At 40.8% G+C, this 70,739-nt stretch overlaps 5 protein-coding genes, 1 long non-coding RNA gene and 1 pseudogene across 7 annotated transcripts in view; 2 read left to right on the top strand and 5 right to left on the bottom strand.

Moving 5' to 3' along the window:
• Nucleotides 1-14,474: 14,474 nt before the first annotated feature.
• On the bottom strand, nucleotides 14,475-16,037 carry LOC146513539 (uncharacterized; annotated as a pseudogene).
• A 3,260-nt stretch (nucleotides 16,038-19,297) lies between these two features.
• Nucleotides 19,298-25,587, bottom strand: LOC146513540 (olfactomedin-4-like). The gene is made up of 7 exons (XM_085167819.1): nucleotides 25,451-25,587; nucleotides 25,236-25,358; nucleotides 24,865-25,083; nucleotides 24,076-24,229; nucleotides 22,159-22,386; nucleotides 20,194-20,362; nucleotides 19,298-19,936 (listed from the first exon to the last, which is right to left on the bottom strand). Exons 1-7 carry the CDS (start codon nucleotides 25,502-25,504, stop codon nucleotides 19,483-19,485), a joined length of 1,401 nt encoding a protein of 466 aa, XP_085023945.1. The 5' UTR covers nucleotides 25,505-25,587; the 3' UTR covers nucleotides 19,298-19,482.
• Nucleotides 25,588-32,354: 6,767 nt separating this feature from the next.
• Nucleotides 32,355-37,727, top strand: LOC146513541 (olfactomedin-like). The gene is made up of 5 exons (XM_085167820.1): nucleotides 32,355-32,557; nucleotides 32,669-32,827; nucleotides 35,118-35,330; nucleotides 35,499-35,631; nucleotides 36,697-37,727. Exons 1-5 carry the CDS (start codon nucleotides 32,522-32,524, stop codon nucleotides 37,542-37,544), a joined length of 1,389 nt encoding a protein of 462 aa, XP_085023946.1. The 5' UTR covers nucleotides 32,355-32,521; the 3' UTR covers nucleotides 37,545-37,727.
• Nucleotides 37,728-48,137: 10,410 nt separating this feature from the next.
• Nucleotides 48,138-59,095, top strand: LOC146513542 (olfactomedin-like). Of its 2 annotated transcripts, XM_085168701.1 has the most exons (6): nucleotides 48,138-48,440; nucleotides 48,551-48,709; nucleotides 49,433-49,645; nucleotides 49,782-49,914; nucleotides 52,759-52,851; nucleotides 58,053-59,095. In XM_085168701.1, exons 1-6 carry the CDS (start codon nucleotides 48,402-48,404, stop codon nucleotides 58,898-58,900), a joined length of 1,485 nt encoding a protein of 494 aa, XP_085024827.1. In that variant the 5' UTR covers nucleotides 48,138-48,401; the 3' UTR covers nucleotides 58,901-59,095. The 2 variants fall into 2 exon arrangements, with proteins under 2 accessions (XP_085024827.1, XP_085024828.1); XM_085168702.1 differs by lacking the exon at nucleotides 52,759-52,851 and having other exon boundaries at nucleotides 48,142-48,440.
• Nucleotides 59,096-61,792: 2,697 nt separating this feature from the next.
• LOC146513543 (uncharacterized) overlaps nucleotides 61,793-70,739 on the bottom strand; it is a 543,433-nt gene continuing 534,486 nt past the window's right edge. Inside the window, exon 3 of the long non-coding RNA XR_014875145.1 lies at nucleotides 61,793-65,008. This is a non-coding gene — a long non-coding RNA (uncharacterized LOC146513543). The remainder of the gene's footprint in view (nucleotides 65,009-70,739) is intronic.
• LOC146513544 (olfactomedin-4-like) lies at nucleotides 65,031-68,201 on the bottom strand. The gene is made up of 7 exons (XM_085166829.1): nucleotides 68,077-68,201; nucleotides 67,831-67,953; nucleotides 67,544-67,762; nucleotides 67,294-67,447; nucleotides 66,460-66,687; nucleotides 65,735-65,903; nucleotides 65,031-65,655 (listed from the first exon to the last, which is right to left on the bottom strand). The coding sequence occupies exons 1-7, from the start codon at nucleotides 68,128-68,130 to the stop codon at nucleotides 65,220-65,222; spliced, it is 1,383 nt and encodes a 460-aa protein (XP_085022955.1). The 5' UTR covers nucleotides 68,131-68,201; the 3' UTR covers nucleotides 65,031-65,219.
• Nucleotides 68,659-70,739, bottom strand: part of LOC146513545 (olfactomedin-4-like) — a 7,306-nt gene continuing 5,225 nt past the window's right edge. The window contains exon 7 of the mRNA XM_085166819.1: nucleotides 68,659-70,739. This exon is cut by the window's right edge and continues 1,594 nt beyond it. The gene's annotated coding sequence lies outside the window, so the exon portion shown is untranslated.

Genomic DNA, 70,739 nt, shown 5'->3' on the forward strand with positions numbered 1-70,739 from the left:
ATCACAGCTGTCCTGTGCCAGAAGTTCTGTTGACCCACTGAGAGAGGCTTCATTTAAGAAACACCAGGAAGACTGAAGCTCAAGGCATTGATCAAGCAGGACTCATGATCTTCACCAGCAGCTCCCTCACAGGGAAATCTTCAGCACTCCTCCCTAGGCCCAGCTCAGAAGATGGATAAACACAGGATTTCATGAACACTGTGATGGAGACCTTTGGTTTGTGTAATGTTATAAATACTCAGGTACTCGCCAGAAGCTCTGGACTTTTACATAAAGATATTATATTCAGTCCTGTAGAAAGTTATATATTTAAAAATATATTATCCTCTCTGGTTACTCTGGTATTAATAACTCACATTATGGTAAATAACACACTATCTGCAAAAAACTGTTTGTAGTTTAACATACAAGTGGCAACCTTTGACCTTCATCAGGTTTTATTTAATTGTGTCAGAGAAACTCAAACGTGCTCTTCATGCAGCTGAGTACATCAAGTGTTTAAAACGGAAGCTGTGCAGGTCTGAGATCAGCAGCTTTGTGAAACACCAAACTGAGGTCCTGTTAATGCTGATATATAGTGACACAGTTACATGAGTGATTAATCCTTTTTTGTCTTTTTGTCTTTAACTTTATCAATAAAACAGCTGCAGCTTTCACTGACAGCATATGTGGTGCTTTAACCTTTGTACTGTTTTCATCAGATAATTTTGCAGTTAACATGTAAACATGTTGGATGATCTGTCTGCTGTCACTGGGTGGTGCTGAGGTCTGAATCTGAGGGCAGCTACTGTAATCACAAAGACAACAGAATCATCACAAACTGAAATATAAATTTTATCCCTCAAAATTGAAATAAAGCTGATTCTTCTCTGTCCTTGCACACCCAGGATCTGAAGTTCTTCTCTTACATTTTTTTCAGTATTACAGTTTAATCCATAGTTACGGATTAATGAGGAGTTAAATGAAGTACAAATGGGTTTTGTTTTTTTTGTTTTTTTAAATGGTGTTACTGTCTTTACACATGTGGAGACTGAAAACATGCTGTTGTTTGCACATATTTAATAATCAGCTCCGCACAGGAGCTGAAGCAGGGTGCAGCCTGTTGCTTTTACAGTATAACACTTGTAATAAAAGTACAGTAACGGTAATTGGTGACTGAGCAGCCCGGGGCGTTTCTATTGATTTCTTTAGTCCGGGTCAATTCATTCACCTGCACAGATTAGCTAAACGAACTTTACAAAACAATTTTCCCTGACAGCCGAGTGCTCATTTTAGCTAGCTAGGTCTCAGGACCTAGCAAAGGACGGTAGTTACGGATTAGCTTGTAAACACGTTTAACTTACTGAAAAAGTGCAGCAGAGCCTCGGGTCCTTCTGTCGGGTAGTCCAGTTTACGGTCGTGTTTTCGTAACGCAAACGCTGGCCCTCCTCTCAGAGCCTACGCTCTAGCTGCTAACAGAGATAGCAGCTAGAACGTAACAGAGATACGTAAGTTTCTCCGTGACTGCAGCTGTCAGTCAAAGCTGCTATGATGATGTTTCACCCCAATTTAACATCACCGCGGTAGGAATTAGAATCAAACTTATGGGAAAGGAGACCCATTGAACATCAATCAGCGTGATGAGAACTATTGAAACCAAAAGAAAGAATCTTTGGAAAAAAATATCTGAGGAGAATTAATTTATTTTAGTCTGACCCCAGTCCCATCTGCTAACATGGAGGAGGTGGGGTTTATGACCTATACTGCAGCCAGACACCAGGGGGCGATAGAGACATTTTGGCTTATTTTTGGGGAGCTGTCGTGTCGTCCATGTTTTCTACAGTCATTGAGTACGACGTGCCTAAGTTTTGTTTCATCTCTGATGACGTCACAATGGTACAGTGGCACCACGCTGTTGATAGAGCTTCCCGTGTGAAGGATGTTAATGTCTTTGTGGGGGCCATGACCACTGCACACGCCAGACTCATGCTGTATGATTTTTTAGACAACTTGCAGCAGCGCGTGCTGTATTGTGATACAGACAGTGTCATTTTCATGGCATGCCCTGGCAACTGGATGCCTCTGCTAGGGCCGTTTCTGGGGGATCTCACCAGTGAATTAGATTCTGGAGAGGGTGGTGTGGGGGATTACATTGTGGAATTTATTTCCAGTGGACCAAAATGCTACGTGTATCACACATCGCTGGGTAAGACACAGGTTAAATGTAAAGGCGTAACACTGAATGCCCTAAACTCGAAAGTTGTCACCCATGACTCCTTGAAAGGTTTAGTCCACAAGTTTGCAGCCAATCAAACATCAAACGCACACCTAGTTGCCGTGTCTGATAGTATCAGATGTGATAAAAAGAAGCTTCTTTTGAAGAATGAAACCGTTGTGAAGAAAGTTAAAGTGGTCTAAAATAAGCGCCATGTGCTCCAAGACTATACTACCCTACCTTATGGATTTTAAATTAGATCAGGGGTTTGATGCCAGGTTGCAGCACCCGTTCAGTATGGTGGTCAGCGGTCCTAGTAACTGTGGCAAGACTTTTTTTTGTTAAAAGCATAATTGAAAACACTTCCAGGATTATTTCACACAGCACTGATAACATTGTGTATATATACTCATGCTGGCAGCCACTATATGACCAGCTTCTTAACATAAGAGACATAAACTTTGTTAACGATATACCCGAATCTCTGGCTGATGACACCCTTCTGCCTACAGACAAGAATAATTTGTTAATTATAGATGATGTAATGAACGATGCCGCTAACAATTTAGAAGTACAAAATGTGTTCACAAAGTATGTGCATCATAGGAATTTGAGTTGTACAGTGGGGCAAAAAAGTATTTAGTCAGCCACCGATTGTGCAAGTTCCCCCACTTAAAATGATGACAGAGGTCAGTAATTTGCACCAGAGGTACACTTCAACTGTGAGAGACAGAATGTGAAAAAAAAAATCCATGAATTCACATGGTAGGATTTGTAAAGAATTTATTCGTAAATCAGGGTGGAAAATAAGTATTTGGTCAATAACAAAAATACAACTCAATACTTTGTAACATAACCTTTGTTGGCAATAACAGAGGTCAAACATTTACTATAGGTCTTTACCAGGTTTGCACACACAGTAGCTGGTATTTTGGCCCATTCCTCCATGCAGATCTTCTCAAGAGCAGTGATGTTTTGGGGCTGTCGCCGAGCAACACGGACTTTCAACTCCCGCCACAGATTTTCTATGGGGTTGAGGTCTGGAGACTGGCTAGGCCACTCCAGGACTTTCAAATGCTTCTTACGGAGCCACTCCTTTGTTGCCCGGGCGGTGTGTTTTGGATCATTGTCATGTTGGAAGACCCAGCCTCGTTTCATCTTCAAAGTTCTCACTGATGGAAGGAGGTTTTGGCTCAAAATCTCACGATACTTGGCCCCATTCATTCTGTCCTTAACACGGATCAGTCGTCCTGTCCCCTTGGCAGAAAAACAGCCCCATAGCATGATGTTTCCACCCCCATGCTTCACAGTAGGTATGGTGTTCTTGGGATGCAACTCAGTATTCTTCTTCCTCCAAACACGACGAGTTGAGTTTATACCAAAAAGTTCTACTTTGGTTTCATCTGACCACATGACATTCTCCCAATCCTCTGCTGTATCATCCATGTGCTCTCTGGCAAACTTCAGACGGGCCTGGACATGCACTGGCTTCAGCAGCGGAACACGTCTGGCACTGCGGGATTTGATTCCCTGCCGTTGTAGTGTGTTACTGATGGTGACCTTTGTTACTTTGGTCCCAGCTCTCTGCAGGTCATTCACCAGGTCCCCCCGTGTGGTTCTGGGATCTTTGCTCACCGTTCTCATGATCATTTTGACCCCACGGGATGAGATCTTGCGTGGAGCCCCAGATCGAGGGAGATTATCAGTGGTCTTGTATGTCTTCCATTTTCTGATGATTGCTCCCACAGTTGATTTTTTCACACCAAGCTGCTTGCCTATTGTAGATTCACTCTTCCCAGTCTGGTGCAGGTCTACAATTCTTTTCCTGGTGTCCTTCGAAAGCTCTTTGGTCTTGGCCATGGCGGAGTTTGGAGTCTGACTGGTTGAGGCTGTGGACAGGTGTCTTTTATACAGATGATGAGGTCAAACAGGTGCCATTCATACAGGTAACAAGTGGGGGACAGAAAAGCTTCTTACAGAAGACGTTACAGGTCTGTGAGAGCCAGGGATTTTCCTTGTTTGAGGTGACCAAATACTTATTTTCCACCCTGATTTACAAATAAATTCTTTACAAATCCTACCATGTGAATTCATGGATTTTTTTTTTCACATTTTGTCTCTCACAGTTGAAGTGTACCTCTGGTGCAAATTACTGACCTCTGTCATCATTTTAAGTGGGGGAACTTGCACAATCGGTGGCTGACTAAATACTTTTTTGCCCCACTGTATATATCTAGTTCAGAATTTGTTTATTCAAGGAAAATCCAGTAGAACTATTTCCTTGAACACTAAATGCCTTATACTGTCTAAAAATCCAAGAGATAAATATCAGGTCATGCTTTTAGGTAGGCAAATGCTTCCTGGTAATACTAATTATTTTATAGAAGTGTTTAATGATGCCACATCCACAACATACGGGTATCTTTTAATAGACTATAAAGCCATCACCCCGGACCATTTAACCCTTGTGCGCCCGCCTGTTGTCGGGCTGTGGGTCGTGGTGACACCCCCCCCCCCCCCCAGGGGCGTGTGTGTTGTTATTACGATGGTATTGATGATGATGATGATGATGATGATGATGGTGGTGATGGTGGTGATGGGGGGGTCTTGGTGACCCCCTCAGGGCATATGTGTGTTATGATGATGATAGGGTTGGGGTCGCTAGGACCCCCGAGGGGCGCTTGTGTTATTACGACGTCGGTGGCGTCTGGGGAGCGGCGGTGCGGGAAGCGGCGCAGTTGGGACAGTACGTGACGGCGCAGTTGGTGCACACGTGCACTCGGCACTTGTGGCACAGGATCTTGGTCTTGACGTCTTTGCTCCTGGGACACACGCGGCACCTTCGCCTCTTGACCGGAGAGGAGTCACGTGGAGTAGCGTTAGAGGCGGCGGCACGAGTAGTACAAGCATCGGCGTCAGCATCGTCAGCCTCGGTGGTTGTACCTCAGGCCGCGACTCTGCCTCTTCCTCCTCCTCCGCACTGCAGATCTCCTCAGGAAAGCTACTCATTTTAGTATTGCCCTTTAGAGAGTGGTAAGTGGGACTTTTGCGTTTATCATAATGTGGCATATAGTAGGGTGGACCTTGATGACTGTTTCCCTCTTTTGTTACAGGATTGTGCTATACTGCTGATGTCTTGTCTTATGCTGTTTTGTTTGTTATGTGATGCTTTAATAGAGAACAGTAACTTGAGGCGTATTTGTTTTATGTAGATCTCTTTTACTAATTTGTTTAATGTTTTATGCTCTGTTTTATTGCTTTAGTGGAGGTGCGGCCGCTTGTTGAGGGGCAAGGCACGTGAGGTGGAATCCCCTCCCCGATGCATGCGAGTGTACACATCGGGCATAGGTAGATTGCACCATTTAGAGTTCAGTGTGAGTGACAGTGAAGTCTGCAGTGGAATTACACGGGTGAGTAATTGGTGGCACCCTTGGGCACTCCTCCCTGTAGGTTGCCTCCTCAAGTGGCCGGTCTCCGCTGTTTTGTTTAGTGGGTTTTTTTTTTTGTTTTTTTTTTTATCATGGTGTGATTGTTTTAGGGTAGCATCGTGGTAGGGAGTCTGGTCATTTTAATCATCAGTTGTTAAAGTGTTTTAACTATCTTGCTGTCTCAACCCTGCTACCTTAGGTACCTTTTTACAATTCTATGCTTTTAGTAGTAATAAATTTTGATTTGTGAAATTCATCTGTCTCACCTTTGCTGTTAATAACGAGTCTGATGGCTTTGGTAGCCAGTGTAACACTTACATCGGCTAGAGAAAACTTTCCTGGGGTGTAACTCCCTCCCCCAGGTGGCGTTGTCAACATCTTAGTTACCATCCCCGGTTATCCCTCAATCGCGCCACCACATTTGCAAACCAAGTGGCCAAGAGAATATCATGATGCTGATTGATAGCATCTCGTCAGATGTAGCCGAGCTGCTCTGGCAGCGTTATAATTTACCCTATGCCTTCTGTGGTTTTTCTTGGAGGTCTTGTGATGCTGTGCGCATCAGTTTGGCTCTCTAGCCTTTTGTTTTGTTTCTGCCTACCACTTGAATTAAAGAAAAAGGTATTTAGAGGGCTATGCACTTATTCAGATTTTCCCCTAGATATATATACACTACCAGTCAAAAGACTAGACAACGCCTAATTTAATGTTTTTCCATTATTTTAAATTGTATATTCTCACTGAAGGCATCAAAACTATGAATGAACAAATATCAAATTATGTAGTAAACAAAGTATGAAATACCTCAAAACATGTTTTAGATTTTAGATTCTTTAAAGTAGCCACCCTTTGCTTTGATTACTCCATTGCACACTCTCGATGCATTCTCTCGATGAGTTTCATTAGGTAATCACCTGAAATGGTTTCCAACAGTCTTGAAGGAGTACCCCGAGATGCTGAGCACTTGTTGGCCCTTTTGCCTTCACTCTGCAGTCCATCAGGAGGAAGCCGGGACAGGCTTACTATGACTTTTGGCTGAGCAAAGTTATGTGGTTGGAGTCATGTACCTGCGATGCGTTCAATGGCGGGAAATAAGTGCAGGATTTTACTCTGGGTTACAAATGCACCTACAATGTGAATTTCAGATTCATCAGGAACCTAATGGGGATGTGGCGGACAACACTAGAGGCCAACTTCAAGCCTATAGCACAAGTCACCATCAAGTGTGGGATCTACCAAGGAGATGCTCTGTCCCTTTTGTTCTGCATAGGCCTGAATCCCCCTCAGTGAGATTATTAACAAGACTGGCTACGGATACAGACTATGGAATGGCGCATGTGTCAGCCACCTCCTTGACATGGATGACATGGTGTATGCCCAGAGTGAATGAGACATCGATTTACTGATCCATATAGCAATGACATCTGAATGTTGTTCGGACTGGAGAAATGTAGTTGGATGATAATAAAGAGAGGGAAGGTAGTCAGAACTGAGGGGATCAAATTACCAGAAGGTAACATTGCAGACATAAAGGATAGCTCCAGTACCTAGGGATCCCACAGGCAAATGGGAACCATGAAGAGGCCGCTAGGAAAGCTAGCAATTAATGGTAATTTGGAGATTGGTCTGTAACTGCTCCAAAGAGAGTGGTCTAGCTGAGGTTCTCTTTTAAGGTGGGAGAATAGCAGTGTTTTTAAAATAAACCAGAACTATGCCAGTGAAGAGTTGATTAGAGTGAGCACACATGGACCAATAAACTGGAGGACAATTTTGAAAAATGATGCAGGTACAATGTCAAGTGAACAAGAGGATGCTTTCACTGAATTCACTACTTTTACCAGCTCAGGTATTGAAACAGGAGAGGAAAGTATCCACGATGATGGGTTGGAGATAGACAAAGCAGGTGCTGAATGTGTATTTAAAAAAACAAAACAAAAAAAAACAACAACAACAAAAGTCATTCTTACGTTATTAATCTTTGCAAGCAGAAAAGAGAGAAAATTGTCAGAGTCTTCATTAAATGAAATAGTGGCCACAGGTAGAGCAGGAGTAACAATGTCACGAATTGTGTTGAATAGCACCTTAGAATTACCTCTGCTCTTTTTAGCCAAGTGTGAGAAATGGGCAGCCCTCACATCTCTAATCGCAGTATTAAAAGAAGCTAAAAGGTCCTTTAGACAGAGGAGATGAACATTTGGATGAGTTTTCCTCCACCTGCGCTCTGCTTTATGACCATAAATGTTCTTAAAAACATGTACGTTCTCTGCGGCCCTGAGCTCCTCCGGCAGGCTGTTCCACAGATGAGGACCATACCACTGAAAAGCTGCCTCTCCGTGAGTATGTGTCCTCCTGACTTTGGGGACAATCAAAAGGCCAGTGCCAGAGGACCTCAGGGTCCGCGAGGGTTCATATGGTAAAAGCAGATCTGAGAGATAAGAAGGCCCAAGACCATTAAGACATTTAAAAACCAATAAAAGAACTTTAAAATCGATCCTGAAACACACGGGGAGCCAATGCAGCGATTCTAAAACCGGTGTAATGTGGGCCCGCCCTCTGGTCTTCGTCAGCACACGAGCTGCAAAGTTTTGTAAAAGTTGTAAAGTTGAAATATTCTTTTTAGGAAGACCAGAGAGCAGGGCATTACAGTAATCAATGCGACTGGTAATAAAAGCATGCATCAACATCTCCGTGTTGGCCTGAGAGAGAATAGGGCGGACTCTGGCTATATTTTTTTAGATGATAAAATCCAATTTTGGTTACATGTTTAATATGTGGGATAAAACCAAGCTCAGAGTCAAAAATAACACCCTGCTTTTTCACTTATAGCGAAGGACATAGTGAAAATGCCTGTAATTTAGACAAGAGTATCTCTCTCTGAGCCTCAGGACCGACAATTAAAACTTCAGTTTTGTCCTGGTTAAGCTGTAAAAAGTTTTCTGCCATCCAAGATCTTATATCTAAAATACATTTAAAAAGGGCATCCATTGGTCCGGTGTCATCAGGAGACATGGAGATGTACAGCTGAGTGTCATCAGCATAACTGTGGAAGTTCACTCCATGCCTCCTGATGACACCACCGAGAGGGAGCATATACAAATTAAAAAGTACAGGGCCTAAAACCGACCCTTGAGGCACACCACATGTCATTTTATGAATCTTAGAGGAGCATGTATCCATACTCACCATAAAAGTTCTGTCTGAGAGATAGGAAGTGAACCAGTTGTGTACAGCACCAGAGAGGCCCACCATGTGTTTCAGTCTGTTTAAAAGAATAGCGTGGTCTACTGTATCTAAGGCTGCGCTTAGATCCAGTAGCACCAGGACTGAGAGCTTTTGGGAGTCCCAGTTACATCTAAGATTATTTAAAATCTTTAGGAGAGCAGTCTCTGTGCTGTGGTTCACCCTAAATCCAGACTGAAATATCTCCAGGATCTGTCTATCATTCAGAAAATCATTAATCATTAATTTTAAAAAAAAATGTCCTCAGAGCAAATAAAATCGATATTTAAAACCAAAGTAAAAACAAGGTCCAGTGTGTGACCTTTGCTATGTGTCGGACCAGACAAATGCTGAGCAAAATGAAAAGAATCCATAATGTTAATAAAGTCTCTGGTGAAGGGGTCGGAGTCATTATTAATTTGTATATTAACTTCATGAGCCCCAAAGTGTTTTTTGAGCTTTCTGCTCAAAAATGAAATTCCCAGGATGAATGGAGTACTTCTATGTAATTACAAACTCTGTGTATACAATCAAAATAAAGCTAACACTTGCGAAATTTCATCAGAGGCGTAAATATTGCAAAAGATATTACTGTGTCAAAGTTACTGAGACTGGAACACAGAAAAAGTAAGTGTGTGTGTGTGTGTGTGTATATATATATATAATTTTTTAAAAGCATATAACCCTTTTAAAAATATGCTTCAGCTCCGATTTCATTTCAGAAATTCATTAACCAACATATAAACATCATCTGTGCACAGATTTGTTTCTGAAGTGAAACAGTGAATAATTACAGCCCTGTCAATACATAAATACCCAGACGTACAAAAATGTCAAATTCTGGCACACGTTGGACACCATGTCAGTTGAATACTTTAGGTATTAAAGAGCAGAAATTATTTAATTTTATTAACAGGCCTAAAAATGCTTTTTAAAATATATATATATATATTTCTGAAAAGTTAACCATACCTTTACATGGGAACGGCCCTTTTCTGCCGTGTTCATGGAGCTTAATTGGTCTCTGGCCCTTTAAGCTCTGAGGGGCTGTAACTTTGGTTTCTTTTGGCCAATTTGCCTGATTGACACCGCTTTTTAATCGTTTGAGCAAATAGGATCACAGTAATGAAGCCACGTTCACATCACTTCAACCAGTAAGAAGTTGCAAGGCCAAACCCCACGTGGGTCCAAATTTAATGCATGTGGCCTCTGTCCAATCACCTGTCTGTAGATGTGTCTAAAATGCAAGTTGTTGATGGAAATGGCTTTGATGCCGCTAGTTATGCATGGTAACTGCTGATAATGATCAGACTACCGGTAACCAGGGAAAATAATGGAGGAAATCTACACGGTAAGCCAATTACTGTATTTGCACCACTATGTGTTTTTGTGGTCTTCTTTTGTGGCTCTTGAATTTTAGTCAGAGCATGGTGAAACTTGGTGTTTGGTTTCAAAGATAGCTCTGGAAGATAACTAGCCTTTCTTTAGCCAGTTGTTTGTTTAGCTGACTTTTGTGCATTTAATCATGGCTTTTCTTCTTCTTTTTTTCTTTTTTGGGGGGGTTGTAGAAATGGGTTATATGAGCTTTTAGCTGACAGTCTGAGGTTTCTGTGGATACCACACATGTCGGGACTTCTATATTATATTTCTGACCCAGTGTTATAACCGATTAAACGTGATCTAATTCCCTTTTCCCCCCTGGTACCTGGGGTGTGGGACTTAATAAGTTAAGCTACACAGCTTTATAGTAGAGGATAAGAAGTCACAGAGCTCCAATTAAAATAACCTGGCTCAAATCATATGTGTGTATGTATGTATAGGCCGTTTGAGTACAGTGAACTCATTGTTGTGTTTAAGAATGCAATTTCAGATTATTTGAGCTTTGTCACATGGTGTATATAGGCGATCGTGGCTCAAGAGTTGGCAGTTCGTCTTGTAATCGGAAGGTTGCCAGTTCGAGCCCCGGCTCCGACAGTTTCGGTCGTTGTGTCCTTGGGCAAGACACTTCACCAGTTGCCTACTGGTGGTGGTCAGAGGGCCCAGTGTCCGGCAGCCTCGCCTCTGTCAGTGTGTAACGGAGCGAAGGTGATTTTATTTCCACAGTGTTTTTAAAGGAGGGAAACCTTCCTCCAAACGGACAGAGCAGTGGAGCCGCCGAGGGAAAGCACACGAATTAAAAACTGTAAAGTTAAAATATAATTTATTATATTTAAATAGTTAAAAATATAAAATGAATTAAAACAACAATGGCCAGGGAACAACACAATAAAAATGGTGCAGGAGGGAAAACCGGCGGCGTCCTCGCCTTCCTCTCCACATTCTGCGTCCCAGTGCGCTAAAGAAAGGAAGGCAGCGGAAGTCACTAATCTTTTAGGCAGCTATAATTCATTAAAGGGGACAAGTCAAAAGACTTACCCTGGGTGGGCAGAGCTCTCAACTCTGCCCACCGTTTCTTGTAACTGACAATCGGCACCAGCCCGTCCGCCGCCTCTAATTTCCCGCAGACGCGTAATCTGGCCTCCTGTTGCTGCAGCAGTCAAACCGCTCACTCCGCGTCCCTGGTCGCTGGCGCTGTATCTTCCCCTCCCCTCAACGCCAAGCTCCACCAGTCTTATGTGTCACTGAGCACTCTCTGTAAATTACCACTCCCTTTCCTCTCAGGTGTGTCAAATTAGTAAAATGGGAAAAAGGGCGGAGTCCCTCCAGGACAAATTGACAGATGCAACCAAAACATGCAGTATAAATAAAACACTCCACAAGATATAACCAAAACATGCAATATAAAAAATAAATAAGCACACTTCACATTAAAACACAGCAAAGCAAAACAACATCCGTCCTTCCCTTGATGACATCCACCCACACTGAAATATTAGCAGTCCCTGCTAATGCTCCATCTCCCTATAACCCTCTGGTGGAATCCCACGCGTGGTCCTAGTGGACCGTCTAAGGGACATATCTGAGTCACTCGGGTGAGATGACACACAGTCAGCAGGGGGTAAAAACCCATAAAACACTGGCATTGGGAAATCCAAAGTGCCTGTGGTCTGTTTGAGGAGCAATGCACACTTTTAAGGCATTCCTATGTAAAGTTTGTATATTACCCCCCTTTTCTGGTTTGACCTTATACACTAAGCCCGTATCTCCCACCAGTTCCAACACCACATACGGCTCAGGAGACCACCAGGAACACAGTTTTCCTTTGCCCTGTCTGTTTCGGTCACGTACCCAGACTCTCTCCCCGGGCAACAATGGGAGGGTACAACCTCTCTTCTCACACTGGCTTTTGTGTTGGGAGGCCGCACTATACATCCTCTGCCCAGCCAAACGGTAAGCTAGGGAGAGTTTCTGTTGATGAGAATACACCCACTCACTTACATCCTGCCTCACCTGCTGGGGGGCCACGCCTAATGCCACGTCCACGGGAAGTCTCAAGTGTCGACCAAACATCAAATAAGCAGGAGCATAACCTGTGGAACTATGGATAGTATTGTTATAAGCATGGACGAGTTCTGGCAGATTTCCTACCCACTGACTCTATCTAACTGATTTTAGTGAGCGAAGCATGTTCAATAGGGTCTGATTGAAACGTTCTACACTACCATTCCCTGCAGGGTGGTAAGGTGTCGTGCGGCTTTTAGTTATACCATAGGTATCACAGAGTTGGTTCATTAATGCAGATTCAAAATTAGACCCACGGTCAGAGTGGAGTCGGCCTGGGCAACCGAACGGCTGTATCACATACTTCCACAAAGCCTTTACTGTAGTCTCTGCTGTTTGGTTTATTGTAGGGATAGCCCAAGTGAACTGTGTAAACAGATCAGTAACCACAAGTATGTTTTGATAAGTGTCAGTGGGCCGGCCTAAGTACAGAAAATCCATGCCTACAACCTCCAAAGGGTATGAGACTGAAATAGGGTGCAGTGGAGCCCTAGGTTCTACCCTCTCCTTTTGTAGACTACAGGGGACACAACCCAGATGAAACTGACGTACCTGCGCTTCTGTGTTAACCCAGTAGAACCGCTGCCGAGAGAGGGTTCGATCTACCCCCGCATGGGCAGCAGCCTCATGGATCTTCCGCCACACCTCATGGCACCTGGAACTAGGACACACAACTTGATAATGAGTCTCCTGGGTATATTTGTCCAACACTTTACGGCACAGTATTCCGTCTTTAATAAAAAGTCTTTTTTGTTGCTGTAGGAGTCGTCGCACACCATGTGACAATGTCTGACGTTCTAACTTTGTGGGTGCGACCTGGGCTTCCAGAAGTTGCTTTACCACTTGAATATCCGGAATATCCGGAATATCACGAGCTTGTGTTTCGGCCCAGTCACTCCCCTCTACCTCACAGGTCAGTTCAATGGCTGCTGAAGTGACTCCATGCTCTGATCCAGCCCCCTCCAGGTGCTCTGCTGGGACAGTGGGGAATCGAGAAAGGGCATCAGCATTAATATTGCTCTTACCCGAATGATGCTTGACCTCGTAGTCAAAAGAGGCCAGCTGGGCAACCCAACGTTGTTCTACTGCGCCCAAGCGAGCAGTCTGTAAATGGGCCACAGGGTTATTATCAGTATACACAACGAATCGTGTACCAGTCAGATAGTCTTTAAACTTTTCGGTAACTGCCCACTTAAGGGCTAACAGCTCCAACTTGAAGGAACTATAGTTGGCGTCATTCTGTTCCGTGTGGTGTAAGCTTCTGCTGGTGTACGCTATTACCCTTTCTTGGCCCTCTTGAACCTGGGCCAGAACGGCTCCCAGCCCGCGACCACTGGCATCAGTATACACAATAAATGGAAGAGAGTAATCTGCGTATGCTAAAACAGGTGCTTGCGTTAAAGCTGCTTTGAGGGCCTCAAATGCCGTTTGACATTCTGGAGACCACTGCACTTTGCGACGGTCTGTTTTCTTGTTCACAGGGACCCCTGTCAATAATGCATTTAAAGGGCGTGCGATTTTAGCAAAGCCACACTTATCCACTACATACCCCAGAAATTTCACCTCCTGTTGCAGGAACTTGCACTTGTTCGGCTGTAACTTCAACCCATGACGCCACAACCTCTGAAACACTTCATCTAGATGCTGTAATTGAGACGAAAAGTCAGGTGAATAAATGATAATGTCATCTAAGTACACCAATAAAGACTCTGCAATCTGTCCACTCAAGCAGTGCTGCATCAGCCGTTGAAATGTAGCGGGTGCATTGCACAGACCAAACGGCATCCGCTCGAACTCAAACAACCCGACTGGGGTAGTAAAAGCAGTCTTTTCCCTGTCCGTCGGGTCCATTTGGACCTGCCAGTATCCACTGGCTAAGTCCAGGGTGGAAAACCACTGCACTCGAGTAAGGCTTGTCAATGTCTCTTCTATTCGTGGCCGGGGGAAAGCATCTTTATGTGTCACCGCATTCAATTTTCTGTAGTCCACACAGAACCTCCAGGTGCCATCTTTTTTTCTCACCAAAACAATGGGTGCAGCCCACGGGCTACAGCTTTCCCGGATAACTCCCTTTTCCATCATATCTGCCAAGAGGCTCCTCATTTCTTTATACATTGCAGGGGGCAAAGGACGATACCTCTCTCTAATGGGAGCTGCATCACCTGTGGGGATGATACCATGACAAGGCATTGTCAAGGCATTGTCATGGTAAGGGCCACCCCCACATCAGGGGTTTCAGGCAGTGCCTCCACCAGGGCACAATAATCCGTTCCTTGCGGACCCGTCTGAGCCCGGCCCCACACCATTATTTCACTCCTCGGGGGAACTTTAATTTTGCGTCGGCCAGCTAGCCGTACATACCCCACCATTCCGTCCTCCACTGTACTTGCTTCTATCCGTCTGCATGTTGCGAAGGCAGTCCTCCAGGCCTGTTGATTCGTTAATTGCTGTGAGACAGGAGCAGTCTTTTCCGGCCACTTAAATACATTCCAACAGGCAGTCACAACATTCATACCAACTATCAGTGGGTGCGTGCAATGGTCATCTTTTACCACCACAACCCCGCGTCCAGGAACCTTAACACCTTCTATTTCCATGTCAGGACAGCATAGGTGGTATAGGGAATTTCCAGACCATTGGCGGCTCTCAGCTTAAAGGCGGTTGGAGTTTTCTCAAGCTTAGCCTGGGAAAAATGCTCACTAAACAAACTCTCCTGTATCAAAGTCACTTGTGATCCTGTATCTAACAAGCCTTGAAGCTCCACCCCCTCGATCACTATCTTCACTGTTGGACACTGCCCAATAAATGTGTCTGTGGCCCTTAATTCCTTAGGTGAACCAAAAGCCCCCGCCCCTCGGACCTCAGCAGCAGGGTCATCTAGTTTAAACTTGGCTGGGAAGACATGGAGGTCTGGCAAAACCTAGCTATATGTCCTGCTTGTTTACACCTCCGACAGATAAGCCGACCTTGTGCATCCCAGCTAGCATTTGATTGTCGCGGTCTTCTCCTAAACTGAGGTGCAGGCGGAAGAGTAGCTACAGCTGGCTGAGTGGAGCCTCTAATTTCTCTGACTAGCTCTTGTGCCAATCCCTTCATTTGTGCCTTGACATCCTCCAGTATCTCCTGCTTTTACACCTGTCTCCAATCTTCTTTCTGTTCAACCTTAAAAGGAGCATGAGACTTATTTACAGACAGGCAGGTTACCTCAGACTGGGGCTGTACATGTTCTGAGTCAAGCAGCAGTGCCTCCTGGCATATGGCAGCAAAATCTTGATCTGGGTTACGCCGCACATAGACCTTCAGTGCCTGACTTACAGGGCCCTCCCGCAATCCTAGCAACAATTGATCTCGCAGGGTGCATCAGAGGGGACATTATCTGGATCATGCTTTCGCAACCTACAGTATAATTCTCTCAACCGCAAAATAAATGAAGATACGGTTTCACTTGGGTTCTGAGTGCAACTAAAAAACTGTGACCTAAGAACTGGGTTGGGGACACGATCACCATATAAAGAGTCTAAAAAAGAAAAGATTTTTTGTACTTGGTCTCTTTCACTGGTTTCAAGAACACTGACCTGACGTTTAGCCTCACCTGCTAGCGCTCCCAACACAATAGCAACTTTCCTCACTTCAGGCAAATCCTGCGATCCCAGCAGCCCCCGCATCTGCTCCTTCCAATCCTGATATTGCACATCCTGATCAGGCCCTTTAAATTTCGGCAGCCACGGGTCTCCGGGATATACAGGCATCATCATCTTTGCTATTCCCCTGACTAACCCAACTGCTCTTGACTCCGTACAATGTAGCTGCCATCACCAGTGTGTGAATGGGTGGATGACTGAATGTGTAAAGTGCTTTGGGGTCCTTAGGGACTAAGTAAAGCGCTATACAAATTTACCATATTATCCTCCTGGAAGCAGCCATCATGAGATGGGCACTTCTAATGGCTAGGACATATTTACTTTTTACAAAGTATTAAAGAACACACAATTGAATATTATATTACATTACAGATTATATATTAATGACATATTTCCACCAATAGAAGCTTACAGTAGAGGAACCAGCTTTTAATATAAAAGAGAACATGGCAATATATGTGTCCTTTGCACAGAAGCCCATGCTTTCATATAGAGTACTCCAACAAAATTTACCAGTGTGATTAATAATAGTTAAAAAAAAATACTTGAAACAAAACTATAGTTGCTTACAAATTGTCTATACAGTCTTTCACAGACACAATTTGTAGCTCCCTACTAAAGCCCAGTCCAGATGGTTTTTCAGATTCAGTCTCCTATTTGTGAAGATAGTTTTGTAAAATATGCTGGTAACACTACATGGAAAGCAGCCCCTCAAGTCCTTAAATGGTGTTTTGAACTGAAGGGTCTACAAAGTTACCTACATGCCATTTCTATAGTAGAGATATAAGTGTGGTTTAAAAAAAGAGCCTAAAATGAGAAGCAGAAGGCAGAAATGATAAACTATGTTCATAATGTCAAAACCTGTCTCATATTAAGTGATGAAACCCATGTGAACTAGCACACTTTTTAGTTTGAATTGACACTCCAGTCTTAATTTTTCAGGAACTGAAGCAGTTTAGGCCAGTAGATATTTAATATTTCTATTTCCACATTTAATTTTATCTTTTACAACTCAGTTTGTGTGCTTTCCCATTTGGGTAGACTGAGATCAGATATTAAAGTAAGACATATTATACATTTAACTAATCTTGTAGGGTCTTTACTAGGGATGGGTATCGTTTAGGTTTTATCCGATACCGGTGCCAAACCGGTACTTTTGAAACGGTGCCGGTGCTTAAACGGTGCCCAAACCGGTGCTTAAAGAATGGAAAACACAAAATTGGTCCAAAAACCTCTCATGTTCAGCTGTTTTTTTGTAAAAAGATAACAATGTTAGTCTTTTCTGCAGGTATAGGGCATATATGGTATCACTCTGGGCTGGAAGCAGTGCTTAAACAATGGAAAAAACACAAACTTTGTCCAAAAACCTCTCATGTTTAGCTGTTTTCCACTTTTTCTTTGGTCATTTTAGCCTTTTTGGCCAGGGTGAAGGGAGTATCTGCCATCAAACAAGAAGACAGCCGCATGTAGCTATGATGGTGTTTGCTAGTTCACGTTACATGCATTAATTTAATAACGCGGTTAGCTTACTCAACGTAAATTCCTTTGACAGTATCAGCTTAAAGCACTTGTTGCAGGCTGCTGAGTTTGCATCTTTTGCTGTGAAGTACAGCCAGACTTTTGACCGCTTCGCCTTGGGCATTTTTAATCTGTAGCTCTGCTCTAAAAGAACGTACGTACCTGGACCCGCCTACTATCCTCGAAACGTAAAATGATTGGCTAGAATCTAAAGTGTATCATTCCATACCAGTTGGTGGCGGTAATGCACCTTTCAGTTGTTTGCCAACCGCCAATAGAAATGTAAGGAAGAAGAAAGTGTATCACAGCTCAGGAAAAAAAAGCACCGAAATAAAGCACCGAAATGTGCGCTGCTTTTCGGTCTGGTTACTACCGTTTATGTCAGAACCGGTGCCATGATGGCACCGGATACCGGTACCCATCCCTAGTCTTTACCCTGAAATATAAAGCTCTCTGAGGTGACTCTTGTTGTGATTTGGTGCTATATAAGTAAAATTGAGTTGAATTGAATTAAACTTGAAGGAGATGGTGCACTATTTACTTCTCCTTTTTTACATAAAGCAGGCAAACCAGTCTTCGGACAAGTCGCCAGATCGTCAAAAACAAGGCGTTTTCTAATATCCTCGTACGCAGTGTTGAGTCTGTCCCTCTTGATTGCATCATCAACCTCCTCCTTGCACTTGTAGATACTTTTTTATTTACAGAGCGGGTTACCCCAACCGAGCACTCTAACATTACTATATTGTGCGGAAATGTATTTCTTTTCCTCTTCTCTTAGAGATTTTTTTTAAGACAACAATAGGTTGTAACCTCTTGGTATTTTATTGGTTTGTGTCTTAACACTATTTCTCTTCCTACTCTCATTATGACCAATTTGTATTGAGCAATAGGGGGTTTTTTTCTTCATATTTGGATTGTTTCATATTGTGGGAGTCTTCCCTCTGAGGTAGGACAGTAGAAGCCGGTAACAGTAGGACTCTTACCGCTTCGTTGTCATCCAGATGTGTACTGGAAAGTTTAAATTTATTATATAAATACAAGTCAAAAGTATTCAAAAATGGCCAGTTATACCCTGGACCCCAGAGGGTTAAAGGTTAAAAGCAAAGTTGTCACCAAGTACTGTTTATATTTGTGTGTATTGTTGCAGCTTTTTTGAGTATTAACTTGGTGCCTTTGGGTGAAATAATGGTAATATGAGGGACCGATCCATATGGTCACAAAGAATAGCCACTTGTTTCTGTGCTACCAAAGTTCCCCGGCTTTCATTCAAAATGTGTTTATCGTCAGCTCCTACACATTAAACTACTTAAACATGATAAATGTCTTGGGACACATTTATGCGTGTTTGTATATGAATATTTCATACTTTAAGGCTGCCTGTTTATTTAAGGGAGATGAACAAAATACACTGGAATTGTACATAGTAATATCACGGATGACAAATTAAATAGAGTTTAAGTAGATGCTTGTGCATTCTTAAAGTCTTATATGTTGAATTGAACTATGTGATCTGTTCAAAGCCTCCCAGTCAGTGCTGTTCTCCATGCCTGTCTGACTGTACATGATGTTATTAGCACAAACACTTTAAAGGTGATCATTTAGGACTTTAACAATAATACAGACAGCAATGTAGTTAGCAATAAAACAGTTAGTTTTATTGGGAATTAACTTAAAAAACAAACAGGAAAAGGAAACTTGCTAGTGCTTAAAAAGTGCTTGAATTTGACCCTGAAAAAGGCGTATGAACCCTGATACCAATGATGTATATTTGCTCAATATTTCCAAAGCCTTCAGCATCTCTCTTTACATTTGAGTTGGTCTTTACACTTTTTTGTAAAGCTGAATACAACACTGAATAAAAACACACCAGAAGTGTATGATTTTAATTAATTGAAGGAAAACAGTAAAAAGAAAGAGACAACAGTAAATTGGTTTAGTATATAAATTGATAATGCATATTGTGTATAGTATGTGTCATTTTTCAGAAATTCAATGCTTGCTTTTATTCTTTAGTAACTATTACTGGAGTCAGTATTTAGCTTCAGGACTGATTATCCAGTAACTCAAACTGCACCTTGTAAGAGACCATGTAGGAGTCACAGTAGGCATGAAGCATCTGGTCTACAGGGCTGTAGTTCAGGGCTTGAATGTTAGGAGCCAACTTCTTCATGAAGATGCCAACGTTGAACCTCTCCTGTCGCGTCACGGGGTTGAAGGAGTAAAAGATCTCCTCGAGCTCTTGGTTGACGTAACGTGTGGCGTAGAGGACGCCGCAGGCCATGAAGGTGTTGGTCACTGCCTGCTTGTAGACTGAAGTGTGCCAGGTTTGTCCGAGCTTTGGTGGTTCACCCTCTTCCACCTTGGACAGAACCAAATTGCCAAAGTCCTGGGTGGTGGTGTAGACCACCCAGACGCCAGACTCATCTGTTGCCAGGTCCAGGTCAGTGCATTGGTAGCATTCCTCAAGGTTGCAGAAGTTACCCTTTGCATTGTACCTGATTAACAGAGGACAGAAATGAATGTTTTACACCAAAAAATGTCATGTTTGCTTATATCTTAAAGACCTCTACTTTATGGTTTCTCCTTTTTAAAAGAATATATTTCCCATGAGAGTGTTTGCAAAACTAATATTTATACTGAGTAAAATATGAGTAAAAAGAGTATTTGCTATTCTTGTTATAAAAAATAAAAACTGTTTTATTATCTTTATTACAAAATAACCATTTTTAAAAACAGAGTTAAGTGAATCAACCTGGTTCCTTTGGGTAGATCTAAGGTGGTAACAATTTTGGAAGTGAGGTTGAAACAACAAACAGCATCCTTGTTGTAACAGTTGTAGTACAAAGCGCCTCCATACAGAACATTATTTGGACCCTGGATGGTGTTGGTAGTTGGATTTGACGGGTGGATCTGGACGTTACCTGAAAAAGGAAGAAAAAGCTAAAAACTGACAATCTTGATTAAAAAACAAAACCTATTACATTTTATAATACTGTTTTTCTATTATCCACAAAAAATAATTGTGCTTTTTTGGTGCGTACATCTTTTCATTGGTCTTTGATTATTGTTTGATTTATTTTCAGCATCACAAACATTCTCTTGTGTGTCAATCCTCTGCTGAAATTAGCCTCCAACAAATTTGAAGTGTATTCCCAATCTGACCCAATGTTGCTAAAACCAGCAGTGCCTAGCTTTTTAAAAAGTTAAAGGATTGACGGGAATTTTCTTTAAAATTAGTTACACTTTCACGGTGAACCTTTAGATTTGGTGCTGAGATTGTCAGGAAGAGAGCCGGATTTTGAAAGTATCGGAAGATTTCACATGACTAATGCTGTCTTTTAAAGCAAAAGAAAAAAACTACTGAGAGACTGGAGGAGTTTACTGGAGTCACTATCTACAAGTTACTTTTAGACTGGCTGTATAGACAGAGCAACGTGATTAGGGATGGGTATTGATAAGATTTTCATGATTGCGATTCCATTTTCGATTCTGTTTAACGATTCGATTCTTTATCGATTCTCTTATCGATTCTTTTTAACAAAGGAGAACACTAAGGTCGATTAGCTTAGAACTTTGCTTTATATCTTCTCTTTGAACAAGATAGAAATTTAGGAGTAACATGGCCTTACAAACCCAACAGTGTGATCTTAAGAGATCCACAGCCTACGGCTCTTTAATGGGGTGTCACAGGGTCCCCAGGAAAAAATTGTAAATGTAAAATAATAAAATAAATATTTTTCTGTAGCAATAACAAAGTATAACATAAATTATTCAGTAGCAATTACACAAGAATATCCAGTAATGTCCCTGCCTACAATTAAACACATTCACTTAGCGAAAATCGGGGGCATCTGCTGTGGCAAATGGGTGCAAACCTTTGACCACAAACTGAGTCACTGCTCGGTGACATTCGTCTATCCTGGCCTGAAAGGAGACGCTACGGTAGACTGCAGCGAGAACTGCCAGCATCTGAGCCAGACTCTGTCTCTCATCATGGTCACCTAAATGCACAGTAATGGCAGGTTTTGTAATAAGGCAGATCGCGCTAACATAATATGCACTGTTAGTTGATTATTTACCTGCCGTATTAACGGGAGAGGACGTGCAAACGTTACCGCTGCTGCTGAGTTGAGATTCACGAGTCCGGAGCGGAATTAAAAACACGACATTCATTTAAGGTTATCGCGTGTTTTGTGAGCAAATGCTTTTGCATATTCGTAGTGTTTCCTTAAATGAAATATCTACTTTTCAAGTTGCCCTGCTGTCATCAGTTCTCGTAAAGTATAACCAAACTTTTGAGTGTTTGAGCCGCTTACGCGCCGTGTTTCCTGCCAGGTAAATGACGCTCCGCAACGTGGTGACGTCATTCGGGGTGACTGGAATCGATAAGGGAATCGTTTGCAAAAATGGCAAACAATACCAAGGAATTGAAACAGTGGGAACCGGTTCTCAACAAGAACCGGGTTTCGATACCCATCCCTAAATGTGATGCTGTTATAGAGCCAGTTCTGCTTTTGTGCCTTTTGTGAAACAACTTACATTTCCACAATTTTGGGAACTGACTCTGTAGTGTGACTAGCAGAAGTGTTTAGTTCTAACTTACGTTTTTTTATTGTAAGAAAGTCAGTCTGCACCTTGCCTTCCGTACTGTAAATAGTTTACACTTAAATGTTCCCCAGTATGCCACAAAAAATATTACAAAAGGACAGGTTCTTACCAGGGACGCTCACCCCAATGATGAGAGAGCTCAAGGTGGAATAGAAACGGACGTAGTGGGCATATCTGTTGCTGGAAGTCAATATTACCCGCCAATACCAACTCTCCTTCCCGGCTTCTGGTTTGGGATCCCGACCCCAGGCACCATACTTGTATGAACCAGGATACTCTCCTGCTGTGTAGACCCTCGGTTCACTTATATTCAGAAACTGACCATAGGGACAATTACCTGAGGATAAAATGTTAAAGGAAACAAAGCGAGAGTGTTAATTTGCATGGCCGATTTCTTCCCATATATGGCTATAGTAGTTCATTCAGCAGGATTATAGTCAAGGTAAGACTACTATTTATATCTGCAAGAGTTAATATTTGGTTGCATTGCTCTGCTCCGGGCCTTTCATGGAAAGTGGAGAGCAGCAACAAAACTCCAGTACAGAACACAGCAGGCATCATTGTCAACCGATATGGCAATGATTAATCAACATACAGAATGCAAGAAAGCTCTGTGCTGGAAGTTGGTTGCAAAGTTGTTGGTTACAAATGGAGTCTTCTTCTCACACTAAGGTTAATTTTGGAGTTCCACAGGGTTCAGTGCTAGGACCAATTCTGTTTACATTATACATGCTTCCTTTAGGCAGTATCATCAGAAGACATAGCATACATTTTCACTGCTAACACACACCAATTAGATAAACTGCAGGAATGTCTTAAAGACATAAAGACCTGGATGGCCGCTAACTTTCTGCTACTTAATTCAGATAAAACTGAGGTTATTGTACTCGGCGCTGAAAATCTTAGAAATATGGTATCTAACCAGATTCTTACTCTGGATGGCATTACCTTGGCCTCCAGTAACACTGTGAGGAACCTTGGAGTCATTTTTGACCAGGATATGTCCTTCCACGCACATATTAAACAAATATGTACGACTGCGTTCTTCCATTTGCACAACATCTCTAAAATTAGAAATATCCTGTCTCAGAGTGACGCTGAAAAACTAGTTCATGCATTTATTACTTCCAGGCTGGACGACTGTAATTCATTATTATCAGGATGTCCTAAAAACTCCCTGAAAAGCCTTCAGTTAATCTAAAATGCTGCAGCAAGAGTCCTGACAGGGACTAGAAAGAGAGAGCAGATTTCTCCTGTTTTGGCTTCCCTTCATTGGCTTCCTGTTAAATCCAGATTTCAAAATCCTGCTCCTCACATACAAGGTCTTAAATAATCAGGCCCCATCTTATCTTAATGACCTTGTGGTACCATATCACCCTATTAGAGCACTTCGCTCTCGCTCTGCAGGCCTACTTGTTGTTCCTAGAGTATTTAAAAGTAGAATGGGAGGCAGAGCCTTCAGTTTTCAGGCCCCTCTTCTGTGGAACCAGCTTCCAGTTTGGATTCGGGAGACAGACACTATCTCTACTTTTAAGATTAGGCTTAAAACTTTCCTTTTTGCTAAAGCATATAGTTAGGGCTGGACCAGGTCACCCTGAATCCTCCCTTAGTTATGCTGCAATAGGTGTAGACTGTTGGGGGATTCCCATGATGCATTGAGTATTTCTTCTTCAGTCACCTTGCTCAGTCGTTATGTGTTAATAGACCTCTCTGCATTAAATCGTACTTTAATTTCTGTCTCTCTTCCACAGCATGTCTTTCATTTGATTGTTGGGTTTTTCTTTGTATGTATTATTGTAGGGTCTACCTTACAATATAAAGCACCTTGAGACGACTGTTTGGCGCTATATAACTAAAACTGAAAACTGAAAATTGAATTCAATTTAAAGTGGCTTGCAGAAATGTGGACATGCTTTTTGATATCTGCCAAATTAATGTTGGGTATCTGTGCAGGTGTGGAGATATGCAAATGCTATGCTATAGTCAGATCGCTTTGAGCTGCATAAAGGAAGCTTTTGGGGATTACCATGTGGAGGCTCAGTGGGTTGATGGGTGGGATGAAGCCCGTTCTTGCAATGTTCCAGGTCCCTCTTCAGGCGTTGGTTGGCTTGTTGTCTTTTCACCACTTGCATTGTGTCAAATGTCTCTAGCTCCTGCATCTCTTCTCTCAGGTCCTGAAGCTGACATCAGCACAGATCTCTGATCAAAAGCTCATTTTATTTGCACGTAAAATATGGTAAGAGTTTTGAATGAGCATTTACTCAAAATACAAGCTGACACATGAAAATGGTGCATAAAGTAAGGCTGGGTTTATGCCTGACTGAAGACCTTGCCATGGATAAAAATTAGACAAAGCATTTATTCTACAGGTAGAAACAATATTTTGTGTTGAGCCTTTAATTAGGAGCAGTCTTTGAGGAAAACAAGAGCAACCACTGAGCAGTCTGATTTAGAGAAGCAGACTACTTTTTGAGAAGGCTGCCAGGCTCGGCACATACAGTGAGAAGGCCAAGTCGTAGCAGTACTGTGACTAAGCAGACTATAGTGCTGTTATGATGTATTTCTGTCATTGCAGAATTTATAGAATTCAGTAGCTTCAAAAACATCAATTTCAGTAACTCATTTTGAAAAGGTTCTAATGGGAATATAAATTATTTTAGATGTGTGTTAGTCAGAGTGACCATTTTCTTTGTCTGCCAAGTATCAAGACTTCAGAGATCAAGTGAAAAAAGCATTCTTAGTTAAAACGTTAAAACGCGATCGAGACTTGAAAAGCAAGTTCTTAATATAATGCCTCATCTGTTTGTGAATTTACCTGCTGAGTTGTCGTAGCAGTAACACGCTCCTGTTCCAGACTGGTGCTGTTGACCTTATCAATCAGCTGCTTGATCTCAATCATTTCGTTCTCTATGACGTAGAGGCTGAGAACGCCGTAGAGTTCTCCATCATCTTCTTTCTCCAGCATCGATACATCCTTCTCCAGTACAGGCAGACGGCGATCCAAACCAAGGAGCAAACTCTCCAGCTCTATAGTCTGCAGGCAGAGCAGAGGCTATAAAGTACTTAGCATGAATGCACACACACACACACACATATATATATATATATATATATATATATATATATATATATATATATATATATATATATATATATATATATATACACACACACACACACACATACCTTCTGTGGCATAAGGTTGCTGTTGCAGTCTAAGGCAGCACCTTGAACTCTTTCCAGTTTGTCATGAGGGAAAGTTTTCTCAGATTGTGCAAATTCACAGACACAATTCTCAGACAAAGATATCTGAAATTTAAAATGTTAAACAAAGCAAAAACCAATTAATAAAAAGCAGTTAATTGAATTAAAATATCACAATGTCTTCTGTGTTTTCTTACCTGCTGGGTGACGGTAAACAGCACACACAGTGGAACAATCACATACAGCTTCATGTTGGATCGCTCGGCAGAACTGCATGAAAGTGTCTTGGTGTGATTTTGGCATGTGTGTGACTGCAGCAGCTAACTTGTGTACACTCCCATTAAGTTCTACTGTGAGCGTGTGTTGAGTTTCACTTCCCCTCTTGTGGTTGGGATTGCAGCAACACATGAAATTTTCTACCTGATGAGGAAAAATGAACGAGTGACAGATGGGGGTCCTGCCACTCCATTACTGATGAGGAGAACAAACACTTTGTTTGGAGAAGCACAAAAATGACTTTTTGGAAAAGGTCTGTCATCCACCGAACAGTTCTTACTCATATTCCCAAAGCACCATAAGGTTAGCATCAGATCCTTTAACTTCAGCATCCACCAGGAATCAGCCAGTGGCTTAGGAGTACTGCTAGGGTTGGGTTGCATTTGAGCTACATGCTGAACAAGCATATTTTCAGAAACTAGAAGATGTTGATTTCAAAATGAACTCTTATCTTTTGTACTTGGTCTTACGGACCTTGCATATGCATTTCACATAGAGAGGTTGGACCTCCTGCACATCCTCCAGATACTGAGTCGGAGATCCTGGTAGAGCTACTTTGTCAGACCAAACATCCCTAAAATATTATCATGCTCTTCACTTCAATACAGTTTAATTTATACAGCACCAGATCACAACAACAGTTGCATCAATCACTTTTTATTGCAAGCTAAACACACTACAGAAAAAAAACAAAAAAATATTTGTTCTGGTTTATGGTTTATGTGTAAAAATGTGTAAAATTACAATGTTGATTTTTTTTTAAGACCTGAAAAATTCTCCAAAGCCAAAAATATCACGTAGCACGGGATTGGAGTTATGTAGTACTTTGCCTTTTAAACACATTAGCTTTAGGCAGACTAAACCATCTGAGGTCTAAGCCATTGTCGGTGATGACCCCAACCATAACCCTCTGAACTCTGAACCTCTGCAATCAGAATATATCATTTTTGGGCGATCGTGGCTCAAGAGTTGGCAGTTTGTCCTGTAATCGGAAGGTTGCCGGTTCGAGCCCTAGCTTGGACAGTTTCAGTCGTTGTGTCCTTGGGCAAGACACTTCACCTACCGCCTACTGGTGTTGGCCAGAGGGGCCGATGGCGCGATATGGCAGCCTCGCTTCTGTCAGTCTGCCCCAGGGCAGCTGTGGCTACAACTGCAGCTGCCTCCACCAGTGTGTGAATGTGAGAGTGAATGAATAGTGGAATTGTACAGCGCTTTGAGGGTCTCGAAAAGCGCTATATAAATGCAATCCATTATTATTATTATTTTTGTTTTTATTACATTTTTCTCCAAGACTTGGCAATTGGGAAACACAGAAAATAACCATTCTAACTGCAACACATGGAAAACGATTTAACTCCCCCAAAAAAGTCTGCTTTGCTCTTCTCCAAAATACAGGGTTAGGGTAGGTTAACCTCTCAAGCCCCAAGCCTAACTGATCTCCTGCCTTTTGCCCCCGTATCAGGGGGCGTTGGGGCTTAAGAGGTTAAGGTCAGACCTCAGAGGGTTAATAGCAACACAACTTATACACTCAAAAGGACAGAGGTCCAAAATGCAGTTCTGTGGCATGTTGTTGGGAAATCCTGTGAGGGAAGTGTGATTAACGTGTGTTTGAACCTTTCAGATTTCCTGAGATGTGCAAACAGCTTCTGGTTTTAACATGTTACAAAAGTTAGGAACAGAAAGTGGCCACTTGGCACTGAACTCAGGAAATATCACACCCATTAAGAGTGCTGACAACATTTAATTTCGGTAGCTTAAATTTCCAAATAATCCAGATAACCTGAGAATACATGTCAATTACACAGAACTCTAGTGTCATTTTATTGTCAATTATATAAACGTTATTAATGAACAGGCAAACCTGATTTAGGCAATGCAGTGGAAGAACTATTCTGAGTATTTTCCCCCTTCGTGCACTGCAAAATCTCCAGTGTTAAATTGACACTAGAAAGTGTCTATATGTGTCCGCTCTTTTGAGTGTTAAATTAACACTTTTGACAGTGTTTCCAACAGTAAGCTAGTCACTGAGCAGTGCTGATTTTCTATCACTGGAAAATAACTAAAAATGCTAGTAATGTTTCAGTGTTAGACAAACAACACTGCTAATGTTAGTCATTGTTCATCTTTAACACTGACTAGGTTACTGGTAGAAATATAACACTGTCAAAAGTATTAATAAAACAGTGTCAAAATTGTTAATTTAACACTGGAGATTTTGCAGTGATGAGTTCATAGTTTTTGTATATTTGTCACATTCACATATTTCTATGAATTGCTTTGCAAGTTTGATACCAGCTCTGATGTGACTCCAAAGCCTTCCAAAAAGTTAAGCTTATGTTTCATGAGTCCACAAAATATTTTCCCAAATGCTTCGAGGATCATCAAGATGTTTTTTTACAGCAAATCTGTGATAGTCGTCTTGTTACATACTAACAACCACTTGGTCACAAGCAAACCACTTAGGGTTAGGGTCAGTGTTGGGACTAACGCGTTATTAAGTAACGCGTTACAGTAACTACGTTATTATTGTGGTAACGAGCGCGGTAACTAGTTATTATGATTTAGATAGGGTCGTTATTCATTACTTCTTGCGGTGGCTATCGCGGAGCTTCCACAGATTCAGTAACATTAGCAAGTGGTGGAGGCCAGCAGGTGGAGGAGGAGCCGAGACCCGAGGCGGCCGCCGGTCCGAGTGTCAGGTGAGCTGAACTTCAGGTAAGAAGTTATGACCTGCAGTCTATCTGGGTCAGATATAAACCAAGTTTAGGTGGAGTTTATTTTTGTTATGCTGACTTTTTCGTACTGCGTGCTAGCTAGCATGACGGAGTTTCTATACAGCTGGGTGGGTGCTATGATGTTACTGATGTTGAACTTTATTTTGTTCATAAGATTAATTATTAGAGTTGCCAACCGTCCTGTAAAAAACGGAATCGTCTCGTATTCAGGGAAAATATTATACGTTTCATATTGAGCTGAAAAGGAACAGTTTGTCCCGGACTTCAGCTACAATGAAAAAGACACAAAGCTGGAGTTATTCTGTGTCTTTGCTGCACAGCTGCCTCTTCTTCTCTCATTATCTCCCCTCCCTCTCCTGTCTCTACTTCAATCATGAAACTGATCAATGATCAGCTGATCGTCTCTCTTGTTTGTTTATCGCCCACTTTGCGCCAGAAAGAGGAAATCAGTGGATGTCGCGCTAAACATCAGCAGCACGTTTAAGCTTGATCAGCTGTTGTTAGAATTCATTTAATATTAATTTCTAGTATCAGCTGATGTTTGCTGGAGCCACAGCTGTAAAGCTGCTGGTCATGATGTCAGTTTGGATATGTGGTGAGAGGGAAACATGAAGATGAAACCAGGAGATGTCCTTACTGAATCATCAGAGCTGAACAGGTGATGGAGAAACAGGTTTACCTTTTAGGTGACGTGAATGAGTTGAAGGGAAGTTATGAACTGTTTCTGAGAGACAAATAACACCAGGATCCTTTTTTATGTAGCTGACAGCTGGTAACTGTGCAGGGGCGGGTCTAGCAAAGTGTTGCCAGGGGGCCAAGTAGGGCATTAACAGGGAGAGGGGGGCACAAAGAAATACTTTTCTTTCTTATTCTCATTTAAAATGTCTAGCTTTTAAAAAATAATTATCTGAATCTTACAACAAATGATTGATAGATTGATACATATATACCATCAAAACAGTGTACATCACTGTCACAACAGCGTTTGTTTTCATTCAAAGGCTTTATGATTTTTCCTATAATGGTGGGCCGGTCTCTAGTCAAAACGCCCGGGCTGATTTTTTGTCCCAGTCCAGCCCTGTATGCAGCTCATCTGCAGTCTGCTGTTACCTAAATCTTCCTATTCAGAAGGCAGAATTTCTGAGTTCTGAGTACAATCAAAGCACCACGACTGCAGTTTTTGTGTTGGATGTAAAAAGCGCACATGGCGCTGTGACGTAGGCTAGAATCATGGCAGCAGTCAATGACGGTCCAGGCGTGGGATTTCTCTCGTGGAAATATGCACATTATCTTTTCCTTTCTATTGGTAGGTGGCACAGTGCACTTGTAGCAAGTAAGCAAGCTAGAAGACTGGCAAAGTTATGGAAGCAACACATTAACAAGAGAATTCTGATTAAAACCAAAGTTACTTTCCCTAGTAACTAGTTACTTTGAAAGTAACGAGTAACTTGAAGTAACTGAGTTACTTTTGATAGAAGTAACTAGTAATGTAACTATATTACTAATTTAAAGTAACTTACCCAACACTGGTTAGGGTTAGGTTGCATTTTAGCCACATGCCAAACAAGCATGTGGTTAAAATAGGTTGCAGTCCTGTTAAAAGATTTCCCTTTCAGTGGTGCGAGATGGTTAACAATTCCCTATAAAGAGGTAAATGTGAACCTAACCCTAAACAGGTCACTGTTGACTGGACCGATGTTAACAGCACTGCATACTTTAAATATCTTCATGGTTTCACCAAAGTGTGGGGCGCGGAGCCATTGCAGGGAGGGTGCGGTATGTAAAGGGAAAAAACCCAAAAAACAACGCTTGGACACTGGCAGCACGGGGCGCCTCCACAAACACAAAGCAGGAGATGAAGCATCGCTGAATATGTTTCCAAACCAACTTCATTCTAAGCCAAAGACTAGAAAATATGGTGAAGCAAATCTTCCCTTTGGTTTCACCTGCACAAGTGCCGAGGTAGGTCTCCCTGCAGAATTGGTTTTCCCTTCGTCTGGAGCAGCGCTTGGCTGTTCCAATCACGGACAAACAGGATTCCACATTCTTGATTTTTAGTTCACAAACACTTCTCATAATGACTAACTACTCCTGACATGTTGGAGATGTTAGCTCTTTATACAGTAAAGTTACAGGGGGATACAAATAATATCAGGCTGATCCTGCCACGATTTGTTCCCCCTGTCCAAATCACAGACAAACAGTATCCCACAATTGTATATGTTTTGAACCCATTTTGAACAGAGAGGCATTTTTTGAAAAATGTATTGATAGCAATGCTGAATATTATTACACAGGAAAACAACAACATACCTGTGGTGGCTGTAGCTCGGGTGGTAGAGCAGGTCATCTACTGATTGGAAGGTTGGTGGTTCGATTCCTGGCTTCCTCTAGTCTGCATGCCAAATATCCTTGGGCAAGATACTAAGATGCATCCATCGGAGTATTAGCTATAAAGCACTTAGAAAAATGTGCTGGTGTGAATGGGTGAATGCACAAGTTGTGTAAAGCGCTTTGAGTGCTCAGATGAGTACAAAAGCGCTATATAAGAACCAGTCCATTTACCTTTGACGTTGCGTGACAAACCCCTGTTGCTAACACAACATTGCAGAGCCATGGATTTTTCACCATGAAGGCCACATTCACAGTCTTCTTCAGACAGCTATGACTGCTGATTGCACATAGAGAAACAGTCATAGGGGCTCCAGTGACATGATATGGGTGCTTTAAATTATAATTTCTCAGACTGATAAACTCTTGCAAAGGAAACTTGTCACGGCCGCCGTGTTAGACGTGTGGAGAGATGCGAGAAGGACCCAAGTGCAGGCACCGACTTTACTGAGAGTGAGCTTTATTTACAGTGGCCAAGCGAAATACAAACGGCAGCTGGCAGCGACTAGACTAACACAAAAACCTAAACTGAAAGCAGCTACAAAAAGCCTCGAACTAGAAACCTAGAAATGAAACATAAAAACCTGAAACGTGCAGACCAACGATGAGAGACATCTGGAAATCTTTGCTCTCACATCTGCATTCATGGATGTATGGACTTTTCCTACTACTTTGTCCATTACCACAACTTCCCCACTCCAATCAGTGTCTGTTCCCCATTCTTTAAAATCTACTGCTCTTCTGTTATTCTGGCTTTCAGGTGGTAATTGTTGCTACCTGGTTTCCATCTTCACGTCATCCTGGACGTTAGAGAATGTACCATTTGCTCCAGGACCATCACCATCAGCTCTGCTCTGGTCTTTGCTTTGAACTGACCTTAACTGCTTTGTCCAGCCATCCAGTTTCACTCAAAAGTGTTCATTGTTAAATACAAATAGATGCTTAACTTCTCTAACTGTGGTACCCTTACACTTAGTGTTACAGTTAGTTTCCCATGCTTACAGTATTTGGAGTATTTTGCACATCTTTAACTGGAAATTTAATCCTGGATAGAGTCGACAGTTGGGTCCCAGATGAGATGAGATGAATTTATGATGTTCATGTCTTAAAGTAATGATGGATTTTCTTTTAGTTTGGTCGAAGAGCTCTTGCTATAATATAGATCACAGTTTGCTACATATCAACACTAATTTAACACGATACACTAAGAAAACAAGAAATTCTACCTCTTAGCTTTGACAAGCTCACCTGCCACGCTGTCACTCCTGACGTCATCATTACTGATGACCGAACTCTATGTAGTCAGAAGACATGAATTTTGTTCTTTATCAAAATTGTTCTCCCAAATCTTGACAATTTTTATTTTATTTTTCCTACATGCAACAAAAAATATTTGCATTTTCACTCTGTCGCTGCTGGAAAACATATGCTTAGGGTTAGGGGTCACCACCAATCATCAAGTAGACCTCAGAAGGTTCAAATAACAACCTAATCTAAAGTATAAAACATGTTTGGGTTTGTTTGCCCAGGTGTCGAGTTTTTTCTGGCATTATTGAGAACTGCGTGAGAAGTTTCATGAATGAGTTTGTAAACAGAGGTATAAGCAGAGGATATTGCAAAACAAAAAAAAAGATATTGCATAAAAGAAGTGAGGAAGTGGAAAACTCCTGAGTTGACCATAGCTGTTGTGAAATTCTAGAGTTTGGCCTCTTTAGAGTTTCACATCTGTGCAGATGTTTTGAAGGCTCTGAAGTAGTGACGAAAACCAAACTTGGTAGGTGTGTCCATTCAGATCTGGCGTTTTAGCGAAAAGAGAAGCAGAAAGTTGCTGGTATCAGTCCTGGCTTCATTCCTCCAACTGTAAACATGGTGCTGCTGATTCTGCTGCTGTTCACAGTCACAGTGAGTTGTACCTGACATCCTACACTTGAAAACAGAACATAAAGTTGGAACGTGTACTACTTTATGAATATCTATTGTATATTACATCAGTGTTACTGTGTGTGACTGCAGAGTGACGGCCAGGCTCAGCGGGTGCACGGCCTGAAGAAGGACGACTCGTGTGTGTGTGAGGTAAACTCCACCGTGTGGTCTTTCCCTGTTGTGAAGTATGAGACTGTGTTACAGCAGGTTCATACCTGTGAAGGATCTCTGAACAGCCTGGCGGAACAGGTAGGAATTCGTTTATTTTAGTGTCATCATTACTACTTGCATTTCAGATTTTTGTTGTCGGTACATTTCATGAATGTCAGACTGGAAATGTCAATCTATTCCACCCTGACTAACAAAAATATAAATAAAATGACCCCATTCTGTTCAATGTCAAGAGTTTCCATATACATCAATGATGCATTCTTTATAATATATATTTTGTCTTTATTCTTTCCTCTATTATTTATTAAAATAATAAAGTGTAATAAAAATATGACACTGGAAGGCAGGACAGAGGAGGAGGTAAATGCATCAAAGTGTGGAAAGAGAGTGTGAAGGAGCAGGGGAGTATTTCTGGATAGCATAGAATGTCTAAGTATATATATACATGTATGTGTGTGTAGAGGTGTCATTTTGCGGTATCTGTGGTGCATGGAGGATTGATTGACAAGGAATTGCAGGGAGTTAAGGGAATAATGTACATAAAAGTTGGAAGTGAGTAGCGTGATACCTTCTACAGGCTTTGGAAGAAACCTGAGTGTTAGCGTTTTGGCCACAGGTATGTTAACTTTTTGGAACCACAAGTGACTCTGTTTGGATGACAGTTGTGAATGTTAATAGCTTATGCTAGTAAGCTGTATTAGCAAGAACATGTATGAGTGTACTGCTGAGACTCATGTCTCGAAAAAAAAAAGTACAACCTCTGTCATAATAAAAAAGAAATAAATATCTGGTCCTCAACCAATTATTTTAAGACAGAAATCAAAAGAACTGCAACATGTCACATTACATCATTTTATTATTTATTTAACAAAAACAAAGTCAAAACGCAAAAACTAAGCACATGCCATGACTTTATCAGCCTCATTGCGGAGGTATTTTGTCCCACTCTGTTTACAACGTTACTTCAGTTCAGACATTTATTTCTGCACAGATCTCTTGAGGTCCCACCACAACGTTTCAATCAGGCTGAAGACAGGACTTTGGTGGATTACAAGACATTGATTCTTTTCTCTTTCAGCAACTCGAAGCAGCAAACCAGGCACAGTTTGCTGCTGTGCTTGGGATCATTGTATGCCCCAGTTTGGGCCAAGCTTTAGCTGCTGGACAAATGTCCTCACATCTGACTCCAGACTACTCTGCTATACAGAGGAGTTCATGGTTGACACCGCAATGCTGTGTTTGTTTTTCTCTAACTGTGGTGCTCTGGACTGTCAAATGGAAAATGTTCCAGAAATCTTGTAGATTATTTGGATTTAACTTTGTAAATCTAAGCCACGCTGCCATGTTATTTTTAGAGAGAAGAGGCTTTCTCCTGGCATCCCTTTCAAACAAGTCGTGCTAGTTCAGTCTTTTTCTAATGGTCAGCCTCAAGTGGTCATTAGAGGAACTGCAGTTAGGCACTTAAGCATTGGCCTCAGTTTTAACCCTGAAATTTGCTGCATGAAGTAACTATTACTGTGAAAATGGTTTTTATCATTGTTGTGCTTCACAGTTTATTTTCTGTTGTTCAATATGCAATTTTTTTTTTACCCTAGCTAATTTAGCTAATTTACGGAGCCCCGCATGGGACATGGGAGAAAAAAAAATTAGACCGGACTTTTGCGAGATCTCGCAAAACTTTTGCGAGATCTCGCAAAAGTTGAATTCCAACAATGGTGGCAGCTACTTAGTTGTAATATTACTCTTTCTGGGTCACAAAATACACTTTTAAGATATTTTGAGGCGTGAATGTAGTTGTGTAAACGTCAGATACCTGCTCGACATCAAATATTTGCAAAAGTGCTCCGACGTTTTCGGAGATCTGACACCCACTAGCTCGAAGCTAACAGGAGGTCGAGACCTACTACAGCCGGGAGGAACACCGCTTTCCCGGCACATCGTGCCTTGACCTCCCGGTCGGCTTCGAGGTGGGGGCCTCCGAAGAATGCGGCTAAAACTTTTGCGAGATCTCGCAAAAGTTTTTGCGAGATCTCGGAAAAGTCTGTCTTAATTTTTTTTTCTCCCATGTCCCCTGCGGGGCTCCGTACTAATTAAATATAATTTATTCAGGAAGATATTTTTCACATGTTCAGAACAGATAAAACACAAACAGCACTTCTTAAACACTTTTCAAGGTACACATCTGTAATCTGAATAAACAAGTGAACCAAAGCTTCCAGGCAGGTTGTGAAAACAAATTGTATTTTTATTTCACTAGTTATAAGATCGCACAAAATTGCTTGAGTTAAGCCTCTCACACGGTCTTTCTGGTCATTCAGTTATCAAGATGTGGCACAGAAGTTTTTTTATGCTTCTTTGTTCCTTGCAGCTGAAGATATCCAGCCAGCGTCTCCCTCAGATCCAGGCTCAGGTTACCTCCTTGACAGCCAGGCTGGGGCCTTACAAGTACCTGCACAACCAGGGCCTGTACTCTGCTCTGTCTCTGCGCCTTCTGGGCCAGCAGCTCAGCCAGCTAGAGACAGATGTTGGTGTTGTCCACAGCCAGCTGAACAATGCACAGACAAAGAAGCTCTCCAAAGAGGTATTGTGAAACTGCAAGTGGAAACACAACGCATTAAAAAAAAACAACAACAAATGTGTAATACAAGAAATATGCTACAATATATCAGTCACAAGCTAGTAAGTAAGTCTGTTTAAAAATGAAATGTAATGGGTGTTCCCATGAATTAACCTTCTGACCGTGTGGCAGGTGGTTAAACTGCGGACACATGTGGACAGGTTAGAAACAGCTGACTTAGTTAACATGAAGGCTGTAAAGGAGAAACTGCGCTACCTAAAGAATAATGTGGAGTCCTGCAAATCAATCCCCAAAGACTTCAGAGGTATGTATGTGCGTACGCCAACTGTAAGCATACTGTGGTTAGCTATTGTCTCTAATAAAGGACAGAAAAAAATTACTTGTGTGAATGTGTGTGAATGGTTGAATGAGGTTTGTAGTAAGAAAGCACTGTGACTGCTCAAATACAGCAGTATATATAAATATCAGAAAAACCTGGATTCTATCTGAAGGCCACCAGATCGTGAAGGCTGTGGCTCCAAAAAGTGTTCTACTTTATTTAACTTATTTAACCTCTGTTAACACTTTACTGTTTATGGGCTCAGTCACCAATTTTGAATCATATTGAATACAAACTTAACTCTGTTTTGTATATTGTTTTTAAACGTTGAATGAAACCACACACTCATCACCAGCTTGTCAACCACAGAGTTCCTACAAGTCATTTTGCAACCAGGAGACACCCCCTGCTGGTCATTAAAGAGAATGCAGGTTTAAAACTTGCACACTGGATTTACCACGCCGACTCAGAAGCTATGGCCATGTTTTAGATATTTGGCTGTTAGTTTAACTGGTTAGTATTAGCTAGTGTTATCTCAGAAACAGAAAGGAGCAAGAGCAGACAACAAATCAGACATAAACTGAGGAATAAATCCTCATGTTTTAAACTGCTTTACTCAAAGAGTCTGTTTTACTGTAATCTCTCAGTGTGTGTGGCACTGAAACTGCTGCAGCCTAGAAAACTTAAAAACCATTAGTGTTATTAGACTTTCATTCAATCAGTTAAGAAAAAATAATTCTTCATGTGTGTGTTTGACATGATATTAAAAGTCTGACAGTTTTTCCAGTGTTTTTACTGCAAATATATTGCAATGCTTGTGTAGAGGGAGAAGAAAAAAGTTTCCAAAGCATGTACCCAGCCTTTTGATAACAATCTGACACTGTGTGGAAATAAAAAATCCTAATAGAGTGATTCACCTCTTTGTCTGTTTTACACATACTAAAATTGTATTGACATCCAGTAAATAATTCAGTCTATATAGAGGATGTTTCTTTTTTTTAAATTTCTGATGTCATCACTAGGCATTCCTTCTGATTTCTCTGTTTCCAGGCCAGGACAGATACTGCCTTAAGGGCCTGATCACCAACATCAGTGACCCTGTAACAACCAAGCTCAGTCCTTATGGTAAGAGCTACATCTCTGGTTCATGGGGCAAACAAGCCCAGATGGAGAACGAGGACCAGAAATACAGCTACTGGGTTCAGCCTCTGGCAAATAGCCACATCTGGGGCAACACTCTACGTGTTTACCAAAATTATGAAGATTTCATGGCGTCAACAAACCACAAAGACTTTACATTCGCTCCATCGTACACCCATCCCAACGCCATTGAGGGTCCCAGTGCTGTGCTGTACGGTAAGGCTCTGTATTATAACTGCTACCGCTCTGCAGACGTGTGCCGGTACGACCTGGAGACCAACGAGGTCAAACGGGTGACTCTTCCAGGCACCGGTGTGGGTTTCAACAACAAGTTCCCCTATTGTTACTACGATTGCCGGCTCAATAGTGATGTTGATGTAGAGGCAGATGAAACAGGACTGTGGGCTCTCTATGCCACTCTAGGTAACCATGGAAACCTTGTGATCAGCCGATTAGTTTGGGATGGTGAGACCAAGACTCTCAACGTGACACAGACGTGGGAAACGAGGCTGTTCAAGAAGGCAGTGAGCAACGCCTTCATGGTGTGCGGTGTGATGTACGCGACTCGTTACGTTAATGACTACCGGGAGGAGGTGTTCTACGCCTTCGACACAGCCACAGGCAAAGAAGACAACTCACTAGCAATACGACTGGAGAAGGTAGCTAAAGCAGTGGCTAGTCTGAGCTACAATCCCACCAACAAGCAGATCTACATGTACAACGATGGATACTTGCTGGCCTACCAGGCTCACTTCTGATCTTCTGATCAAAAAGTTAATGAAATATGATACAGCAACAAAAAAGCAATGATTTATGATGCAAATGCTAAAGTTATATCATATAGACTATTAAGATTGTTCTTCTAACATAATGTAGTTTAGTAACACTGAATGGAAACATCAGCTGAGATCATAATAAAGTCTTTGGTAACAATAAACTTAGATTGATCTTTTGCTGGCCTTATTTCACACAAAAAAAATTTTTGTTGTTATTTGTGACACACAATCACATATATATTGATTTTACTTGACAGCTTGCATCATTTGCAGAATGAGTTTTGCTTTCTTCCTTGTTCATTAACAACAAACTTCAAAAAAAGCTTGGTTCCAGCAACAACTTATAGGGTGATAAACAGATCAAAGTCTTGTTCGTCTGCCTGCATAATGCTTTGTTCCTTCTCTGTTATTATTCTCTGTGTCTGTGTTCCTCAAGCTTCAGTCCTCGAACAGATTCCTGGGATTTTGAGGTTTCTGCACATTATCTTAGTTGTTCCTAGGACTGCACTCTGGACAGAGACCTGCAGTGCTGTGCCTACAACCTGCTAGAGCCACTCTACTAGTTTAAGAGTTACTCATAATGTTCCTACTACCAATGGGACCATTTTGGACCTTTCACATCTGTTCCTGTTGTTCCTTCAGCCTCTCGTAATTCTCATTTTTCCCATGCTCCTTTTTTTCCTCATGTTGCTGTCCTGTGGGATTGCTATATACACCTCAACTGTTGTTTTCTGCTTCTTTTCAACTACCACTATGTATGGTTGGAGATGGCAAACAGGCAGATGTCTCATGTATGTGCTCTTCAAAACCTTAAGTTGTGTAGACAGTCAGTAGTAAATTGGCATAAATGATCTGAATCAAGGTGCAGTATAAAACAAACAAGAAAAACAACCTTATTTAGACCTGAGACTCATGAAAAGGTAGACTTGTAGATTGATGATGATAATATGGAGCTTTAGATAAAGATGATAGGGCTCCTTCATTTATAAGATCATAATATTTGAATAAGAAATTTGGTCATTCCTCTGAAATAAGCACAATTTTTAGAACATTTAGAACAGGCGGACATCCTCTGGTAGGCCCTGTGATCACTGCCCTGCACCATGGTCCACCATAGGGGCCCTGCATGTTCACCCTGAGCACATATAACAAATGTGAAAAGGTCTGGAGAAGCTGCCTGTAACATTGTTCAGCATGACCGGTTTGGTGGTGGGTCAACTATGGTCCAGTAGGCATATTTATAGAGTGTTTTCAAGACCACTATAGGCTAGGCACCATTTTCATGCCATACCATTAGGACCCACTCTCAGACACTTCGCTGGTGCACTGGATGCTGTTTTCCTTTCCCCTTATAGCGTCTTCCTTTCATTTTTAAGCAATGCACATAAGGCCTCTGTGCTCTTACTGCTATACTATTTCTGCTGTGGAAACACGATTGTCAGGTGACATTTGCAGAAGTGTCTTTCTAAGAAGCCACCTGTAGATGGTGACATTATGCTGGGATTCCATGAACACACTCACATAACAAACTCACACCCTCCCATGTGACTCCTTGACCACCTCGTCATCCCAGTTTTATAATACTTAATCGTTTTTTTGTTTTGTGAGGGTGGGTGAGTGCTAATGTCACTAGTGATGACACAGACCTTAGAGGATAAGAAAATGTACTTACCGAAAACATTTCATGTGTCCATTTCATAAGTTCAAGCCACACTTCAACAGAACATTCATATAGTAGTAATCTAGTATTCACAGGTCATAGTTGCTACTTTTGTGCCTCACTTATTGTTTTTCCTTTTTATATTAGACATAGGAAAGGGCTATGGTGCTGCAGCAACTCCGAATGTAGTCATGGGAAAGAGAGAGTAAATTGTAACGGTCTTTTGCATATGATGTTTTGTTGAGCTTTATGTCCAGATTTTGCTCTTTTGTACCATCTGGTGGTGAACTATGGAGGGTACAGTTCTTTGCAGTTTGGGTCTCCACCCAGTGACCTTTTTGCTAGCGCATATAGTAGCTGTGTCCCAAAACGTCGGCTGCATCCTTCGGAGGCCGCATTTGAAGGCCGATTATGTCACAGCCAGGCGTCGAAGGCTGTCCCAATTCGTCGACTCCTTCAAATGCAGCCGACAAATGCGTCCTTGATTTCCCCAAATTTGAAGGATGGGTCGGGTGTGTCCATCGTGGCCCACCATATCCCAGAATTCATAGCCCAGCCAAATTTCTGCTGCCAACAATGGCGGCCGCTACTGAGTTTTAAAAGTAGTCTTATTAATCTTTCTGGGTCACAAAATAAACTTTTAACATATGTTCAGGCGAGAAAGTAACTGTGTGAATTGCAAATATCTGCTTGGTTTATCAAGACATCGCATATTTGCAAAAGTGTGCCGATGTTTTCGGAGACGTCTGTTACCCACCTGCTCGATAGCAAGCCGGGGGGTTCAATGGTCACTCGAGCCGGCGAGAGCAGCGGACTCCCGGCTTCATCGTTTTCAGACCCCCGCTCTTTCGTTACTCAGGTTAAACATAATATTTATGTCACTCGGATAACTTAAAAATGTAATTTTTTACCCTTTTTTGGTGTTTTATTTGTTCCAGAGTAAATCGGTTTGGCTGAGATCAAAGTTATTAGATTAAATAAAACTTTATTAGTCCATCGGGTGGGTTCCTCCGGGATTTTCACACAGCTGAATAAACGTCAAACAGAAAACTGATTAAACAGAAGTGTGAGACGGTCGAGAATTTACGCCAGTGTCCTGTTATATTTTAGATAGCAAGGAGCAGACGGCTGAGTTTATTAAACTCGGTGTATGTGAGCAACTGATATTTGAATTATGTTGATAAATTCACATCTTAAATGTTTGTCTATGAATTCAGTTTTGTCTACAAGTAGCAGTCTATACATGATGAAATAACATGCTATGGTAGACTGCTGGCCATGATTCAGTGCACCACCTGGATAACGCAATAGAAACGCACACTGTTCCAAAAAATAGTAATGTCATGGTATCTTAAATATCTTAAATATAGTAAAACACAATTTACTTGTTTTTTAAATATATTTTTTGTACATATGCATATTTAGATTGTAAAAATGCATTCAGAAATGTATCATAATTTCACAAATATTTGTCTGTTATGTGAGAGAATGATCTGTTAAGTTCAAATGTAATACTATGGAAAAATATATAAAATGGTTGAAAATTAATGAGAATAATCAATAATTAAAGGAGTATTTGAATTAGAATTTTGCTGAAAATTTCATGTCATCTAGGTCTGATTCAAAAATTCAGAGGTAACAAGTGAAAATATAATTAATAGGAATAAAAAAAAAAAAAAACATATACAACATTGCACGGCCACGCTGTGCTAATTATATATTTTAAAAAATAAATGTAAAGGTAGGAATTGCAATTGATATAAATCTCAAAGTATTCACAACATTTCTGAACAGAAATAGGCCTCTGCACCTGGGGTGAGGGTGTGGCCATGAAAACAATGTGACATACCATTGGATGTTGGGACACATAATAACATGACGCTAAGCATCGGCCAATGAATGTGAACAAACAACCACAAGGTCGCGGGTATGGCTGCACTGTATGAAAATCCTAATATAAAAGTATTTTACTGCATTTTACAGTTTTGTTCTGTTCTTCTAGAATATCATTAAAGTTACATAAATAGACTGTGATTTCACATTTCAAATGTAAATTAATGTTAAATCACTGTAATGTGATGCCAATGTTCACATTTTGGACAGAGAGGACAGATGGTTTGAAAGAGGAGTGAAAGAAGCCATCTATGTCCACTGTGAGCGACCATCTTTGAACAGAGGCGGTGGTTTACGACACCAACTGTCTGCCATCTATAATCCAGTTTTGAGTTCATGATCTCACAAATATCTGTCCGTTATTTGAAAGATTGAACTGTCGAATTCAAATGTAATGCTATGGAAAAGTATATAATATGAATCCTATAAGCTTGTGTTACATCACATAAGTATTATTATCATTGCTATTCAGGGCGATCGTGGCTCAAGAGTTGGCAGTTCGCCTTGTGATCATAAGGTTGTCGGTTCGAGCCCCGGCTCGGACACCCTTGGTGTTGTGTCCATGGTCAAGATTCTTCGCCTACTGGTAATGGCCAGAGGGGCTGATATGGCAGCGTCGCCTCTGTCAGTCTTTCCTAGGGCATGCAATCCATTATTATTTAAACCAACTGTCAACTGTATATTTCTGTACATTTACATATTATGATTCATATTGCCACATTCATTGATCTTGTTTATAGGTGATTTCATTGTTTGATCACGTCAAAATGTTCCTAATTTAATGTCTAAAAGCACTTGGAAAAGGCAGAATCCCATGTAAAATTGGCGCAACAAACTCTATTTTCATTACTGAAAATAACTGTATTTTCATGAGAAAGTTATTTTCTGTTATTTTACGGTAGTATTTTGGCGCCCCAGCTGCCAGAATATTACTGTTTTTTTAGGATTTTTTTTTCCTATTTATAGATAATTTCATTCTTTAATCACATGTTCCTAATTTAATGTTTAAGATCACTTGAAAAGGCACGATTCAATATTCATCTGGGAACACAATATATGAACCGAAACAAATAAACAACATTTTCAGGGATTTCTATAAAACGTTGTATTCACCACAAATAAACCCATCTAAAAAGGAAATTGATCAGTTTTTGGACAACATGACTCTTCCAAAATTATTAGACACTCAAGCAATGGCACTGGATTCACCACTGACACCAGGTGAACTCCAGGAAGCCCTGATAAGTATGCCCAATAATAAGGCTCCAGGTCCAGATGGCTTTCCTGCAGAATTCTACAAAGAATTCTGGACGATTCTAGCACCAGTTTTCTACAAAACGTTGTTGGAAATCAACGAAAAGGGCAGACTTCCATCAAATATGAATTCTGCAAACATTAATCTCCTGCTAAAACCAGGCAAAAACCCTGTATATCCCTCAAGCTATCGTCCAATATCCCTGATAAATGTAGACCTTAAAATAATCTGCAAAGCTCTCTCAAAGAGACTGGAGAAAATAACCCCCTTCTTAATTCACCCTGACCAAACTGGTTTCATAAAAGGTAGGCACTCATCAACAAATACACGCAGATTACTTAATTTGATAGACTACTCATACAGTAAAAACATCTGTAAAAACAACAAATGACCAGACATCCTCCAGCTTCTGCCTCCTGAGGGGCAGGGATGCCCACTCTCCCCTTCACTGTTTGCAATTTTTATTGAACCACTAGCAGCAGCAATTAGACAGAATTCAGTAATTAAGGGCATAAAATGCAAGAACGTGGAACATAAAATCAGCCTTTATGCAGATGATGTGTTACTCTTTCTCCAAAATTCACAAACCAATATCTCTGGGGTGATTGAATTGATAAACTCTTTTGCAAGAATATCAAATTACTCAAAATCTACAGTCCTTCCGATTAATTGCTCCTTCCATAATTCCTCTTCTACACCACTGCAATCGGGAAATATAAAATATTTAGGTATTAATGTTTCTCCCAAGCTTGCAGATCTAACTAAATTAAACCATATCCCACTTTTAAAGAAGGTAGAAGGCAATCTGGCTAGGTGGAAATGTCTACCCATATCACTCATGGGAAGGGATTCCGCTATAAAAATGATGGTCTTACCAAAAATAAATTATTTATTCTCAATGATCCCAACTAAACCGCCACAAGATTGGTTCAGATCTCTAGATTCACGTATGTCCAAATTCCTTTGGAAAAATAAACCCCCACGTATAAGTTTAAAAACACTACAAAAGACCAAGGATAAAGGAGGATTAGAACTACCTAACTTTCAGCACTACTTCTTAGCCAACAGGCTTCAGTTTATCTCAGGATGGCTAAAAGATACCCTCTTAGATGAACCTTGGCTAGATGTAGAACAAGCACTTTGCAATAATCTAGAGATTTCAGATCTACCATTTATCAGCTCAAACATCCAACGACATGAATGCTTTAAAAGCATCAACATCAGCTCTTCTCTGACAGCATGGTGGGAGTTTCTAAAATTGACGGAGTCTTCATTGATCCCATGCAAACGTACACCTATCTGGAACAACCCTGACATATTACAAAACAATAATATGATAAACTTTTCAGATTGGAGTGGTAAAGGAATCAAATATTTAGAACATATACTAGAAGGAACAGAATTTATTTCATTTGACAAACTAGTTACACAATATGGGATCAACAAGAAAAGATTTTTAGAATATCAACAAATTAAATCCATAGTAAAAAAGAAATTTAAACCGGGTCCAGTTGAACTACAAATTTCTTACTCTTAAAACCCCCAAATTACTATCCAAAATATACAGAATGCTTTCTAAAACAGATGAATCAATATCACTTCCTATTGCAAAATGGGAAGCGGATTTATCAGTTAACTTAGACCAAAACTTCTGGTCTCAGACTTGCTTAAAACTCTTTCATCTAATTAGGAATCCCAGTCTTCAATTAATTCAATACAAAATACTACATAGAGTGCACTATACAGGTCATCGGATGTTCAAGATGGGCTTTACGTCTACCAACAACTGCTCACACTGTCAAACCAATTCACCGGACAATTATATCCATGCTCTTTGGTTCTGTCCACCAGTTCAGAAGTTTTGGCGCGAGATATGTGAAGACTTATCAAACTGTCTGAAATGTAACATTCTAACTTCCCCTTTAGTGTGTTTGTTGGGCAGCTTAGATAATGTCACTACAGATAAGAATATAGCCCATATGGTTTTCACTGCCCTATGCATAACCAAGAAAACAGTCCTCATGAACTGGAAAAATAAAAATAATCTTAATTCTAACCAATATAGAAATTATCTATTAGATTACATTAGTCTCGATACAGCCTCTGCCACCACATCAGATCAATTGCTCTGGGCTCCTTTGATTAGCTCCATCGCCTAGTGGGGGTGGGGGGTCATAGTTTGGTCCCACCTTCGCTGTTGTGATTGATGTGGGGGTAGGGACAGGCTTAGGGCGTCGGGGGGTTCCCCAGGATAATCTTCCTTGGGGGGCTCAACCCGGGGTAGCGGTCATGGCCTATTAGGGGCTCTGTTGGCTCTTAGATGACGGTTTCCTCGTGGCTGCGTGCAGCGGGGTTAGGGGAGGGTCTGTGCTGACGGACGTGGGTTACTGACCTGGTAGCCTGGCTGCCCCTGGGTGGGTCCGGGACGGGCGTGAGGTTCTGGGGGAGCTCCGTCTCTGGGCTGGGGCCCTGGCTGGGCCTTGGGGGCTTGGGTCCTGGTTGGTATGTTGCTGGGGTTGTGGGCGGGTGGGTGCATGGGGGCCCGGCCCTGGCGCAGGGTGCCGCCAGTGCATCGAGCCACCTGGGGGGCTCTTCAACTGGTGGGGGAGGTTGTTACACCTTGCAGGAGCTCTCCTCTCTTCAGGAACTCACTCTGCAGGAGGGGGAGATACAGGAGAGGTGGAGGAAGATCTCAGCCTGGGCGTCTATTGTCTTGTGTAGTCTGGAAGATGAGTGGATGACGGGGTGGGTGCAGTTTTCTCTGTGGTGGGGTCAGGTGGGCTGTCCCGGGCTCTGTGGGGCCGGGCGGCGCTGCTGTTCTGGGCCTGGGTCCGGATGGGCCTGGGCCCCCTTTCCCTGGCGGGTTGCGAAGTATAGGGGTGCCTACTGGGGTCAGCGGGGGAGCTGGCCCCAGGGAGAGGTCATTTGCCCCTCCCTTCCTTCCCTCCCCATCTCCAGCTGCCTCCCTCTTCCCGCTCCACCACAATCACCCACACATGCAGGGCCTTGGGGTAAAGGTGTGTCACCAGGGTGCAGGGGAGGCATCCCCCCCTCTGTCCCCTTCTGGCTTCTCGTGCCTCAATTTTATCTCACCACTTAGACATTCACATTACTCACACTCTCATAACACATACATATAGGATCTTGGGGGTGGGCACGCTACATGGACTCCAAAAGACCATCAGGGTGTACACCTCACCCCTGGCGTCGTTGTCCACCTCTCAATTTTAAATACATGTAGACACTGAGGGCTATCAGGAGGGGCTATGCGCTTACCTGCTGCTCTCTGGCAGGTAGCTCCATGCCCTCCTGGGTTTTAAATGCACCTTAGGACACACATGCATCAACACTACATATGAGCGGGTGGAGGGAGGTTTTGGAGTCTTCTCACACCCCCGTTCTCTGCGACCTGCTGGAGGAGGAGGAGTTGGCCGTCCAACTGGGGTCTGGAGTGTGGGGCCTCCCTGCTGCTTCGGAGTCGGGGCGGTCTGCTTCTCCCCACCGCAGGGAAAAAAGGGTAACACCACCTGGGTCTGGGTGCAGTTTCCCCTTCCAGGGGCAAAGGTACCTAGACCCGGTTCGCTTGGGGAGTGTGATTGTGTGTACAGTGTCTCTCTATGTCTGTCTCCACATTGGTTGAGTGTTGAGTAATTGCATATGAGAGCATGAGGGTGGGAATGGATGTTTGTATCTGTGTGTGCCTGTTTGTTTGTGTCTATATGTCAGGTTGGGTATCAGACGCCACCTCTCTGGGGACATCTCAGGCCCTCTAAGGTATGGAGGCCTATCTCCCCCCACCACTTCCCCTGCCAGTGGCAGACGCCCTCAGACATCGGTGCGTTGGTGGTTCTTTGTGTCCGGGGGTGGGCGCCCAGGTACACTCCTTGGTGGCTGCTTATCGGGGCCTGGAGCCTGGGGCTCGCTCGGGCCACTTCGGGGGTGGGGTGCCCTCGGCCTCTCGGCCTGGGGCTCGGTCACTCTGGCGCAACTGGCTGCCGGCGGAGCTCACGGGCACATCACTGCAACCCCCCGTGGCTTCTTCTCCGTGGCTGCTGGGTGACCCCTCATCTGGGACTCTCCTCAGCTCTTTCTGGGATAGTGGCGCAGCTGCCCCTCTGTTGGTCTTCCTTGGTCTCTTGTGTTCTGGGGGACTCTGGATGTCTGGAGTCTTGATCTCCTCCATACCTGCTTCATGCCCTGGAGGACGGGGCTGTGGTCCCCCCACACCCTCTAGCAGATCATTACATGAAGGAACCTTTTAAAAACAAACGCGTCCATGCTCACAGGTGTACACACGGGTGATCACACACACAAACAACACCCTTTTTGGCTCCTACCTCAAAGCACACTGTGGGCTGTCGATCTTATGTGCTGCACAATAATGTTTAATATTTAGCATTTACTGTTATATTCCCATATATCATCATGCTGTTGTTTATTGTATTGCTCTCGTTTTCTTCTGCTTGTTTTCTTTTTTCTTTCTCAACAGGTGATCCAGGTGATTGATATATGTATTTTTTTTGTCTGCTTATTTAGTTGGTTTTTGGTTTTTTGCACTTTATCCCCGTCCCTCTTCTCCGCTGTTTTTTCCCCCTCTTCTTTTCTCCCTTTTCTTTTCCTCATTCAAGTCTGTCCTGTATCTAGCAAGTGAAAATAAAAAGAAATAAAAATAAAATAAAGAATAAAAGGTGAATCAAATAGACCATTACGGCAAGGCTGTGATGGTCAATTTGGTAAAGTAAATCCGTAGGGCATCTTTCCTCGCCTTTAGACAATAATTCTGACGGCAAAAGAACCAAACGGGACAGGCAAGAAAAAAAAGAAAAAAAAGAAAAGGCAGAATCCCATGTAAAATTAGCGCAACAAACTGTATTGTCATTACTGGAAATAACCGTATTTTTATGAGGAAGTTATTTTCTGTTATTTTATGGTAGTATTTTGGCGCCCCAGCTGCCGGAATATTACCGATTTTTTAAGATGTTTTTTTTAACAGTGCACATAAAGGCAGACAGTGACTAATACGTGCATCTATTTTGAAGATTTAGAGAGACATACATGCTGAATCTTAGTTGTAGATCCTGTAATGGTAAAGTTTCAGGAACTGAAAGTGTCCACTTTGAGTCAGAGTGCAATAATAATTAGATTTTTTTTTTTAATTCTGTGGTTTGTGTTATGCATGCAACATCTTACAGTAAATCATTTATTGGGCTATTTTAACAGTCTCCAAGTTTCCAATGATAATTTATGATAACGTATAAGGTTTCGTTGCTAAGCAAGTACATGTTTAGAAGTTGCTACTTTTCATTAGATATTAATATGTCAATGTAAATGCCTACCTTTTAGGGTACGTAACAGAGATTAGAAGGGCTTAATTTTTTACTTTTTTATTCAGAACTGATAAAAATTGTTTAACATTAAAAGGTGATACAATTTAAAAAGTGTCTCTTGTTACTTAGTTTCTATGAGTGTATCACTTTTATCTAAGTTCACCCTTGCAAAAATCAGATTAATTTGTTACAATATGCTAAAAGTGCCGTTTCCATTGGCTACAAGTTTTAACATTTTAACATAAGTAAATGTATAACATCTGCCAGCAGTATTTAGTACTTATATTACATAGATACACAGTTCTATAGTTGTATTACGATATTAAGATTTTGTTGATTAATTGTTTTGGTCATGTTTTAGTAAAAAAACAAAAAAAATACAAAAATCTATAATAATTTAAAAAATTAAAAAATTAATAAAGTAGGAAATAATCCTTTTAGGAAGGAATGAAAACATTTGGAAATGACAGCTGATAAATTAACAATACATGAAGGAAGCGGGAGGGGTCCTACAAAAGTGCAGTTTGATGTTTTTAGTTGTGTCATCCAATTGCTTTTGAGTCTGTGGCGCAACCCATCAGTGACAGGAAACAGGTCAGCAGGCTCTGTGTTTGTTGTCAGTGAGTTTATTAGAGAAAACAGAAGAGCACTGTGTGTGTTTGTGTGCATCTTTGTCGGTCCAGTCTCAGTTTTTCCAGCTAAACATGCTGCAGATACTTCTATTGCTACTGCTGTCATCCACGGTAAGTTACACTTCAAGGCTAATGATTTAATGTAGTATTTTAGGAGAAAACGTTATTTGAGTAGCCCGTGAACAGTTCCTCAGGATTTAACCTGCTGTACCCACAATCAGGCTGACAGCCGGAGTCAGCGAGTGTCGGGCTACAAGAAGTCAAATGCATGTGTGTGCCAGCTGAACTCCACCATGTGGATGTTCCCTGCTCAGAAGTTTAAGTACGTGTTGGAGGAAGTTCAGACTTGTGAAGGATCTCTAAATAATCTACAAGAAGAGGTAAGAACTCATGTCGCATTATTTTACTCACTTCTGCTACTTAAGCAGAAGTACTAATTGCAATATTATTGTTTCATTATTTATAATTTTTTTATTATCACGTATACTATATATTGGTATGTATTTTTTAAATGTATGTGTTACTGAAGTTTATATTTTCATATCATTCCTCTGCCACCTTCAACAGATTTATTATTGAACACCAAAAAGATTTGTGGGGTTCATATTGAAAACTAGAAAACCTAGTTCGTCTTGTTAAACTTACATTATTAGTTGGGATTTAAATACACAGCCGAGGTCCACGGTGTTTTATTTTTCAGTTATATTCCACATTTGCCTTTTGGAATCTCTTTTCTATAAGTACCTCCTCGTTTATTATACTCTTTTGCTGAAATTTGATATGATATGAGAAAGTATGCACAGTAAAATTTGTACATTAATATAATGTAAAATAACCACTTTTCATAAACATTGCAGTGTTTGATATTAAATATTTGTTTACATTTTAATTTCAGGTGTATTTTTTTTCTTATAGGAAAAAATTAGATATTTGGACAAAATGACAGAAAAATAATTGCCTGTTTAAAAAGTAAAAACACTAAAATACCCACAGAATTGATTTCCTGTTACCATTAATTTTATGTTATTGTCTGCCAGTTAATATTTCAACTTCAGTCTGGGATCAGAATATCAAAGGATTTTTTTTGTCTGCATTTCTTGCAGCTGACGTTCTCCAGCCAACGTCTTCCTCTGATCCAGGATCAGTTTTCCAACTTTACTGCTCGGCTGGAGCCCTACAACTACCTGCATTTCAGGGGCCTGTATACAGAACTGTCCCTGCGCCAGCTGGGCCAGGAGCTCAGCCAGTTACAGGTGGACATCGACGTGGTCCACAGCCAGCTTAACAACTCCGAGACACAGAAACTCTCCAAAGAGGTAGAGCTAAAATAGCAAATGGCAGCAAAATACAACAGAAAGAATAAATTAATGTTATACTATGTCAGGTCACATGTGACCTGTTGTAATGTAACAGAATTATCAGTAGAATAATATTATATCCATTTTCTGATAGGCTGATAGACTGCATAATCATGTAAACAAGATGCAAACAATAGACATGCTTAACATGAAGACTGTGAAGGAGAAACTGCGCTACCTAAAGAATAAAGTGGAGACCTGCAAGTCAATCCCCAAAGACTTCAGAGGTATGTGTGTGTGTGTGTGTGTACATGTTTAGATATCTTTGTGATGACAGAAAATTAACATGCTGCTATACTTATGCCCGTTCACACGACTTTGAGGCTCAAAATGTGGTTTTAGTGTCAGGGTTACAACAGGGTTACGGTTAGGCATTAATTTTTGATGGTTAGGTTTAAACTAGGCGGCTGGGGAAAGCATTATGTCAATTAGATGTCCTCACTATGATATGAAAAAACTGTGGGTGTGTGGGATTGTCAGCGAGAGACAATTATCAATTAATTCGTAATAATCAATTATTCCTGAACTCAGTATTTATCAGTGATTGGGGTATTGCACTTTCTCTGTATTTTGATTCTACCTATGCACAAGAAAGGGTGGAGAAGATCTAGCACGTTAGTGTCATCATTACTACTTACATTTCAGATTTTTGTTGTCGGTACATTTCATGAATGTCAGACTGGAAATGTCAATCTATTCCACCCTGACTAACAAAAATATAAATATATATATCCATATACATCAATGATGCATTCTTTATAATATATATTTTGTCTTTATTCTTTCCTCTATTATTTAATAAAATAATAAAGTATAATAAAAAAATATGACACTGGAAGGCAGGACAGAGGAGGAGGTAAATGCATCAAAGTGTGGAAAGAGAGTGTGAAGGAGCAGGGGAGTATTTCTGGATAGCATAGAATGTCTAAGTATATATATACATGTATGTGTGTGTAGAGGTGTCATTTTGCGGTATCTGTGGTGCATGGAGGATTGATTGACAAGGAATTGCAGGGAGCTAAGGGAATAATGTACATAAAAGTTGGAAGTGAGTAGCGTGATGCCTTCCACAGGCTTTGGAAGAAACCTGAGTGTTAGCGTTTTGGCCACAGGTATGTTAACTTTTTGGAACCACAAGTGACTCTGTTTGTATGCCCCAGTTTGGGCCAAGCTTTGGCTGCTGGACAAATGTCCTCACATCTGACTCTAGACTACTCTGCTATACAGAGGAGTTCATGGTTGACACCGCAATGCTGTGTTTGTTTTTCTCTAACTGTGGTGCTCTGGACTGTGGTCTGTCAAATGGAAAATGTTCCAGAAATCTTGTAGATTATTTGGATTTAACTTTGTAAATCTAAGCCACGCTGCCATGTTATTTTTAGAGAGAAGAGGCTTTCTCCTGGCATCTAGTGATAGGTTGGTCGCGAACGAAATGGCTCTTAGAGCCGGCTCTTTGAAGTGAACGACGCGAGCCGGCTCCTTATTGGGAGCCGTGAGGTTGTTTTTTTTCTTTCTCTCACCCTCTCTCTCGCCCTTTTTCCGCTTAACTCCGCACGCGCGGCCTGTACTTTGCGCTGGGCAGAGGGGGGAGGGGCGTTAGTTACACTCGCAGTAGCACAGGAACAGAGCCAGAGAGAAAGAGAGCGAGGGACAACAACGTCACATTAGAAAGGTATAGTAATCATCCACTATTTTCAGTTGCAGATGATAAAGGATTCAGAAATCATGCAGGCCCATATGACAGAGAATGTGCATCTTCTTTTTGTTTTCATATTTTAATTTATATTTAATTGTGTTGTGGTTTGCACTGTTTTGTGTTGTTTCACGTTAAATTTGTTTAAAAGGAAAAAGCTGAAAATTTAAGTAGTTAAAAGTTTAAAATGTGAATAGTTGTTTTTTGTATTATATGATTTATTTATTACATTTTATGTGGAGTGAATAAATAAAAGTATATTTATGGTGGCCCTTAGAGACAAAGCACGTACAAACTCCAAAACACGTAAAAACTCCAAAACACGTAAAAAGTCAGAAGCACATACAAACTCAGAATCACGTACAAAAGACAACAGAAGTGCTCCAGGATGCTAGGGCACAGTGTTGAGTTTTTGTTACCTAGTGGCTACACAAGCCAGCAAGTACCAACGACCGAATTTGGTGTGTGGTAGTAACAGGTAAATGAACATTCTTTTTATTTTATTATTTTACTATATATGAATGCTTGTGTATAAATACACAAACAATACACATATTCTTTCATGCTTTGAATTGTGTAATTTAAGTGATCTAGTAGCTCTGTTTTGAAGTTCAGTTCATGCTAGAAATGTGTTTTGGAGTTTGTACGTGTTTTGTCTCTAGGGGCCACCGCATATATTTATATATAAACATATATAAATAAAACCACTTTTTTTTTTACATTAGTAATTCCTTTTGTGCAGAATTTTATATTATTGTTAATAATAAATTAATTAAAGCAACAAAACAACCTGAAGATCCGGTTCGGAGCCGAAAGAGCCGGCTCTTTTTTAGTGAGGCGAGCCGAAAGAGCCGGTTCTCTAAAAAGAGCCGGAAATCCCATCACTACTGGCATCCCTTTCAAACAAGTCGTGCTAGTTCAGTCTTTTTCTAATGGTCAGCCTCAAGTGGTCATTAGAGGAACTGCAGTTAGGCACTTAAGCACTGGCCTCAGTTTTAACCCTGAAATTTGCTGCATGAAGTAACTATTACTGTGAAAATGGTTTTATCATTGTTGTGCTTCACAGTTTATTTTCTGTTGTTCAATATGCAATTTTTTTTTACCCTAGCTAATTTAGCTAATTAAATATATTTATTCAGGAAGATATTTTTCACATGTTCAGAACAGATAAAACACATACAAGGTACACATCTGTAATCTCAATAAACAAGTGAACCAAAGCTTCCAGGCAGGTTGTGAAAACAAATTGTATTTTTATTTCACTAGTTATAAGATTGCACAAAATTGCTTGAGTTAAGCCTCTCACACGGTCTTTCTGGTCATTCAGTTAACAAGATGTGGCACAGAAGTTTTTTTTATGCTTCTTTGTTCCTTGCAGCTGAAGATATCCAGCCAGCGTCTCCCTCAGATTCAGGCTCAGGTTACTTCCTTGACAGCCAGGCTGGGGACTTACAAGTACCTGCACAACCAGGTAAGTCTGGGTATGTTCACTGATTTCTAGAATCGATTCAATTCTGATTCACAAGGTCCCGAATCGATTCGATCCACGATTTGATTCAATTCAATTCGATTTGAATCTGGGAAATTTTGACAGTCAGAAATATTATCATTCAGATCAGTACATTTACATATTTTTGTATCTATAAAAAGGAAGCTGACACACGCAAGACTTTATCAAAGGTGTGAGCATCACAGCAGATGCCTTTGTGTCAAAGTAGCTGAAGATAAAACAGAAAAACATGAAGGCAATTTTCCTGGCCTGGGATTTTATAAAAATATTCTGCAGTACATCAAAAACGAAAGAAAACCATTAATCAACAAATGAACATTACCTCTGAAGTTACAGCGGTTTTATTAGAGACACTGCTGAGCGTTTTGCATTTTGCATAATTTTAAAAAGTTTAAATTTGTTCATTATTGAACGGCAGAAATTAGGTTTTCTTTTCGGAAGTATATAAAACGAAAAAGAAAAAGAAAAAAGTCGGCCGACAGCGCTGTAAACAACGGTAGACTTGTGCGTAACAAGCAAGCGAATAATGAAGAAAACAGTACAGAGAGAGAGAGAGAGGGTGAGAGAGAGAGAGAGCTGTGCATCGTGGTCGAAGCAAAACAGTAAAAGTCAGAGTGAATACATGACGATGTTTATGTGAAGCGTAGTTTGGATCTTCTTTTGCTACTGGTTCGGTCAATATTGTTTGGAGAGACATCAAACTAACAGCTTTAGAATCGGCACATAAAGGGCGGACCCGCCGACAGATCAGAATCAGCGGGCTGTCGGCTTCCAGCCCCGACTGTGAGAAAGGCGATATCTAACTGATTCTGATCCGCAGGTTGCGCTGTGTGTTTAAGTCTTTGTGCAGAATCCGTGTTCCTGCTCTCATTTACTGTCTTAGCTGTTTGGTGGTTGTTGAAATTTTGTGAGGTTTCACCTGAGATTCTGGCATTTCGGGCAAAATAAATTTATATTAAAAAATCGATTCAGGATTTTAATGAATCGATTTTACGTTATCCAAGCCAGAATCGATTTTAATCGATAAATCGATTATAAAAACCCACCCCTACAACCAGGGCCTGTACTCTGCTCTGTCGCTGCGCCTTCTGGGCCAGCAGCTCAGCCAGCTGAACAATGCACAGACAAAGAAGCTCTCCAAAGAGGTATTGTGAAACTGCAAGTGGAAACACAACGCAATAAAAAAACAAAAACAAATGTGTAATACAAGAAATATGCTACAATATATCAGTCACAAGCTAGAACAAGAAAAAATATGAAGAATGAGAATGCAGGTTTAAAAATTGCACACTGGATTTACCACTCCGACTCAGAAGCTATGGCCATGTTTTAGATATTTGGCTGTTAGTTTAACTGGTTAGTATTAGCTAGTGTTATCTCAGAAACAGAAAGGAGCAAGAGCAGACAACAAATCAGGCATAAACTGAGGAATAAATCCTCATGTTTTAAACTCTCCACTGCTTTACTCAAAGAGTCTGTTTTACTGTAATCTCTCAGTATGTGTGGCACTGAAACTGTTGCAGCCTAGAAAACTTAAAAACCCTTAGTGTTATTAACCTTTCATTTAATCAGTTAAGAAAAAAATATTCTTCATGTGTGTGTTTGACATGATATTAAAAATATGGTTTTTCAGTCCGACAGTTTTTCCAGTGTTTTTTACGGTGGCCCTTAGAGGCCAAACGGACTGCAACTTCAGAAAACACTTGCAAAAACAAAAATGCTGCAAAAACAAAAATGCTGCAAAAAGAAAAATGCTGCAAAAAGAAAAACGCTGCAAAAGCACACACAACACAACGGAAATGTTTCTGGGGAGACAATAACCGGACGGACCAGTTGCACGAACCAAAACATGCTAACAAGTGCACTGGGACTGGGAGACACTTCAACGAAGTGGAAGCGGGCGGCCAAAGAGTAAACTTTCAAAAGTAAGTTCTGAATATTATGTCACTTATTTATGTGCAAATGTTTAATAATGAGGAACATTAAAACATTACTGTTGGCCACATCCCGGCAAAGTTATGTGACATTAGCGATGTTTGTACTTTCAGCGTTTACTTTGTTTTAAAGCCTTTACTTTATACACCGTTAGATAGTCGACCTTAATCTTACAGAGAATCTGATGATTTTATGGATAATTAAAGTCCGTCATATATCCACAAACACAACAGGCTGAAAGTCAGTGATGCTGCTCGGTTTGCAGTCCTGAATATCACGGCACAAGCAGGATTCACTGCACTGTTAATGTTAGCTATGTTATATTGCTGCCTCTGTTCGGTGGTGTCGAGCCAAACGGACTTTAACGTGTGTTTGAACGAGCTGACGGTTCACTCGTTAAGCTGAAAGAAAGATGCTTTAATCACAGGAGTCACACATGTGTCCACTGTACCATCTGGGAACTCTTCTTTTTTAGCACTCGTAATAACACAAACACTAAATCCTCCTGTTTGTAGCAGTGTATACACCTGAGAGTGTCAGCTGTGTGTCTGTCCTGCACTCTCTCTCTTTTTCTTTCTCTCTGATTGTGGAATAAAAGTATGAACATATATTTATAAGTTACACTTGTGTTTGAATCCTGCAGCTTATCACACATTTGATTTCCATGTGTGACAACTGCAAGTGTCCAGAGTGAGGACAGACTGAGGGACCCACTGCTGCACATCATCTGTGAGGCTTTGCACCCCTGATGATCCACCAGGACAAACTCAGCAGTGTGTGAGGAAGAGGAGGAGGAAGAGCCAGCAGCAGCTGACAGATGGAGAGAATAGACTGACTGTTCCCTGTTTGTGAAGGACTGCTAGGAAAGTTTAACATAACTAATTGTCTGTCCTGAATCAGTCTTATTAGGTAATGTTCAAATAATGTTATCATCCAGTGTTTTCAGTGTGGGAGAAAGTACTCAGGGCCTTCAAGTTACACACTATGAAAGGCAGCAACAAGTTTAATATTCAGAAACCTAAAGTATGTATCAGCAGCAGAATGGAGCTAAAAATAAATGTTTGTTTCAGTTCTATGAAGCTTTGAGTATTTTGGATTAGTAGTACTGCTGTGTTTGTTGCATCATATTGCTGTAATTGTTTATATGCTTTATATATTCTGAGGTAAGTTGATCTATAGTGTTACATCATATTTTATAAGGATGTTGTGTGTTTGTATACTTTCTGCCCAGTTTGACCCATTTAGCAGAAGTCAGCCTGTTTAAGGCTCTGATATCTATTCTGTATGACTTAAAGCAGTTATGACATGGTCTGAATTTCTCACCCAATAAAGGAATATTTCATATATCAGTCTACTCTTCATTCTATCAGAAACAGTTATCACAGCTCGTACATTTGCTTTTTCCACACATATATGTAAGCATTGAGCCAAATTTAGTAATGCCAACATATTAAAAGAACAATATTTGTCTCTTATATATAATACATCTATAGATACACTGTCACAGATACTTGTCTTTAAGATTTAAGGTGATAGGAAATATAAATAAATGCAACTTGAATCTTTACTGAAGCTCAGTGTTTGGCACAGAGTTCATGTTCACTGCTGTAATAACTAATAATGATTAATATAATATTGGCCTTATTATATTTACTTTACCAAAGTGAGATGACTTTAGTCTCATGAACAACATCAGCTAATTGTTATTTACTAACTAATCTTAAATGACTGTTCAGTACAGAAATGAAGCCCAACAATCATGTTTTACAGTCCTGTGGTCTCAGCCTCAGATACTTATCAAATCACACAAAACTCATGTTGAAACAAATGTACAAAATATGTTCTCCTTCATTTCTGTCAAACAAAGCTGTATGAAACGTTTCCAGCTGTTAGTATCATGGTTGCTAGGCAACCTGGGCAGCGCGACGGAGGCTAGACTGTCCCATTTCACAAGACTACAAGCTTCGCACTTCTGGCCTCAGCGGTCTTTGAGTACGCGGCCCTTGAGGACCGTTAAGGCTGCGTACTTTAAGGCTGCAGACCCCGAATTAGGACACAGCCCCTTAATTGGGATACAGCCATACATACATGTTTTGGTTTGTGCAACTGGTCCGTCCGGTTATTGTCTCCCCAGAAACATTTCCGTTTTGTTGTGTGTGCTTTTGCAGCGTTTTTCTTTTTGCAGCATTTTTCTTTTTGCAGCGTTTTTCTTTTTGCAGCATTTTTCTTTTTGCAGCCGTTTTTCTTTTTGCGGCTGTTTTTCTTTTTGCAGGTGTTTTTCTTTTTGCAGCATTTTTCTTTTTGCAGCATTTTACTTTTTGCAGGTGTTTTTCTTTTTGCAGCATATTTCTTTTTGCAGCATTTTTCTTTTTGCAGGTGTTTTTCTTTTTGCAGCATTTTTCTTTTTGCAGCCGTTTTTCTTTTTTCAGGTGTTTTTCTTTTTGCAGCTGTTTTTCTTTTTGCAGGTGTTTTTTACTTTTTGCAGCATTTTTCTTTTTGCAGCATTTTACTTTTTGCAGGTGTTTTTCTTTTTGCAGCATATTTCTTTTTGCAGCGTTTTTCTTTTTGCAGGTGTTTTTCTTTTTGCAGCATTTTTCTTTTTGCAGCGTTTTTCTTTTTGCAGCATTTTTCTTTTTGCAGGTGTTTTTCTTTTTGCAGCATTTTTCTTTTTGCAGCATTTTTCTTTTTGCAGGTGTTTTTCTTTTTGCAGCATTTTTCTTTTTGCAGAATTTTTCTTTTTGCAGGTGTTTTTCTTTTTGCAGCATTTTTCTTTATGCAGCATTTTTCTTTTTGCAGCTGTTTTTCTTTTTGCAGCATTTTTCTTTTTGCAGCATTTTTCTTTTTGCAGCTGTTTTTCTTTTTGCAGCTGTTTTTCTTTGTGCAGCTGTTTTTCTTTTTGCAGCATTTTTCTTTTTGCAAGTGTTTTCTGAAGTTGCAGTCCGTTTGGCCTCTCAGGGCCACCGTAGTTTTTACTACAAATATATTGCAATGCTTGTGTAGAGGGAGAAGAAAAAACTTTCCAAAGCATGTACCCAGCCTTTTGATAACAATCTGACACTGTGTGGAAATAAAAAATCCTAATAGAGTGATTCACCTCTTTGTCTGTTTTACACATACTAAAATTGTATTGACATCCAGTAAATAATTCAGTCTATATAGAGGATGTTTCTTTTTTTTTAATTTCTGATGTCATCACTTGGCATTCCTTCTGATTTCTCTGTTTCCAGGCCAGGACAGATACTGCCTGAAGGGCCTGATCACCAACATCAGTGACCCTGTAACAACCAAGCTCAGTCCTTATGGTAAGAGCTACATCTCTGGTTCATGGGGCAAACAAGCCCAGATGGAGAACGAGGACCAGAAATACAGCTACTGGGTTCAGCCTCTGGCAAATAGCCACATCTGGGGCAACACTCTACGTGTTTACCAAAATGATGAAGATTTCATGGCGTCAACAAACCACAAAGACTTTACATTCGCTCCATCGTACAGCCATCCCAACGCCATTGAGGGTCCCAGTGCTGTGCTGTATGGCGAGGCTCTTTATTATAACTGCTACCGCTCTGCAGACGTTTGCCGGTACGACCTGGAGGCCAACGAGGTCAAACGGGTGACTCTTCCAGGCACCGGTGTGGGTTTCAACAACAAGTTCCCCTATTGTTACTACGATTGCCGGCTCAATAGTGATATTGATGTAGAGGCAGATGAAACAGGACTGTGGGCTCTCTATGCCACTCTAGGTAACCATGGAAACCTTGTGATCAGCCGGTTAGTTTGGGATGGTGAGACCAAGACTCTCAACGTGACACAGACGTGGGAAACGAGGTTGTTCAAGAAGGCAGTAAGTAACGCCTTTATGGTGTGCGGTGTGATGTATGCGACTCGTTACGTTAATGAGTACCGGGAGGAGGTGTTCTACGCCTTCGACACAGCCACAGGCAAAGAAGACAACTCACTAGCAATACGACTGGAGAAGGTAGCTAAAGCAGTGGCTAGTCTGAGCTACAATCCCACCAACAAGCAGATCTACATGTACAACGATGGATACTTGCTGGCCTACCAGGTTTACTTCTGATCTTCTGATCAAAAAGTTAATGAAATATGATACAGCAACAAAAAAGCAATGATTTATGATGCAAATGCTAATATGTTATATCAGTTATATCATATACGACTATTAAAATTGTTCTTCTAACATAATGTACTTTAGTAACACTGAATGGAAACATCAGCTGAGATCATAATAAAGTCTTTGGTAACAATAAACTTAGATTGATCTTTTGATGGCCTTATTTCACACAAGAAAATGTTTTTGTTGTTATTTGCGACACACAATCAAATATATATTGATTTTACTTGACACCTTCCATTGTTTGCTTTATTCCTTAATCATTAACAATTCAATTCAATTCAGTTTTATTTCTATAGCGCCAAATCGCAACAAAAGTTGCCTCAAGGCGCTTCACAGATACAGAGAAAAACCCATCAATCATATGACCCCCTATGAGCAAGCACTTTGGCGACAGTGGGAAGGAAAAACTCCCTTTTAACAGGAAGAATCAGGGAGGGGCGGGGCCATCTGCTGCGACCGGTTGGGAAGAGAGAAGGAAGACAGGATAAAGACATGCTGTGGAAGAGAGACAGAGATTAATAACAGTTATGATTCAATACAGAGAGGTCTGTTAATACATAGTGAGTGAGAAAGGTGACTGGAAAGGAAAAACTCAATGCATCATGGGAATCCCTGGCAGCCTACGTCTATTGCAGCATAACTAAGGGAGGATTCAGGGTCACCTTCCTTTTTGCTAAAGCATATAGCTCGAACTATATGCTTTAGCAAAAAGGAAAGTTTTAAGCCTAATCTTAAAAGTAGAGATAGTGTCTGTCTCCCGAATCCAAACTGGAAGCTGGTTCCACAGAAGAGGGGCCTGAAAACTGAAGGCTCTGCCTCCCATTCTACCTTTAACCTTCCTCTCGTGTTAGGGTCGGCACCGACCCATTTTAAATTTCAAATGCATAAAAAAAATCACAAACATTTGTTTATTGTATCAAGGCTTTTTGACTTTGTCAGGAACCTCTATTTCTACAAAATAAAACAAAAAAAAATATTTTCACTAAATTATAAAATGCCCTAGTTGAAATTATGACCTTTGTGTTGTTAGGGTCGGTTTCGACCCAGGTATAATATTATGAGTATAAAGCAATTATTAAAGCCAAAACTGAAATCATAAGTGCACTGTCAGCTAAAACATTGACAGCAAGCTCCTCTCCTAATCATATGAGCTTTAGGGGATTCTTATTTTGCGTGTTTTTTGCAGTATACCTGCATAAAAACGAAAACAAAATAAAGGCGGGACATGTCAAAAATTCACTCATTTGAGTGGCCATTTGACTTCCAGAGTGCACATTTACAATTTGCAGCATACAAAAATGAGAAGAAGATTCACAGTGAGCCAAGTTCTGCATCATATTTTTGGTGAAAATGAAGGAGAGGACACAGAGCAGCATAGAGATTCAGATGGGAAGGTTTCTAGGAGGAAGACAATGTGGACTATCATCCAGAAGACTCAGACACATCTGATCATTTTCTGGGCAACGATGTCACTTCACACATTTGATATCATTTTGATTCAGGAGTCCTCAGATTTGACAACAGAGAGACCAGACCGAGGTCTGACAAGCTTGCTCCCATCAGGGATGTCTGGGAGAGATGGGTGCAGCTTCTTCCCCTGATGTTCATCGGCCAGAGGTAACAGTGGATGAACGTCTTGTCCACTTTTCGAGGAAAATGCCCCTACCGGCAATACATACCCAGTAAGCCAGGGAAATACGGCAGAAAAATCTGGGAAGCCTGTGATGCAAAAACCAACTATGGCTGGAATGTACAGATTTTCACAGTCAAAGCTGTGAGTGGCACCCCTGAGAAGAAACAATGAAAATGTGTGGTCCTCGATATGACCACTGGACTGCAGGATCACAATATCAGCTGTAATATTTTATTTTATTTTTTACCAGATATGACCTCGGACAAGAACTTCACAAAGGAAACTTCACAAAGATGTAGCTGTATCATTGGGAAGTGATAAAAAGCCCACAATTACCCACGACTATAACCAAAAGAAAGGAGGAGTGGACTTTTTCTTTTTTTCAGTTTATATTAAAGGTCTACTGCTAAAAAACAATTTTTTTTGGTCTTTTCTTGATGTAAATATCTATGCGTCGAAATTGACCCGTAACACCATAGATGTCATTTTAATAATTAATCTTAAAATGAAAAAAATCAATAAAACAGATTTATTTAAGAGATGTGTCCTATACCCCTCAGTAATAGTCAGGTAACACAAAAACGAACTAATTTTACAATTTTTTAAAATTTAAATCGAGGGGTATAGTGACAAAAAAAAGACCCACAGGCCCACACCAAAAGCATTAAAACCAACATTTTCATGGATAAGGAAGCCTAACATGATAACCAAGAGATGAGAAACAAATTGGATGATCACTTATTGTTTTTAGTGTATTTTATAACTGATTTAATTCACGGGTCAAAACCGACCCGTTAACATAAGAGATGATAACACAAAGCTAACACAAGAGGAGGGTTAAATACTCTAGGAACAACAAGTAGGCCTGCAGAGTGAGAGCGAAGTGCTCTAATAGGGTGATATGGTACCACAAGGTCATTAAGATAAGATGGGGCCTGATTATTTAAGACCTTGTATGTGAGGAGCAGGATTTTGAATTCAATTCTGGATTTAACAGGAAGCCAATGAAGGGAAGCCAAAACAGGAGAAATATGCTCTCTCTTTCTAGTCCCTGTCAGGACTCTTGCTGCAGCATTTTGGATTAACTGAAGGCTTTTCAGGGAGTTTTTAGGACTTCCTGATAATAATGAATTACAGTCGTCCAGCCTGGAAGTAATAAATGCATGAACTAGTTTTTCAGCGTCACTCTGGGACAGGATATATCTAACTACAACAAACTTCAAAAAAAGCTTGGTTCCAGCAACAACTTATAGGGTGATAAACAGATCAAAGTCATGTTCGTCTGCATAATGCTTTGTTTTTTCTCTGTTATTATTCTCTGTCTGTGTTCCTCAAGCTTCAGTCCTCGAACAGATTCCTGGGATTTTGAGGTTTCTGCACATTATCTTAGTTGTTCCTAGGACTGCAATCTGGACAGAGACCTGCGGTTTGGTGGTGGGTCAACTATGGTCCGGTACACAGCAAATCCAGCATGTCCAAATTAACACTGTCAGATTTGATTTCAACACTATTAAAGTGTCTATATGGGTCCACACCAGAGAGTGTTAATTTAACTCTTTTTGGAGAGTTGGTACGTTAACTCTGATTTAGTGTTAAACACCAAATCTGTCTGGAGTTGATAATTTAACACTTGGTGTTAAGAGTTTATATATTAACTCTCAAAGAGTATTTTAGTTTAACTACGTAAGAGTTATCTTCTAATTAATTCTAAAAAGCGGGAATTTTACTGTTCTGAACTTCTAGAAATTTCTTTTGGAAATAAACATTTACTAAAAAGACGCAATGGTTTTTGAAAAACATTTATTCTGAACTGTGCACCACAATTTCAAAACATTTTCTGAAAGATGTAACAGTGTACATGTTCTCACTTTCATTAGAATTTTGTTTATCAAAAGGTCTGACATAGGTGAGCTGGTAAATGCAAATAACAGCATTCTCATCACTTATTTCTTCAATACAATATGCATGTCCTTCATTCACCACTTTGTGGAACTGCAACGCACTTCTGCTCTCCCCCATATTCCATCTTCACAAGCATATCCTATGTGGAGATTGAATAAAAATTAGCTGACACTAATTAATGGCACAAATCAATTGCAGCACAGTAAAAAATAAGAATCCTTTTTGAGCCATTACATGTGTAAAGTATTTTCCCAAAAGACAAGGACACAGGCAACAGGTAAAGAGTAAATTGTAACCGTCTTTTGCATATGATGTTTTGTTGAGCTTTATGTCCAGATTTTGCTCTTTTGTACCATCTGGTGGTGAACTATGGAGGGTACAGTTCTTTGCAGTTTGGGTCTCCACCCAGTGACCTTTTTGCTAGCGCACATAGTAGCTGTGTCCCAAAACGTCGGCTGCATCCTTCGGAGGCCGCATTTGAAGGCCGATTACGTCACAGCCAGGCGTCGAAGGCTGTCCCAATTCGTCGACTCCTTCAAATGCAGCCGACAAATGCGTCCTTCATTTCCCCAAATCTGAAGGATGGGTCGGGTGTGTCCTTTGTGGCCCACCATATCCCAGAATTCATAGCGCGGCCCAGCCAAATTTCTGCTGCCAACAATGGCGGCCGCTACTGAGTTTTAAAAGTAGTCTTATTAATCTTTCTGGGTCACAAAATAAACTTTTAACATATGTTCAGGCGAGAAAGTAGCTGTGTAAATGACAAATATCTGCTTGGTTTATCAAGACATCGCATATTTGCAAAAGTGTGCCGACGTTTTCGGAGACGTCTGTTACCCACCTGCTCGATAGCAAGCCGGGGGGTTCAATGGTCACTCGAGCCGGCGAGAGCAGCGGACTCCCGGCTTCATCGTTTTCAGACTCCGGCTCTTTCGTTACTCAGGTTAAACATGATATATAAGTCACTCGGATAACTTAAAAATGTAATTTTTTACCCTTTTTCTGTGTTTTATTTGTTCCGGAGTAAATCGGTTTGGCTGAGATCAAAGTTATTAGATTAAATAAAACTTTATTAATCCATCGGGTTCCTCTGGGATTTTCACACAGCTGAATAAACGTCAAACAGAAAACTGATTAAACAGAAGTGTGAGACAGTTGAGAATTTACGCCAGTGTCCTGTTATAGCAAGGAGCAGACAGCTGACTTTATTAAACTCCACCGACACAGCGGTGACGCAAATCTGAATGCTAGACCATCCCATTTCACAGCCTCGCACTCCCGGCCTTCTCGGTCTTCGAAGGACCCGGCCCACATAGACCGCGAAGGCCGGGTCCTCCGAAGGATGCAGCCAGCGTTTTGGAACACAGCTAGTGTCTGGACGCTGCAGCTCTCAGTTAGCTCCACATATGAATAAAGTAATGTTCAGAGTTAGATAAAGACAAGAAATAAGTGAGAAAAAAGATAGAAAAGAATATATTAAGGCCATAAAAGGCTAGTTACCCCCTCCTGGATGCCAACTCACGAGGTTTGTGTATTTGAAATGTTTGTTTCTGTGATTAATGACTTTTGATTGATTGAAACAAAGCACAAGAATGTATTCTGATGTGATGTTTTTTTTTAATTGTTTCGGACGTGAGCAGTTCTCACGGGTTGTCAAGACCAGAATAAACCCTGTTTAATAACTCTACATGGTACTTACGTCAATCCTTGCGGTAGCTACCTAAACCCTTTTGCAATTCCAGGGTTTCGTAGATCAGAAAATAATAATAACAAAACCATCTGTTCCTTACCGGGAAATATTTTAAATACAACCTCAGATGAACAACAACACATGACATATCATTTATTTAAGAAAAACTAAGCCAGATGTAGAAGCAGTGTGTAAAAAGATATAAAGCCCATAATTTTATAATCTGTAGAACCATCTTGCAATAACTTGCTTTACTTTACTGGTCTCTCAAATCATTATGGAGGAATTTTGTCTCCTTTACAACATTGCTTTGGTTTATTAAGCTATGGAGGTTTTTTATTATGCACAGCTCTCACAGGATCTCAGCTGGGTTGAGAGCTGGACTGACTGACTGGATTCACTATTAACTCCAGAATACTTTGGTGTACAGAGGAGTTCACGGTTGATTCAAAGACTGCAACTTCTTTGCAAGAGCTCTTCCACTTTCAGTGGTCTGCACTTAAATTGTGAGCTTTAAAATGTGGAAGAGTTTTTATGATGCTTGAAGGAGAATTTAAAATGTTGCACAATTTAAATTTAACTGTAAATGCATCGGAGAAAGCTTTGCAGATGTCTCCTGTAGAATCAGCCACCTAAATGTGATCATGGCTCAAGAGTTGGCAGTTCGTCTTGTTGCTGGTTCGAGCCCTGGCTCCGACAGTCATTGTGTCCTAGGGCAAGACACTTCACCCTACTGGTGGTGGTCAGAGGGCCCGGTGGCGCCAGTGTCCAGCAGCCTCGCCTCTGTCAGTGCGCCCCAGGGCAGCTGTGGCTACAAAGTAGCTTGCTATCACCTGTGTGTGAATGTGTGAGTGAATGGGTGGATGACTGAATGTAGTGTAAAGCGCTTTGGGGTCCTTAGGGACTAAGTAAAGTGCTAAACAATTACAAGCCATTTACCATTTATCTAAATGGCAAATATCACAAGGAGGAAGTAGGGAGGTTTTAATGTTTATTTCATTTATGTGAAAATTGGCTTTAAGCATCAACATATCAATTTACCCAAACAACACCTTGTAGGAAACCATGTTGGAGTCACAGTAAGCATGCAGCATCTGGTCCACAGGGCTGTAGTTTAGGCTTTGAATGTTGGTAGACATCTTGTTCATGAAGATGCCAATGTTGAACTTCTCCTGTCCCGTCACGGTGTTGAATGAGTAAAAGATCTCCTCGACCTCCCTGTTAATGTAACGTGTCGCATAGAGAACCCCACACGCCATGAAGGTGTTGGTCACTGCCCGCTTGTAGATTGAAGTGCGCCAGGTCTTTCCAAGCACTGGTGTTTCACCCTCCTCTAGCTTGGAGAGAACCAAGTTGCCAAAGTCCTGAGTGGTGGTGTAGACCACCCAGACACCAGACTCATCTGTTGCCAGGTCCAGGTCAGTGTATGGGTAGCATTCCTCAAGATGGCAGAAGTTACCTTTTGAGTTGTACCTGATTAACAGAGGATAGCAGTGAAAGTTTCTGTCATAGTTATCCTTTAAACTAACATTTTCAAAGTTGAGTAACAAACCTGGTGCCTTTTGGTAGCTGTAAGGTTGTGACACTTTTAGTGGTGAGATTGAATCGACAAACATAATCTTGGTTGTAACAGTTGTAGTACAAAGCCCCTCCATACAGAACATTATTTGGACCCTGGATGGTGTTGGTAGTTGGGTTTGAGGAGTGGATCTGGACGTTACCTGAAGAAGAAGAAGACGAACGATAAGGAAGAATAAATGTGAGAAAATAGTTTAACAATTTCTAGTATGTAAAAAAAGTGTCATTAATAAAGAAGAACTGCAAAAAATTGTTCATAAGGACTTTCTAAATGTAGGTCTCAGAAGGAACCAAGGCAGAACTGACTATGCACGTGTGCAGGACCAGCACTCGTTGGTGAAAAAGAAAGATACTATCCTGCGCCAACAAGTAGTTGCTAGTCCACCAAATGCTTATCAGTCTCTCTCAGTCTTCATTTACAAATTAAAGTGCACATTAATCTTTGTAAAGATCTACACAACTGTTGAGCTGAATGCCTCAAATAGTTATAGCTATTGTGGATATGCCGAATAAAATTACTTTATATTCTCTATGCTTTCCTTCAAGTTTTACCACAAAATCTGGTAAACCTGCAGGGTGAATGACTTCTTTACATAAAATCAACAAACCACTTCAAAGTGATTGCAATAAAACCCAAAATGCTTTGTTACATAAATTGTACCTCTGACAATTAACCACAAGAAGAGAGCAGTTCCTTACCTGGAACGCTCACTCCAATGATGAGAGAACTCAGACTGCTGTAAAGACGAACATAGTGGGCATATATGTTACTGGAAGTCAACATGACCAGCCAGTACCAGCTTTCTTTGCCTTCCTCTGGTCTGGGATCACGACCCCAGGCTCCGTAAGCATACGAGCCAGGATATTCTCCTGCTGTGTAGACCCTTGGTCCAGTGACATTCAGAAGCCGGCTGCGTGGACAGGTACCTGAGGGGAGAAGTGTGTAACAGTTGTTCTTTCTGCTGCTACTTTTATGGATGCAGTGCATAGTACAACCAGCTGTCAGACAAATGGCCTCCTACTTGTCTCTAGAATACTTTTGTATACCGAGGCAACCCGCTATCACAACAAAGCGTGGAGTAGACACGCCGGTTCATTTCATGCTTTGCCTCTCCAAAATGTGAAATGTACACGCATGCAGAAGTTGCAGTAAGCTGCAGTAACAGTAGAGGGAGATATTTCATTTCAAGCCAACATCAAGATAATCATGGGAAAAGGTTTAAACACACATTATTAACACATTTACATTTATAATCGATTCTGACAAGTAAGGATCCTGGAAAGTACTTAATACGTTTTTGGTAAATAAGGCAAATGTTGACCACATGCCAATAATCCTTCACATTATACAATAATGGCCTTCAAATAGTTTGGTAATGCCTTCACAACTCGTCTTAGTTTGCTGGTTTTTAGTTTCATTGTATTGAGCTCAGTTTAGTTCATGTTTGGTCTTCTGTAAAACGGTTTATTAACCCCTTCAGGGCCTCAGTAGCAGCCATCCAACCCCCAACCCCACCTGGTTGTTAGACTCACCCTGTGGAGGCTCGGTGGGTGTGACGGTAGTGTTCATTTTTTTGTTGCACTTGAATAGATCTGCCTTCAGAGCAGAGTTGACTTGCTGTCCCTTTATCACCTGCATGGTGTCGAACTTCTCCAGCTCTTGCATCTCTGCTTTAAAGTTCTCCAGCTGAGACAAATTTTGATTGTTTACAAGATCGTAAACAGAGTGAGGGACAAAGATACAGTGATGTCAGTGTTTTGCAGCATGTGGTTGTGAATCTACCTGTTCAGTGGCGTTAGCAGTGAGGATCTGGTGTTGCTGGGTGGTGCTGTTGAGCTTGTCAATCAGCTGCTTGATCTCAGTCATTTCATTCTCTATAACATACAAGCTGAGAACTCCATACAGCTCTCCGTCATCCTCCTTCTCCAGGATCTGCACGTCTTTGTTCAGCTGGGAAAGACGACGCTCCAACCCCAGCAGCAGACTCTCCAGCTCCACAGTCTGCAGAGGCAGCAGTGATTAAGCAGGAATGGAGACACACAGCATGAGAGCTTTAAAAGACTAGTTACCTTCTGTGGGGTGATGTTGCTGTTGCAGTCTGATACGTTGGTTTCAACTATCCTGAGTTTTTCATGAGGGAATGCCTTCTCTGAGTTATTCAGCTCGCATGAACACTTTTCTCGTGGAGGAGCCTGAAATTTAAATTTATTTTTAAGTGAAATAAGCAGAACATCACATTTAGTGGGATTTTGTATTTGTCACTTTATTCAAAATGGATATTTTATCATTTAAAGGAAGTCTTCAGTATTTCTTACCTGTTGGGTGAATGTGAGCAGAGCCCACAGTGAAATGATCACGTACAGCTTCATGGTGAATCACAGAGAGCAGAGCTGAACAAAACCATCTGTAAACTGCTGCAGCAGCTTGTGAACATTCCCGCTAACCTCTGCATGTGAGGAAGTGGATGTGGGTGTGTTTGTATTTCATGCATCATGCATCTCAATGACATTTGTCACTGTTTCTCATGACATTTTTTGTTAATTACAAAAACTTTTTAAAGTTGTTTTCCCCCTTTCACTGCTGTTCAGCACAGGACATTTAATCATCTATGAGTTTAATCAATATGGATTCTCAGAGCCAACGGCAGTAATGACTTACGAAACACAACACTGCATTCTTCAAGATATGATTTTCCTGTGTCTACTGACATGCACATATTTTAGCATCAACAAGTTTCTTTGCAGATTTAAAACTGTCAGTGCAATCTGAGTCTTTGCAACAGTTTGCTCAAATGCACTCTTAAACACTACTAGAACACACAACAAAAAACATAATACAAAATAAACTTTATACAATATATTTACTTACTACAATTTTACTGTATTTGCTACATACAGTAAAGTTTATGCTGGGAACATTTTTTGTTTTATAATGAGTATGAGTCACAGCTAAACCTGCGGTGACTTGAAAATGAGACAAGTCATAAAATAGCCAGAGACTAAAATCACAATGTGTCCAATTGCACCTTTTGAATTTTATATTTCGTTCTGGTCTTTGTTATTCGTGCAGTGTGTTAGCCACTACCTCATTTTGGTGCACGCTAAGCTCTTTTAACCGTATCATATGAGCAGTCTGTGCTAAAATAAAATAATATGTGTCCAAGAAATTCAAGAAATGTAAATTATTTTATTATTTTTATCTTTTTAATTTTCCCAACACATAACATTTGTCACTCCCCTAAGCGTCTCATAGTAACGTAAAAGGTACCCGTCTGTCCTTATGAAACGCTCTGAACAGAAAGCCACTTGTGGCAGTAAGACACGCTTGAAGCACAGGCTCCAGCCATCCATTCCAGCCCTAACCTTAACCATACACATAGTGTTTTCCAAAGTGATTCAGGATCTGAAAGTGAACAGATTTGATCTTCATGTCACACATTTATAGATTTAACCCGCTCTCATGCCGACGACTATGACAAATTGTTGGTATGTTACGTGTTGAGATGAGAACGTGTTGAATAATATTACGAACTGCAGGCAGGTCAGTTTAACACCAGGACTTTTTCACAATATGCTTTAGACAATTTATGATGTAACATGTGTGATTTGGACCTTCCCTAAAAAAAATGTATCAAAGGAAGCTGTCATTAATTTACTAAAGAAATTAAAAATGTGTTTGTTCATACCACAGTTTTGTTCTGTGGAGTATGATAAAGACAGCTCTCAGGTGCTAGACACAGATCCCGACTTTTCTGACAACAACTAGAGACCACAAAGACAACAGGTGGAAAACCACAATGAAATTAATCAAACAAGAGTGGACAAAGAACAGGAATCCAGATTCCAAGATGGGTATTTCAAGGCCATTTGAAAGTGTCCCTTATACAAGACTGAGGTCTCCAACTGGAAGCAGTCCATCTATTTTTTGCCACCATATTAAAGACATCAGATAAACAGAAGGTTAAGCAAACATAGCAACAGTAATGTTAGGCAGTGGATGTCAAGAACCAAGTACAGTCTATCTGACAACACAAAGATAATTGTCTGTTTTCATACAGACATCTCTTAAACCTTTATTTATTGAATAATCACCAGAGATAAAGTTTTGTGTACAGGTAGCAGTCTAAACCTGTTGTAATAACACTCTGTTAACACTATTACAGTCTGCTAGTCAATAAGCATTCATAGCTCAGTGCTGTGGCTGGATGATGCAATAAGACCCTGCATAAAGGCAGACGGTGACTAATATGTACCCTTGTTTTTTTTAGGCTTTATAGAGACTTACGTGCAGAATTTTTGTTGTGGATCCTGTAACAGTGAAGTTTTAGGAACAGAAAGTGTCCACTTTGCACTCAGACTGCAATAATAAATTTTTATTTTTATATTGTGGTTTGTGTTATGCATACAATGTCTTAGCGATGGTTGAATTTATTGTGTTCTAAGCCCTTTAACTGCTTTACATACACCAAGTCTCTGGTAATACCTTTAGCACAGAGTTTGATTATGTTTTAAAGTATTGCAAACACATTTTTAGAAATTAAAAGGTTTCTTTTAGATGTTCAAATGAAGTCTGAGTTGGTCACTGATATATTTTAGTGGAATATAAGCACTAAAAGAAAAAAATGGGCTTAAACTTAGTTATGCTTAGACTTAATAATCAATATGCTTTGTTCATATTTTCATTTTGAATTGGAAATTTTAAACTTGATTAATTTGCTGTGCAGATGTGCATTAGAAGATTTAATTTGTGTTCTGGTTCAAAAGTAGTTCACTTAGGTTTTGGCAATTAGAGGACAACACAAATGGTCATTTAAACTAACATCTACTGCACAGCTCATAACATGTTTTCCAAAGAAGTGCTCTTTTCTTAGGCCTTGGGGCCATAGTCGTGGTCAGCGCCAAAGATGATTTAGACTTTAGAGGGTAAAGGATCAGTTATTCATTTTGTAACAGCTGTAACAAAATAAGTAGTTTAAAGC

Source organism: Neolamprologus multifasciatus, chromosome 7, assembly GCF_963576455.1.
Source record: "Neolamprologus multifasciatus chromosome 7, fNeoMul1.2, whole genome shotgun sequence".
NCBI classification, from domain to species: domain Eukaryota; kingdom Metazoa; phylum Chordata; class Actinopteri; order Cichliformes; family Cichlidae; genus Neolamprologus; species Neolamprologus multifasciatus.

What these genes read in the sequence shown, in the direction of transcription:
- LOC146513541 (XM_085167820.1), top strand. Translation starts at nt 32,522, where the DNA reads ATGGTGCTGCTGATTCTGCTGCTGTTCACAGTCACA. An exon ending in TGCTGCTGTTCACAGTCACA is followed by an intron (nt 32,558 to 32,668) that starts GTGAGTTGTACC and finishes GTGTGACTGCAG; the next exon opens with AGTGACGGCCAGGCTCAGCG. An exon ending in TGAACAGCCTGGCGGAACAG is followed by an intron (nt 32,828 to 35,117) that starts GTAGGAATTCGT and finishes TGTTCCTTGCAG; the next exon opens with CTGAAGATATCCAGCCAGCG.
- LOC146513544 (XM_085166829.1), bottom strand. Translation starts at nt 68,130, where the DNA reads ATGAAGCTGTACGTGATCATTTCACTGTGGGCTCTGCTCACATTCACC. An exon ending in ACCCACCGAGCCTCCACAGG is followed by an intron (nt 66,688 to 67,293) that starts GTGAGTCTAACA and finishes TTCTCCCCTCAG; the next exon opens with GTACCTGTCCACGCAGCCGG. An exon ending in CAGCTACCAAAAGGCACCAG is followed by an intron (nt 65,656 to 65,734) that starts GTTTGTTACTCA and finishes TCTGTTAATCAG; the next exon opens with GTACAACTCAAAAGGTAACT.
- LOC146513540 (XM_085167819.1), bottom strand. Translation starts at nt 25,504, where the DNA reads ATGAAGCTGTATGTGATTGTTCCACTGTGTGTGCTGTTTACCGTCACC. An exon ending in CTGCTACGACAACTCAGCAG is followed by an intron (nt 24,230 to 24,864) that starts GTAAATTCACAA and finishes TGCTGATGTCAG; the next exon opens with CTTCAGGACCTGAGAGAAGA. An exon ending in GATCTACCCAAAGGAACCAG is followed by an intron (nt 19,937 to 20,193) that starts GTTGATTCACTT and finishes TCTGTTAATCAG; the next exon opens with GTACAATGCAAAGGGTAACT.
- LOC146513542 (XM_085168701.1), top strand. Translation starts at nt 48,402, where the DNA reads ATGCTGCAGATACTTCTATTGCTACTGCTGTCATCCACG. An exon ending in TAAATAATCTACAAGAAGAG is followed by an intron (nt 48,710 to 49,432) that starts GTAAGAACTCAT and finishes CATTTCTTGCAG; the next exon opens with CTGACGTTCTCCAGCCAACG. An exon ending in AATCCCCAAAGACTTCAGAG is followed by an intron (nt 49,915 to 52,758) that starts GTATGTGTGTGT and finishes TGTTCCTTGCAG; the next exon opens with CTGAAGATATCCAGCCAGCG.